General features: G+C 41.2%; 1 protein-coding gene and 1 long non-coding RNA gene across 2 annotated transcripts; one reads left to right on the top strand and one right to left on the bottom strand.

Annotated features, from left to right (window-relative positions):
• Positions 1-3,577: 3,577 nt before the first annotated feature.
• Positions 3,578-33,200, bottom strand: FDX1 (ferredoxin 1). The gene is made up of 4 exons (XM_028105789.2): positions 32,827-33,200; positions 27,678-27,802; positions 9,090-9,219; positions 3,578-4,850 (listed from the first exon to the last, which is right to left on the bottom strand). The coding sequence occupies exons 1-4, from the start codon at positions 32,991-32,993 to the stop codon at positions 4,736-4,738; spliced, it is 537 nt and encodes a 178-aa protein (XP_027961590.1). The 5' UTR covers positions 32,994-33,200; the 3' UTR covers positions 3,578-4,735.
• A 2,649-nt stretch (positions 33,201-35,849) lies between these two features.
• LOC114211291 (uncharacterized) lies at positions 35,850-50,663 on the top strand. The gene is made up of 5 exons (XR_015766687.1): positions 35,850-38,751; positions 39,429-39,499; positions 39,619-39,822; positions 42,445-42,618; positions 49,631-50,663. It is a non-coding gene; the product is annotated as an uncharacterized LOC114211291 (long non-coding RNA).
• The last annotated feature ends 21,426 nt before the right edge of the window (positions 50,664-72,089 follow it).

The following is a 72,089-nucleotide window of genomic DNA, read 5'->3' on the forward strand; positions in this document are numbered from 1 at the left end:
GTAATTCAAATCTGATCTTAGGTAGACCACATCAGTTGAAATTACTGTACACATGGGAATCCTTTGGCAATTTCACTTGGTCGTACAGGACACAGCTCAAAACTGAGCAGCCAGAGTGTGCTACTTCCCCACGGCAGAGTTCTGTTAAATGGAACCCTGATGGGATTATTAAAACTTCCTCCTAAGTGTTTTCTCCCATGCTTAAGAAATGGTTTATCTATCATGCAAGATATAGCCAATGATCATACTTGAAAATAACCAGATTGGGCTATCCAGAAATACGTAAAAAAATTTTTTGAGCTTGATAAAATATATTTAAATTCCTATGTATATCTCAGTTTAGCTGAGGTAAAGGGTAAGCTGATCATGGTAGAGTGCTATTCTCCCTTTCAGAACAGGTTTCCATGTGGCAGTGTGTTTTGGAGTATTACCAGCAACTCTGTGGTTTGAAAGAACTGATGTTGCTCTAAAAAAGTAAACAATTTGTATTTCCATTTTCAGTGACAGGTACTTTCCTTCTTTTGCTTTTATTAGAATTGCTCCTTATTTTTTTCTTTCAATAAAAAGGAAATGAGTTATTTCCAGCCCACGTTCATCTCTGTATTGTTATCTGCTTCCTTTTGTAGTTATTACAGGCTAGAAACTGTCAACCCATCGCTACTTCTCAAGGATTTAATACAGGTGGTTATCAATGGACTGTTTCTCCAACATAAAAGATTATAATAAAGCACATTCATTTTAGCGCATTCATCATAGTTAGGCTTAAGATTAATCCCCTGTATACATCTGCTTTTTAAAAATAAGTCTTCTAAGTGGGAAAGTCAAAGAATCTAGCCCCAGTCTGCAATTCCTACATCATAAGAATTCTACCTCTGCTTTATTACCTAAGGTGGAGATTTTGTCAAGAAGTGATCATCAACAATCACAGTTTTACCATGTTTTACACTAACACTCTACACTCCACACAGCGCTTACAGTTAAAGATGTTTACACACCTCATCTTTTAAGTAACTAAAAACCATTGTCCAAAGGGTATTATTACACGGATGAGAGTCGTGTGGCTGAGGTACTGGGTGTAATTATCTCTGCTTACCACCTATGTAGCCAGAGGCTTGACTGCCGCAGGATGGAACGGTTGTGAGGAGGCGCAGATAGGCCTCAAGAGGTCTTTGTATAATTTTCTATGAATTATAAAGGATTCTCATACAAATACATGGTGAGCACATGTCAAACTGGTTCAAAGAGGACGTGAGAAACTACTACCCGCAGGCACGCATATGCACACGTGGTGGAAAAGAGTGCGGAAGGGAACTGCTCAGGCCGCCGTAGGATGATGCCCTACAAGGCAAGACACCGTAACTCTGTTGCCTTTTCTACCAAAAAGAAAATAAGTAAGAGATGAGCATGGCTGCATTCCAAGAAGGCTTAGTGACATAAAACAGGTGTTGGGCTTGATCTGACCTATAGGACATAGTTCGCTAATGCCCCATCTTAGAAGATCAGGTGATCCTCGGTGCCCAGGTAGACAGTCCTCTAAGTATCACTTTAAAGTGACCTGCTGTAGTCTTTTTGCTTTATTTCCAAGTTTTAGATAATTTTTTAAACAGTATCCAGGCCTTCAAACAATAAACCCCATGCTTTTCCCTCACTGCAAAGGAGACCTTACCTTGCTATCTCTCTGAGGTGTACTCAGTCTTTGGAGTTAAGAAACAAAGTAAGACTCTATTAAAGATAGGACATTAAAATAAAGCCATTAAGAAGAGTGTCTTTCTCAGTTTTCTCAGTCTTTGGTTTGCTTGGTTTGGGAAAATAGTCTGAGAACTACCTACCTATCCCTTTTTCACTGCCTTAAGGAATCCTCATTAGGACCAATGGGAAGCCTAAGGCTGATGAGAAATCACTGAGGCCTTTCAAAATACGTGATGGCAGACACTCCCAAGATGGAGGAGCGCCCATCTGGAGGCTTGGTCATGACGGTGTCACATGACTCAAGGGGATAGAGATCATATACCACCTATAGGATCTCAGCACTTGTATTTCAAAAACGACCTACCTACAAGATCTAAGACCAGCAGAGCAACCTGACTTTAGCTCATTCAAAAGCTATTTCATTCAAGGTATGTTTTAAAAAGATGACAAGTTGAACAATCCTTTTTAATACAGTGGAAATTATCTGCTCTCTCCGGAAAACAGGTATGTACTGATTTCTGTTAAGTTGGAGTAAAGAGACAGGCTCAGTATATAGGCCTATATTGAGCTCATGCAGTCTCATCCATAACAGGAGACTGCCACAGAGCAAGATGCTGGAAGCATATTCTTTTAAGATCAGGTTTTGCTCAACTCAAGGATTTATTATATACCTATTGTGGGATAAATACCGCGATAAGACACTGCAGTTACAAAGCTGAACACGACCCAGTTCTTATTCTTAAAAACTTAGTCTATCAGGGGACACATGTAATAAGTGCTGCACCTTAGAAAGCTATACAACACCTTATGGAGGAAATGCTATAAAGGGCAGTCCGAGGCAGAGGCCTTGGGCAGATGAGGGAGAGAGAGAGAGACTACTGGGTGAATCAAGCTGCAGGGTCATGGTTTCAGCAACGGCTCAGAGACGAGGGAAGCAGAAAGGCACAATGGCTCTGCTTAATTTTATAACATCAAACCAAGTCTAAAAATTAAAAGACAAATAAGACATTCCGGATAAGATGGGCAGATGAGAGTCAGAAGGAAAGAGGAATGAAGTCACTGACTAGATGATTTCTTACTAACAGTTTCTGCAGAAGTAACGCCTCTCACGACAGAGATCTTTCCCATCCACTTCGCTCCTCAACGGCCTCTGGTAGATTTCAATGATCTTTTAACCCCGTTTCTGTTCTGAAATAACCACTCTGTGTCTGCAAGTGATCATGTCTTCCTCCTGCCAGCTGGTTTTCTAATTTTTAAGTTTCTAGAAACTTATAAACAAAAGAAAATCTGATAAAAACAACTTGATATCATGTGATGTGTTGACACATGAAAGGAATCCTGTTGTTGCTTAACCAAGACCATATTTCTATTCTTAAATATTTCTCTAATAGGAAACAAAGTTTGTGTATAATGTTTGAATACCTTTGAATAGTTTACACTTAGAATAAAGTTTCATGTACTATTTTTAGAAATGTACATACAACACATTATTTCTATTTTTTAATTTAGAGAGTGATAAGTTAGCCTATAAATAAGAAGTCCATCTAACAAATTCTGATCCAAAGTGTGGTTGACCACAGCATTTCAGGGAGTTCAAGAGCAGGACACCAATTAAAATAGTTGTAAAAAAGAAGAAAAAGATGGGAAAACATACAATGAATCTAAGTTCCCCCTTAGAAAACGATTTTTTAAGCAAAATGTAATTGTTCTGATAAATGCTAAATGACTACGATAGAAACCACATGGATGACCATATTTAAAGTTATAAAGAAAATAAGAAAACTGTCCTTTAAGACAAAAATTAGACTATTTCACAGTGAAAGTTAGGTAAGAGGTTTTCAAAATTCTTAGAATCGTTCACTTGAAAAACTAATTCAGCAGTTCTGAATTACTTATGTAACTACAGGTTGGTTTTATTTGTGAAAACCAAATACAATATTAAGTGTTAGCAGGTAACCAACAATTATATATACTGTTATGCCAAAGGAAGCTGCCTTTCTTGATGGCAAAATGCAGAGAAATGTTAACTAAAATTATACAGCATTGAAAAGGAACCCACCATTATTCCCTCGGATTTTAACCAACTGTCAGGAAGAAAACCATTGGGAGTTATAGAATAAAACCAATGAACCATCATAATACAGAATCTTTCAAAATGCAACGTAAGAGCGAAATCCAGCCCTTCTTGAAACGTTTAGAACACTGTTAGAAGACCAGTCTTCTCAGGCAGTAATGCGCCAGAAAGCTAACCTCAAAGTAAGGATTACTGTGGTGACTTTAAACCATGTCTGCAAGTTCTCTGACACCCTCTCTTCAAATGATGGGCCAGACTCCGTGCCTCACTGTTCATGAAAAGAAGAGGCAGAAGTGATAGTGTGTGACTTCCAGAACTAAGTCACTGCTTCTGCCTGGCCCCTCAGCTCCCTCGCGGGTGCTGGCTCTTGGAAACCAGCCCCCAGCTATGGGGAAGTCCAGACACTTTTCACTGAATCAAAATTCTGAAATATTTATTTAGAAGGCAGTCATAGTCTTTGAAATTAAGCGGTTTACTGAGCGATTAGTTTTGTCCATTATATTCCTAATTTCTCTAGTTTCAGTCTGACCATGTAACTTGTAGTAAGAAGATATGGGTTCTAATACATATTTTCTAATTTGTTCTATGGCTCTAGATAAGCCATTTTAGATCTCTGCCTTCACCCAATCTAACAGGGAAAATAATACCTTTTTTTAACCTAACTTACACATAATTAGGCATAAGATTTAGGTGAAAATATCTTGCTAAAGTTGCTAAACAAACATAAGGTAAAATATGTAAGGTTCTATAATACTAAGTATTTTCTAATATTTGATTTGCTTTTTATAAGTTAACCAAAATAAAGACTGCATACTTTGAGAACTACAAAATGCAGTAGTTATGGAAGGTCAATTAAAGTGGTAAGGCTAATCATAATAAACCCCTTCACCAATGTTCTCACGTAATTACATTAAGAAATAATAATTATAAAAATAGGTAAAATTTTGTGAAAATATTCCAATTTATTCTTGCTTAGGAGTTCTTGCCCACATCCACGGCTTGTCTGGCATCGGCCACAGCATCAGGTACTCGAACTGTCATATTGTCCATAGACTTTGTCAAATAGATTTGGCAGCCCAACCGAGATCTGAATAAAAAAGGGAGAAGTATGATTTAGGATCAAGTATGTATCATTCATAAGGCAATGCAGTTAACAGGACATTTTCTTACCCAAAGCAGTGAAGGATTTACTTACCTTTTAAATTTCCATTACATCAAAACACATATACCCAACCCTTTCAAAACTAGAGGCTACATGGAAATGTCAATGTGAAACAGAACACAAAGCACGGTGTGCCGAAGCATTTTCGTCTTCAATCTCTAGCATCTCCTACAACTACTGTGTTTCGGTGAAAGGGCTGATGAGCAATGAAATCATCAGAAGGCCCGACAGTGGAGAAGAGAACAGAGGTTTGAGCAACACCAGGAGAATGATTCGTCAGTCCCCCGGGCTTTGAAACCATATGGACGAGAAAAGAAAGCTACCCTTTGTAAAACTGTTGAAACAAGAAATTTGAAATAAATACATAGACTTAAGTCATCAATTATCAGATGCATATTTTTTGCCACATTTTTACCATCTCTGAAATTAAGATGCGTCTTAAAATCAATGGCTTCACAGCTGCACTGGGAGGCGGCAGTCCCGTCAGAGCTGTGAACTCAGTGTTTGACAGTGTCTTTTCAACTGAGTTGTTGGAAGGGTGTTCATACTCCACGTGGGAATTTAATTATCACTCAAAATAAGTCCAAAAAGACGATGAAAGTTACAAATACAGAAACATACATAGCAGGACATAAATCTGGTATTAGTAAAGCAAATATGTGTCATTGAAGGAACTGTAATACCATTTTTTTCTTCAGAATTACTACCAATTTTATTTATATTTTACTTTTTTAACAGTGATGTACAAAGCTATGTCTAGATAAGTATAAATAGCTCTTTTAATATGCACAAAATGTCTAGTGATAACTTTGTACCAGTATTTCAATCAGCAGTGCTTTTCTCTTTGAGGCACATAAAAACAAATATATTAGTGTTACAGTCAAATTGTCTACACTTTGATGGGATACGGCATGCAGGTCTTGGTTTCATTAATGAATCCATCCAGCATTTACTGAGCATCTAAAGGCACAGCACTGAATGTCAGTGGGTATGCAAAGAACAGCACCTCACTTCCATCGCTGGGTGGGGGGTGCCCGGGATGCGGTAAGGAGGCGGCAGCGGGGTGCAGCCGACCAGCCAGTGGGCCAGAATCCAGCACTGCACATGGCACATTCACAGGCAGCTTTCCTAACCTAATCCTAAAGATGAAGAATAAGCAGGTTCCTCATAGGACTGCTGTGGGAATGACCTACCAATATCAGTATGAAGGAGGGAACTTTCAAATAGAAGAGATGAGACACATTCACAGATAATTAACATGTGAGATCGTGACCAATGCCACAGAGAGAGAAAGCCAGAAGGTCTGAGAAGAAAGAAGCACGCACGCACTTCTGGCCAGGGGAGATGGTACTTAGAATGGGCTTTAACAAAGGGGGAGGATGTAGTATTTAATAAAAGATAAAGGAGGAAGGCATGTGAGGCAAAGGTAACAGGGATTCAGGGCATATCTGAGGCAACAGGGGTCTTGCGCTTGGCTTGGCTACTATGCAGGGAGGGTGATGAGCTAGAATGGCCATGAGACCACACACAGCTTTGAACACCAATGAAAGAGTGATAACGAGGGACCACTGGGAAGTTTTTGAGCAAGGGAGTACGTATGACCATAGGAAATACTGACTTCTGACAGGAAAAAAACCCCTTCTACCAGTAATTCCTATTTGCTCGTTACAAATAGCCCTGACAGTACTCAATTATGCCTTTAGCTCTGTCGCAGGACAGAGAATGTGGCAAGCCAATTTAGACAATTCATGAGGACTGTGGCAAGTTCTAGGGAGACTGCTGGCTGTTCCTGGTGTTCCCATCAAGACAAGATAATGCCAGTACGGCACTTTTAATGGAGTAAGCGAGACAGAGATGGAGACGCAGCTGCTGGTGAAGGGGCCGCTTACAGCAAGCGCAGACGGAGAACAGGAAACGTGTTACGGGAACCCAGGGACAGCGGCTCCAGGGAGACAAGGCGGTTGTGCCCTGCGGCTCTGTTCTCCCCTCCCCCCTCCACCTCCTTGCTCGACGTCCACCCCAGGGAGAAAGTGTCTATACCTGCAGACCAGGAGACAGACCACAAGGCGGCCTTGATTTCTCCCGGAGTTCCAAAAAATTCTGACACTGTGCAAACCTGGACGGTATGTTCTCCAGTCCCCTTTGCCATCTATACCCGACAGTGGAAATACACGGGGGGGGGGGGGGGGGGAGGGAGTACTTTACTCCTAAGGGTTGGTTTTCAATTCAGCGAAGTACAAGATCAACGACTTTGGGGCCCAATATAACTGATTCACATCAAGGCTCTGTCATTCTCTAGCTGTGTGGCCTTAAGCAAATCTCATAATTAAACCTTATTTTTCTACCTACAAAATGGTGATGATACTGCCTAACCCTGAAGGTTAGAAATAATCACTGTCAAGTACCTAGGCATGACAGTAAGTATCCAGCACATAAATTGATATTTTTATCATTACAATGCTAAAAACTATTTAACGAATGCTTTCTCCACCAGACACTGTTCTAAGAGCTTCCCACGACAACCCAATGAGGCAGGTACTATTGTTATCCTCATCTGACAATTACAGAAACCGAGGCCTCTATGTACAGTACCCCTGGAAATTGGTAGCACCAGGCAATGACTATCATCAAACACTGATTCACAGGTAAATTCCTGAATTTCTCCGTCTATCAACCATTAATTTCACAACTAGTTGGTGATGCCCTATGGTGAATCAGGCCCTGGAGATACAGGAAAAAAGTGACCAGTAACCACTATAATAAGTGCCGTGTGAGCCCGTGTATCACCAGTCCATTAGTAACCAAGGTGAAGAATACTCTATAATAAACATTAAACAAAGGTGTTTTATCTTAAAAATTGAAGACATTTACATAGCACTTAACTTTAAAATACCTGTAGGAACCAAAAGACACAATTTCCTTGTATCTTTGTTTTGGAAGTATATGGTACCCCAGAAATCATTTAGATGTGGTTACTGGCTTTGAGCAAAATTATTTTCATTCCAGATGTGCCCCAGTGTTTTATAAATGCTCCGTGTTTTATAAGTGCTCCCTGCAAGAAGCACTGTTCTCTTTCCCCACAACAGTCATTGGGTGCATTCTGTGTGCTACTCCTACCAAAAACAGGTGTCGACAGAGAATGTGGCACCGGAAGATGGGACGGGGGCATGGGGACGTGGAAGCTACAGTCCACTTTGCTCTGCAGCCTAAAGAGACCCTGTTTTCCCAGGTTCTCCTGCAGGGGTATCAGTCTCACTGCCACCAATGGGGAAATGAACCACAAAAGGGAATAAAATGATTCTTCACCTCTAAATAAATACTAATGACCTAAACATTTTTGTGAGGATTAAATAAGATGATTGATGTTAAGGATTTAACAAAACTATGATTATATAATATATATAATATCAAGCTATTGTTATTACTATTATTTTTAATTTCTTAAACAACTATTTTTCATGAGGGTCACCAAATTATGGTCAAACACCAAAGCCAACCTTAATTAAGTCCTCATGATCTTGCCCCCTTGAAATAGTAACTCAACTAGCTACCTCCTCTAACTCCAACCAAGACAGGTAATTTTTAAAAAATAAAGTATCACTCAATATCACTTGTTACTATAAATCTTACTACTTTTAAGAGTATTCTACCTATTATTAGTATCAAGAATAAGCTCTGATTAAATTACTATTAAGGTACACTTAGAAACAGAACTATTCATTTTAATATAGTTACTATTATATATGAAGTTTCTTTAAAAATTCCTTCAAGTAGCTAAAACTTCCCAGGATAATTTCATCCAATTATCAAATCTGTCCTTCAAGAACACCATAAAAAGCATTAAATTGAATCCCAACTCATTAAATTGTGATAAATATTAATCCCTAGAATAAAAATAGACTAAAGATTAGGATCTAGAACTTACACCTTCTATACCTTCAATGGATTTTTTTTTTTTTTTACTTTAGCAGAAAGTTTCATAAAGGTGAAAATTGCAGTGAGAAGAAAAAAAAAAGTCCCATATTTGATATTCAAAGTTTGTGACTGTTACTATCTGTGCCAGGAGATCACTCTTCCATGCGTGGGTTTGGTCTCAGATACGAACTACTCAAAACTTTATCTTCCCAAATTATTAGTATAGCTGAAGTGGTCCTAAAATCTTACCTATCTGTTAGTCCATACGCCAGATCGAGCATGTCATTCTCCTCATCAGTGACTGCTTCTAACTTCTCAAATATGTGCTCTTCAAAGATGAGGTGACAGGTGGAGCAGGCCAAGGTTCCCTCACATGCACCTACGAAAGTAACACACATTGAACACACTCCCCCTACATTAAACACAATTCAAATCTAGTTTGAACTAATTATTTCTAAATTTTAGAATCAGCATTAGCATACAGAAATGATAAGACTTTACTTCTGAATAATAATGAGATTTTGGGAAAACCCCCCCACCCCTCCTGCCCTGAGCACACACACAATTTGAAATCACTTTCATATATGGTTTCAAAAAGGTTCTGAGCTAAGTGCTGTGAAGGGAAACACAAAAATACACAATCCTAGTACCAAAGAGCTTACAAGTTAATAAACTCAGACATGCACGCATATAACAATATATGCACTTTTAAACTTACATAATAATAATTTATATAATAGCATAAGTTATTTACCTTTATTCTGGAGAGCTGAACACAACTGATGAAGCCTTGTGGTGTATGAGAGGAATTAGAAAGCAACCAAACCTATGTCTAAATCAAATTAAATATTTCTCCCTCTCGATCTCTCCTCATAATCCAGATAGAATCAAGTAAGTCATTTAAGAATTATATTGGTTTTAAAACAATGAGATAAGACTATTTCTCCTGTCCTGTTTTTTAAGTTTTTAATTTGACAGTTATTTTCTGAGTGCCTATTATATGCCAGGCACTGTGAAAGGGGAACTGAGAAGTCGAGTCCAACCAAACCATGACTGGATCTGCTCCACATCTCTGTCCCAGGGGTTACCTAGCCTCTGCTTGAAAACCTCCTGACAAAGCTACAGTGTCAGCCAGCCAGTTCCGCCCTGGGCTTCTGCCCAGCGAAGCCTGTCACACTGTAACTTCTAGCTACTGATCCAAGTCTAGCCCACAGAGTTCAGGCCTTCTTCTTCCCCCCACCCACCCCGCTGTGCATCGTGATTTGCTATGTGTACCCAACGTGAAAGGATCCCCCCCACCTAATTCATTAATACACCCATCACCTCATAGATCTACATTTTTTGTGGTTTTTTGGTGAGAACATTTCAGCTCTACTCTCTTAGCAAATGTCAGTTATCAGTTGTTATCAGTTATAGTCACCATGTTACAATTAAATCCTCGGACCTTATTCATTTACAGCTGCAAGTCTGTATCCTTTTACCAACCTCTCCCTATTTCCCCACCTCCTGGCAACCACTTTTCTACTCTGTTACTGTGAGAATTTTATTAACAGTTTATTTAGTGAATCTTTCTTCTAAACAATAGCTTTTCATATATTTGAGACAAATGTCCCTCTCCAGGCTGAGCATACCTAGCTACTTCAAGTTTGTCTTACATAAAAACAGCTCTAAATCCCATCCCCCAGTCTGGTTAAGCTTGTCTTTCAGAAATGGGAGTCCAAAGAAGGATCTGACAAAACAGAATTACACAGAATCATGTTCTGGTTAAATTCCACCTGAAAAAAGTTATTCTGGCTTGTTTTTTAAATAATTTTTAAGTTATTTAAACACTCCTAGAGTCCTAGGAGTAACTTCAGTTTGATGTAGATTCTCTTTTGGTCAATCAACAATACATAAAACATATAACTGTTATCAATAACGAGTAACCTGCTTAATTTTCCTCCGAATGAATTAATCATTTTAACAAGAGTTGTTTTGTCATTCACTTTATTATCTAAAAAAAAAAAAAAATCAAGAAAGAAATGAGAGACTTCCCATTTTTACCAAATCTAATTCAAAGCAGTAACAGGATTAAGTAGAGAGAGACCATATGGTGAAGTACAGGAGTTACAGATGGGCTCTGGAGCCAGACTCCCAGGCTTCAATTCCAGCATCACCTCGACCTACTTTACCCTCCACACCTCAGTTCCCTCCCTAGTAACTATACCAGCCTCACATGGTAGTTGCAAGAATTACATATGAGTGTTTACTTAACATAGGTACTTGCAACCATGATATATAGGTAGTAAGCCCGATACAAGTGTATTATTGTTGTTATTAATCATTTATTAGTATTGTTATGTGTTAATACTATTAGTTGGAAGTTGTAAGGAATCTTAAAGTAATTCAACCTTCTTTTTAAATACAACAGGAATTAAACCCAAGAAGTTAAATAAACTAAAGGTCATACTGCTAATTAGAGATGAGTCACAGCTTCAATTAAGTTTCCCAATGTTGAAGGTAACTAGTTCCTGCCACTCCATAATCGAAGTCACCTTAAATATTAAATATACATAATCTAATAAACATATACATAGGGGCGCCTCAGTGGCTTAGTCAGTTGGGCATCCAGCTCTCGGTTTCAGCTCAGGTAATGATATCAGGGTTGTGGGATCAAGCCCCGCATCAGGCTCCGTGCTCTGCATGGAGTCTGCTTGAGTTTCTCTTTCCCTCTGCCCCTCTTCTCCACATGCTCTCTCTCTCTCAAGTGAAAAAATATATATACACATATACACACACACACACAAATATATACACACACCAACTGGTTATTTGAATAAGTAGCTGACTTTTCTATTTTTGTGTAAATTTGAAACATTTCACACAAAAAGGTAAATGGATATATTTTACTTAAAAGAGAGGGGGGCTTCATATATATATCTCAAGTTCAAAAATTCCTGCACTGAAAGGAAAATTGCTACAGTGTAACCCTGAAGACCCACCACACTGTCTCCTGTATCCCAGACAATTCTCTTAAGGGCCTCCTTTTTTTCTCATCTGTATAATGACTGAGGTAGATGATTTCTAAGGACTTGTGGCTCCAATACGTTATGACCCCACAGAGAAGAACTACAATTTTTTTTTTTAAGATCTTATTTATTTATTTGAGAGAGAGAGAGAGAGCACATGAGACGGGGAAGGGTCAGAGGGAGAAGCAGACTCCCCGCCAAGCAGGGAACCCGATGCAGGACTCGATTCCGGGACTCCAGGATCATGACCTGAGCCTGAGCCAAAGGCAGTCGCTTAACCAACTGAGCCACCCAGGCAGCCAAGAACTACAATTCTTAATGGCTTGTTCAGTAATATTCAATAAACATATACTTATCTTGATTCCTATTTTCATCTCAACGATACCCAGTCGAGACAAACTCAAAACTAAAATGGCAAATCCCTCTAGAGATACTGTAGGACAAAAATCAGGAAATCCAGCCTCCTTTTGTCTTTAAAATGTAAGTCAAACAATCCTTACAAGTTATTTCAAGCAACTTTCTTAATTTAAAAAGCGTATACTTCCCTTCAGAGTTATGTTATTGAAAAAAACTGAATCCTGACAATGGAAGGCTGTGTGTGACAGAAGATTCAAGAAAACAGAAATCACAGTTCCGGGCAGGATGAGGTGTGTGGAGGCTGCAGAAGTGGTGGACCGAGCATGGAAGGTCTCCCATGTTCTCCTAAGGAGCTTGAACTTGCTCCATAAGCCCATTATTCTTCTCCACCTTGTCTCCCGACACACTAGGTAGGTAGCTGACATGCTCAGGTAACCAAACATCTTTCATGGTGGGTTGCCACAGAGATGAGAGTGGCTAGGGGGTTATGGACACCTGTCCCTCCACCTGTCCTCTCCCAGATCCAGCCCCTGGAGAGGTGGTGGTTGTGAACCTTTGCTACAGGTTATGGGAAGCTGCTAAAGGATTTTGAGCAGGAAAATGACGCGGCATGTCTCATTTTGGAGAGATCTCACTGGTGGCTGTGTGTAAAGGATGGACATGAGATGAATAAGACAGAAGCAAAAACCGTAAGATTTCACCAGGGGGAGGGTAAAAAGATGGAAGGAAGTAGAGAGAGCCAAGGAGAGACCCCCTCCCGGAAAGGGAGTCAAAGTAAGAATGTTCCAAATGGTAGAAAGAGAGCCAGAGAGGTGCAATGTGAGAAAAGCCCAGGGAAGAGGAGAGTGCAGACAATATGGTCTCAATCAGCTTGGAATGGAGAGAAAAGTTCATATGCCCAATAAATCCCTCTGGAACAATTTAGGACATTCCTTTTTGCACCACCTGGTCAGATGAAATGAAGAGTTACCAACCATGTTCCAGCTCTTCATATGCTTTCAACTCTCTTCCCTAGGAAACTTGAATTCTTTTAACCTTCTCTTAAAGGTTTTATTTTCATTCTCTAGTATAATTTTCATTGCCCTCTCAGGAAATTTGCCAACTGTTTCCACATCTTGCTTAAGTTGCCAAACTCAGACCTGAAGAGGATTCTAATAAGGATTTGACAAATGTTGAGTATATACAGAAGATTAAACTTTTGGTTCCTACAAGCTAAGTTCCTATTATAATTCTAGTCTTGTGTTTACTCTTTAAATCAATGCACTACATTCATGATCACCCCTTATTTTATGGTCTCTTCCAAACTTTGTCTGCCATAAGCTGTCAACAGGTGTGTTTTCTTATTCTTTGGATTAGGAAGAAATCAAATATAATAGAGACCCTGAGACTCAGAATGAAATCAATTCAGCCAGTATAAGATGGCTAACACTGTACCAAACATACAGTCATATTGTGCTTGCTCTAAGTGTCGCTTTTGAAAAAAATTCTGCAGCAAAGATTCACAAGACCTCATAAATCACTTATTAGAAGAAACAATCCTACAAAACCCCCAAAATAATAAAATAATCTGAGCAGTATTTTTTTTTGAGATTTATCCTATATGTACTACTTAAAAAAAAAAAAAAACCCACAGGAAAACTTATAGAAAATAGTGAAGACATGTCTGAAAAAAGTACTTAGGAGGAAAAAATAGATTTTTTTAAAAAGCCTAAAACTGTGAGAAGAACAAGAGGCTATTTTAGAAAAAAGGTTACTCCTTTTTTTTTTGTTCTTTTTTCATCTCATAAAAAATTATTTCTTAATGGCAATTCCTTCCAATTTAATAGGTTCCTGGTCTTACAGTTAAAGGTAGTCCTCCAAATAGTAAGCACCTGACTTTTGCCCTTTTGGGATATAGTAGTATGAATTTTAACACATCTTTAGTTTGTATAACCACCACCACAATCACAATACAGAACAATGTCATCACCCCAAAAAATTCCCTTGGGCTGCTCCTTTGGGGTCACACCCTCCCCCATCCCTAAACCCTGGTAACCACTGATCTGGTCTCCAACCTACAGTTTAGTCTTTTCAGAATGTTGTATAAATATAAACATACAGTATGTAGCCTTTTTAGACTGGCTTCTTTCACTCAGCATAATGCCTGTGAGATTCATCTAAGTGGTCTCGTGCACCCACAACTCATTCCTCCTTACTGCTCCCTCTGACCCTGTGGCCAACTCCCGGTGCACACTCCCAAGGGTACCAAGAGTGAACTTATGCATATGACTAGTAAGCATGCACACAAAGCCAGCCTGAATCTGCGGGCCTGGGGGAGATTGCCCTTGGAAAAGTAAAAGGGAAGTTGTCAGCACACAACCTGGCGCTGCAGAATCCACGAGAAGGCACATAAACTTAAGAATGTGCCACAAGAGGGAGCAAGCATGCAGGTAAATCCACTGAAGGCCCAAGAAAGCCTCAGAATCCCTAGCAGGGCTGACAAAAATTTCCCTCCCAAAGTTGGTCAGTGAAGACTAGAGGAGGTGACTACCTGCAGATGTGAAGACAGCAAAACGAGACTTTGAGGACCGTGAAAAATCAAGGAAACATGACACCACCAAGAGAACACAATAATCTTCTAGTAACTGACCCCAAAGAAAAGAACATCTGCTATTTACCTGATAAAGAATTCCAAACAGAATAGTTTCAAGGAAACTCAATGAGCTATGAAAAAACCCAGAAAGACAATTCAATGAAATCAGGAAAACGATGCATGAACAACATGGTAAGTTTAACAAAGAGCTAGAAATCATGAAAGAGAACCAAACAGAAATTTTGGAGCTGAAGAGCACAATGAATGAAATGGAAAATGCAATAGAGACCATTCACACCACAATGGACCAGGCAGAAGGAAGAATCCGTGAATCGGAAGACAGGACCTTTGAAATTTTCCAGTCAGAAGGAAAAAAGAAAAAAAGAATGGAAAAGAGTAAGAAAGCCTATGTGATCTACTGGTGTTTTGACCATCGAAACAATCCATGAATTCCTAGAGTCCCAGATGGAGAATAAAGAGAGAAGACAGCAAAAAGCTTATTTGAAGAATGGCTAAGAATTTCCAAAATCTGGTAGAGATTTGGACATGCAAATTCATGAAGCTCAAAAGTCCCCAAACAAACTCAACTTGAAGAGATCTTCTTCAAGACAGATTATAATAAAACTGCCAAAAACCAAAGACAAAAGGAATCTTAAAAGCAGCAAGAGAAAAGCTTGTAATTTACAAGGGAATCCCCATAAGGCTATCAGTGGATTTCTCAGCAGAAACCTTATAGGCCAGAAATACCGGGATGACATATACGACGTGCTGACAGGAAAAACTCCAACCAAAAATACTGACAAAGTTGTCTTTCAGAAATGAAAGAGAGACAAAGACTTTCCCAAACAAAAGCTCTAAAATAAAATCTTTAAAAATAACAATAATAATAAAATACACTTAGGTGAACATTTCAAATTAAACTTTTTACATTACTATCTCCACCTTTCAAATAATCAAAAATACTTAGCATAGATGACAATTGGACTTAAGGACACATTACAGCCACACTGGTATTAGCCCCTGGTGCCAGCATTTTATCTGTCATCCTTGCCTGGTTATACAGCAATTTTCATGAACTTAAAGGTATGCACACTTTAGTGCTGCTTTTATTTTGTCGGCACTCTGGCTAATGATTAAGAGTTCTCTTAAATTAACAGTAACACGTATCATGACAGGTTTTTGGCTTTCTTCATAGCTTTTCGTCACATCTTCTATTCCAAAATAACTGATTTTCAGATGCATTTTTCAGCATTAGCACTTAATGAATGCTTGGCTGAAACTGTTATAGGCTTTAAAAATATTAAATTATAACAATTTAAAATATCAGCACTATAGGCAACAAAATCATACCGACATTCAGATTTCTATGAACAGCAGTCTACATGATAGTGACTAAGGATGGCATCACTTTAGCTACAATAACAAATGTAAAATTTACAGTTCACACAGCCTATCACCTGGAAACTATGGGATTCGTGAGAAACTTTCAGTTTTCACAGTACTTCTGATTTTGCTAAGACCCTTAATACTGTTCATCTGCAAAATTTCAAATTCACACAATTTAAAAATTATCTTAAGAATAAGAAAGTATGGTTATTGGCTAATCTCAAGGTTGGTAATAAATAAAATTTCTGAGTTTGGTTTTTGTTTTTTAAGGGGGTGAGGGAGAGGGAGAGAGAATCTTAAGCAGGCTCTAGGCCCAGGCTCGATCCCACGATCCTGAGATCATGACCTGAGCTGAAATCAAGAGTTGGACACAACCGAATGAGTCACCCCGGCACCCCCGGATTGAGTTGTTTTTTTTTTTAACAAAACTAGTATTAAGTTCTTATGCAAATGCTCAGAAATTCTTGCCATAATATTAATTCCCAGAGAAAGATATCTACAGACTATTGCTCCTTTCCCTTCACATAATTTGAGTGTTTGCCAACAGGAAAAAGATCATTTTGCATACATGTGTGCACATGTGTATCTTATATTATTTTGTAGAGATATGATGCTAACAAGGAAGACTGCCCACCTCGACCTAATCCCTTTCCCTCAAAAGTCCAGAGAATAACTCTATTATATATTAAAAATATGAAACCATATATAAGTATAAAATCTAATTTTCTAGAGTCAAGTTTGATCTAGCATAGCCAGTAATACAGTATAATAAGGAGTCAATAAACATAATCAGAATACATACAGATTTATGTGAACATTATCAGGATCTTCCAATTTGAATAATTTCCCTCAAAAGGGACATGCAGGAAATAAATGATACAGCGGGAAAAACCCAAGGTCTGAGATAATAAACTAGGTGAATTTGATCAGAGAGGTATAACTGCCCCCTAGTGATGGAATATAATAATACACTCTGAAAACTTAAAAAATCCTCCGAAAGATCTAGATCAATAACTGGAAATAAGTAAAAAAAAAAAAAAAAAAGTTGGAAATAAGCATGCTTTTAAGTTGCTTCCAAAATTTACTACTTTTTTTCCTTTTTACTCATTACTTCGTACACAGAGAGGAATAAAACAGGAATGATTTTATCGTCCATCACAGTCTTTGAGGAGGAAGCAAATGAAGGAATATATAATGAACATATTGTGATAAATGCAATGAAAGAAACAGGATGCTGTGATGGAGACTAAAGGGCTCAGGGCAGTGAGAGACTGGGTGGTTGGGCAAAGTGTCACTGAGGAAGTAACACATAACCTGAGCCTAGGCATATGAAAATCCCGTGTACAGGAGAAAGGAGAGAGGAGGTGTCCCAGGCAGAGAAACATGTGAAGTGTATATGAAGTCTCAAAGTAAAAATTCTGGGTGAGGTCAGCTCTTGAGAAAAGGCCAGTGGGGTCAAAATGAGAGAAAGAATGGTGAGAAATTTGGTAGAAGAAGGGCAGTGGGGCCTCTTAGGCTGGGGTAAGGAATGTGATTTGTATCCTAAGTGACACGGGAGGTTACTCATGCTTTTCAATCAAGGGACATGCTTGATGTGTGTTAATGACAAATCACCCCAAGTGTGGGGCTCAAGAGCGGGAGCAGGTCCACACAGTTCCCAGCGGGCAGCGGCTGGCCAGCCCCAAGCGGTGACTGCAGGGATGCGGGGAGACATATTTTGGAGGCACAGCTGACAGGAGCTGCTGATGGCACTGGAGGTGGGGGGTAGGGGAGAAGGAAGAAAAGTCAAAGACACTTTCCAGTTTTGGGCTCGAACAGCTGAGCGCTGCTCCTTGGTGGCAGGAGAGACCCGAGGAAGAACTAGTTTCAGTGGCGAAAAAAAAGATCAAATGCTATTTAGGTATGTTGACTTTAAAAGGCCTGTGCAATTTCCAAGAAGAGAAGTAAAGTAGAAAGTTGGATCTGTAAGTCCAGGGCCCAGGGGAGAGGGGAACTAACAAGGTAAATGCAAGAATTTATGGGCATCTACATGGGGTTTAAGGTCACAGAAGGGCTGAGAAGACCTGGGGAGAAGTTGTAAAAGGGACTCTGTACTTAGTCAGCCTCCCTTGAGTAGGACTTATGAGGGCAACACTGAAAGGATCTCTGTATTCAACATTAGGAATAAACCAAATAGCCACCCCCAGACTTCTTGACCTCATTTCCTTCATCTTTATTCAGAAAGTGGCTTAGGCTTAACTCTATCGTTAGTGAACCCAGTTTAGCTTATCTCAAGTTTATATTTACATGCCCAAATTTCTGGACATGTTCAGGTTGTTGATCTTCAAAGCTTTTCTCCTGAGACCACGTAAGTGAATGCAGAATTCTCATCAAACTACTAAAGATTGTGTCATTAAATTTTCTATACTCCTAGGGTAGTAAGGGGAAAAGATTCTTCCAGTGGTTACCTCAGTGGGATGTGAAATCTTTTTTTAAGATTTTATTTATTTATTTAAGAAAGAGAGAGCATGAGCTGGAGGGGGGCGGGTAGAGGGAGAAGCAGGCTCCCCCTAAGCAGGGAGCCTGATGCAGGGCTCGATCCCAAGACCCTGACATCATGACCTGAGCTGAAGGCAGATGCTTAACCGACTGAGCCACGCAGGCACTCCTGGGAAACCTTTTTCAATGCATTTTTAAAATGCTCTATAATGAACAATGAACCTATATTAATAACCTTATTAACAACAGTAGCTAATGTTTACTTTACTTACTTTGATTAGCTCATTTGATCTTTCCAGAAGCCTCATAAGGTAGATACTAACATTATTCCCACTTTACCCTCAGACTGACAAGGTATGGAGAGGTTAGCTACCTAACCCCCGTCACAAAGCTGGCGACGTGGCAGAGCTGAGAATCAAACCTACGCACAGAGACTCTTCTTATCCATTCCAACTAATGGCCTTCCAAAAAAAATTTTTTTATTGTGACTCTCAGTATGAATGCCATTCTACACCATGACCCAGCACACATATGCTTTGTAAAATAGCTAAACAAACAGTTCATGAAATAATAACCTTGCAAAAGATCATGTGTTTTTATATATTCTGTTCTGATTTCCTTAAAATGCTTGTTGGGAACTACTAAACTGGTTTCATGATCCACTAATGGTTGCAACCTGCAGTTTGAAAAATAGCGTACGGCAATACACAGTCATTAACGATGAAATATTTTCAAATTTTTAAAAAGATACTTTGAGGTATTAAGATCACAAAACTTATGCTTGGTTTGATTTAGAAGGAATGAAAAGCAACTCAAGAAAATTATCTACTGCAAATAAAGCATTTATAATGCTTTCAGAAAAAACCATGGCTTCAAGTAAGAGGTTGAAAGTCGTTTAAATAAATGTTTAAAGTTAGTTTTCATTTTTAAGATTTTTTTTTGTTGAATAGCACATTTAAGACAGCTTTGGCTAACCAAGAAAACAAATAATACCTCATCAGAAAAACAGGCAAATAATTTGAGCAATTTATAAAACAAACTCTCCCAGGTAATTCTATCCCTAGAATTTATTGCAAGATTATAAAACATATACATAAAAAAGTATTTCTGAGGATGTTCACCTTAAGTTTATTTACAATAGGTGAAAACTGGAAGCCACATAAATGTCCAAAAAAGAGATGGATAAGTCATGGCATACCCATATGACAGGAAAACATACATTGTATTTATTTAAGACTTACTTGAGAGAGAGCATGCACCGAAGTGGGGATGGGCAGAGAGAGGGAGGGAGAGAATCCCAAGCAGACTCCACACTGAGCGCGGAGCCTGACATGGGGCTGGATCCCATGACCCCGAGATCATGACCTGAGCCAAAACCAAGAGTCAGACACCCAATGGCACCACCCAGGCGCCCCCAGACATTTTCAACGATGTTAACAAAAGAATATTTAATGTCAGATATTCTCTCATAGAATATTCAATGGGGAAAAAAAACCAACACATTTAAAACCAATCATTTTTTGATGATTTAAAACCCCTGCATCATTTATGCAAGGGATGCTAGTCCCAAAATTCTCCCAGAATTCAAAACTCAAGTCGAGACTAATTCTCTCATAGAAACAAATGCCAAGAGGGGCCAGGCAGGAGTGCTGGTCTGCACTTCCAGCCCACAAGCAGCACCTGCTACAGATAGAGGCCCGGGCACACGGCGGCACGCCCACAACTCTGACCCCAGTCTTGATTTCCAGGAGATTTTTCTAAGCTTACAAATATTTTTGCTTTTTAAAATCCTACTTTCTGGGCGCCTGGGTGGCTCAGTCGTTAGGCGTCTGCCTTCGGCTCAGGTCATGACCCCAGGGTTCTGGGGTCGAGCCCTCCATTGGGCTCCCTGCTCAGCAGGAAGCCTGCTTCCCCCTCTCCCACTCCCCCTGCTTGTGTTCCCTCTCTCGCTGTGTCTCTCTCTGTCAAATAAATAAATAAAATCTTTAATAAATAAATAAATAAATAAATAAAATCCTACTTTCTAAGCACTTTTGCTTATACAGTATCTACTCCTCAATTAATAGCACCGAAGGTCAGGGTGATTGTTTAACCTTCATCTTACAGCGTTAGGTCACATTCAACTGCCAGTCCACAGTGACTGCTTTGGGCGTGTATTCCAGCGCCACGCCATCGCCTGGTGAGTTAGTGATCACCGCTACGGGATAGTCAGATTTCCATTTTTTCAACAGCGTACAGTCCCAAGTTCCAAGGCTGCTGTCAAAGATCAGGAAATACTTCCATTTATCTGTTGAAGTGGCTCCACCATAGGGCATTAGCACAAACACAGGTTGTAATTCTCCATCATGATTGTCAGCTTTAAAATTAAGTGAATCTCTTCACATCTTAAAAATGTGGACAGATTCACACAATTTCAAACACTGTGTAGATTATGAAACTTCCATAGTTTCATATTGCCCTTATTTTATCTAATTCATGTTTGCATAAAATGTAAACATAATACAGGTTTTAAAAAGCATAGACATGTTATTAGTGGTTATAGAGAATAGAATGAATTTTATTTTTTTTTAAAGATTTTATTTATTTATTTGAGAGAGAGAGAATGAGAGATAGAGAACACGAGAGGGAAGAGGGTCAGAAGGAGAAGCAGACTCCCTGCTGAGCAAGGAGCCCGATGCGGGACTCGATCCCGGGACTCCAGGATCATGACCCGAGCCGAAGGCAGTCGCTTAACCAAATGAGCCACCCAGGCGCCCTAGAATGAATTTTATTTTACAGGCTTATTAAATTTTCCAAAGTTTTCTACAATGAATATGCAATGATTTTTTAATCAGAAAAAAAATTTTGTGTTTATACAGATTTTATTTCTTACTCCAATTTTTTAATTGCAGTAAAACATACATAACATAAAATCTACCAGCTTTAGCCATTTTTAAGTATACAAGTCAGTGGTGCTCAGTACATTCATTATGTTCTAACACCATCACCACTGTCTATTTGCAGAAGATATTCTTCAGGCCAGATTCTCCCTTCCCATTAGTCTCTGGTAACTTCTATTCTACAGTCTCTCTGAATTTGCCCATTCTGGGTAGCTCACGTACGTGGAATCACAGAGCACTGGTCCTTTTGTGTCTGGCTGACTGTACTTAGCACAATGTCCTCAGGGCTCATCCATGTTGCAGCTGATATCAGAATTTCAGCTCTTTTTATGGCTAAATAACTGTCTACTACATTTTGTTTATCCATTCATCTACTGGTGGACACCTGAGTTGTTTCCACCTTTTGACCACTGTGAACACTGGTGTACAGGAATCTGCTTGAGTCTGTTTTCAATTCTTCTGGGGATACACCTAGAATGGAATTGCTGGATCACATGGTAACCCTGTGTAACTATCCACGGCGGCTGCACCGTTTTGCATTCCCAGCAGCCATGCATCAGGCCTCCAATTTCTCCTCATCCCTGCCAACACTTGTTCTTCTCTCATTTTTCTGACAGAAGTCATCCTGATGGACGTGAAGCGGTATCTCATCACGTACACGGATTTTTATATAATAAAATAGACTAATGCAAATATTTATAACATTTTCCTAATGTCATAATATTCTAAGACATAATATTAATTGAATCATTATGAAAGTCCTCCGAGGTGAGTACTATTATTACCCTCATTTGATAGATAATGAAAGTTAGGCACAGGTAAGGCCAGTGACTTAACTCAAGTAAGTCACTAAGGGAAAAGTTAAAATACAGAGAAAAGTGGAATAAAGATGAAAACCTCACCATCAGATCAAGAAGAGACAATCAACACTGAACATCTTCTAGTATCTTTCTCAGTGCATTCTGAAAAATAGAAAGCAACTAAAAACATTGTGTTTTCCACTGACAAGCATCTACCTATACAATTATAAATACACCGTGCACGTTACTTGTAGCAGACACATACTGTAATTTAGAAATGCCATCGCGGACTTACACAGTTCCTGTTGTTAGACGTTTAGGTTGTCTTTTCTAAGTTTTTTCTTACAGACATTTTGAAGACAGGTAACCCATTCACACTGTTCAAAACTCAAAAAGTATAAAAAGTTGTGGAATGAGGGGCACCTGGGTGGCTCAGTCGGTTAAGTGTCTGCCTTCAGCTCAGGTGGTGATCCTGCAGTCGTGGCATCGAGTCCTGAATCGGGCTCCTTGCTCAGCGGGGAGCCTGCTTCTCCCTCTGTCTCTGCCCCTCCCCCCCCACTTGTGAGCTCTCTCTCAAGTAAATAAAAAAATAAAATCTTATTAAAAAAAAAAAACCAAACCTGTAGAATGAAAATCTCCCTCCTACCAACAGGTAACCACTGATATTTGTTTTTAAGACTCCTTCCAGAAACTTTCTCTCTTAACACAGACATATAATATCCTGTTGTATAACTTATACACCAGCCCTCTACTGATGGGCATTCAGTTGTTTCAAATCTTTTGCTATTACAAATATCTCTGCAGTAATAGCCCAGTGCATAGGCCTCGTGCATATGATCGAATCTGTGGAGAAATTTATAAAAATCGATTTACTGGTCGCAGCCTCCACATTAGCTTTCTCAGAGCTCAAAAGCTCAGCTTTCTCAAGGGCATGAACAACATTCATTATTTCATTTATGGGATCCCCACTTAGAGTGGCGATGGCCTCCACACATTCCGACATGAAGTTGCCAGAGAACACCTCCATGTAGTTTCCCTCAGCATTCTGAACTTCTGTAACAGCTGGTGTAACATCTTTGTCTGGAAAGTCTACCACCTGGGCCTCCTCGGGGGTGGGGGGGGGCAGCTTCTATTGACTGTTGTTTTTTTTTTTTCCCTGAGTATGGGCCACACTTTCCATTTCTTTCGGTGCTTGAATTTTTTTTATTTCAAGTGGACACTGGAGATAGTATGATGTGGCAACTGTGGAAATGAGGATCTCCAGCCTGTGCCCTGGGTTTGCTGTTGCTGCTAGGTGCTTCCTGGTGACTTTCCTGTTCTAATTCTCTGAAGTCTGTCTTCCCTGTTGTGTGCAGATACTGAGGTCTCTGCTTGCTTAGGTTGGTGGTCAGCCAGATGACTGGGCAGGGTGTCCTTCAATGGTTGGAACCAGTGAGTCTTCTACCCTTTGCTGATGAGCGTGGTGTGTCTGCTTCAACGTTCGAGCAGCCTACATATCTGTCTCAGCCTTCACCGCATGGGACCTGAAGATCAGCCGAGGTGAGGGGCTAGGACCCTGTCGTGTCCTTCCCAGGCCTGAGCCAAGTCCTGCACATGTGCACAGCCTTCCAGATGCCCAGGGCATTTCAAAGCCAACTACGGAACATCTCATTCCCCAGATCTCCCTTTTAAATGTTTGGCCGGGCTCTTCTTTGCCCAGCTGGTATGACAGCGTCAGCACACAATGGCAGGTGACTGCTTTAGACTAAAGTCCTAAGGACAGAGCTTCTTGCACACAGCCGTCTCGGAGGCAGACCAAAGAACAAGCCCTGGGATGGAGCTCTCCCAGGAAGCTGTGGGACAGGTGCCCGCGTCCTGCAGACTGAACTTCCCGAGGAATTCAAACCCCATCTGCCCCCCACTGGCTGCGAGGCTGCTGGTCTTCACAGCTCCCGTAGTTCCGAAGCTGCAGAATTTTAAGGCTACTGCAGAAGTGGAGAGAGGATGCAGGAAGGCCAAGTTAAAATGCCACAAATGCTACTGTTCTTACCAAGGTCGGTACTGTGCTAAGCACTACGCTTCCAACACCCCATTTAATCCTCAACAACCCTGTGAGGCTAGAACTATTATAATCCTATTTTTCAGAAGAGGAAACTGAGGCAAACAGATTTTCAAGTGGCTTGCTCCAGGTCTCATGGCTCTCAGAGGCAGCATTAGTGTTGGTTTATGAACCATAATCTGATTCCAGTCTATTCTCAATTACTGTGCATTGTACTACTTTTCATTTGTGGAGAAAAATTCAGAGAAACTAAGTTTAGTTAAAAGTGTAGCTGAAAATGTCCACAATAGCCAAACTGTGGAGAGAGCCAAGATGCCCATCGACAGATGAATGGATAAAGAAGAGGTGGTATATATACACAATGGAATATTATGCAGCCATCAAAAGGAATGAGATCTTGCCATTTGCAACGACGTGGATGGAACTGGAGGGTGTTATGCTGAGTGAAATAAGTCAGTCAGAGAAATACATGTATCATATGACCTCACTGATATGAGGAATTCTTAATCTCAGGAAACAAACTGAGGGTTGCTGGAGTGGTGGGGGGTGGGAGGGATGGGGTGGCTGGGTGATAGACATTGGGTAGGGTGTGCGCTATGGTGAGCTGTGAATTGTGCAAGACTTTTGAATCACAGATCTGTACTTCTGAAACAAATAATGCAACATATGTTAAGAAAAAAGAAAAAGAAGATAGCAGGAGGGGAAGAATGAAGGGGGGGAAATCGGAGGGGGAGACGAACCATGAGAGACAATGGACTCTGAAAAACAAACTGAGGGTTCTAGAGGGGAGGGGGGTGGGGGGATGGGTTAGCCTGGTGATGGGTATTAAAGAGGGCACGTTCTGCGTGGAGCACTGGGTGTTATGCACAAACAATGAATCATGGAACACTACATCAAGAACTAATGATGTAATGTATGGTGATTAACATAACAATAAAAAATTTTTTAAAAAGTGTAGCTGAATATGGGGGCGCCTGGGGTGGCTCAGTCAGTTAAGCATCTGACTCCTGATATCAGCTCAGGTCATGATCTCAGGGTCGTGAGTTCAAGCCCTGGTTGGGCTCCACACTGAGTGTAGAGCCTATGTGGAGCCTACTTAAAAAAAAAAAAAAATTTTTTTTATTAAAGGTGTAGCTGAATATGAACTCATACGGAAGATGAATTATAAATTTTATAGAATATATATTTTACATAAATTACCAATGAGTTCTTTCCCTAAATTAGTCATTCTTAACCACGTTATAGATCTGAACCCTGTGCAACTTTTACAATTCTACCTGCACAACTTCATCTCTCCCTGTACTATTTAGGATGGAACGTAGACGTTTGCATTTTTTAAAGTTCTGGAGAGGTTCTGAAACTCAGTCCCAGCCAAGAACCACTACATTAGACTAAAAAACTCCTTAAAATTAGAATTGTATCAACTATTTCTGGGACAGGTGTTCACATAGGAAGGACATCTCTTAGGGAAAATGGTAGAAAGGAAAAAGCCCAAGGTTTGGGAGTTAGAGACTTGAGTCCTAGACCTCCTACTTGCTCCATGTATGACCCAGGGAAAATTAATTTCTCTGAACCTTACTTTTTTCATCTATAAAATAGAAGTTTAAAAAACAAATCTGGTTCTTAAAGTTGTTACAAGAAGAGATAACATATGCTGGAATGTCATATGCACTCAAATGGGAGCTATTATAATTTACCCTGAAACTGACATTAGATTTAAGAATTCAGCAAATATGATGCACTGTCAACTCTGGACAAAATCTACTCTGTGAGGTAACTGAGCAAAAACTCATAATCTCATACGGGAGAGAGGCATTCTCCCTAAAAAGGAAAACTGTGATGAGCATTAACACAGGCATATTTATTATAGGATGGGAAAACAGAGGAGGAGAAATAATTCTGATGTGGAAAGGGCTCTTAAAAGTGCAATGTGAACAGTACCTTGAAAGAACGTTAGGTATACTCCTTGGGCCTTACTGCAAACCAATGGTTCTCAAACATTAACATACATCAGAATCTCACAGGGGACCTGTTAAAACACACATCGCTGGGCCCTACCACAGCCTTTCGGACTCAGTAGGTCTGGAGTGGGGCCTCAGGATCTGCATTTCCCAAGTGACACTGATGCTGATGGTAAAAGGAACCCCCTTTGAGAACCACCACTCCAGAGAGAGAGAGAGAGAGAGAGAGAGAGAGAGAGAGAGAGAGAGAGAGAGAGAGCTTGAGCAAAACTGCCAAGTGAGAGACTGCGTATCCCTGAGCTGTAAGAAGGCAGTTTCTGGGACACCTGCTTTGTGTGAGTGGATAAAGAATATGGTCAGATCTAGACATAAAAACTTTCTAACTAAAACACTTCCTTCTCTAACAAGAGGCAGATAAACTGCCCTTCCAAGGAAGGAGAAAGGACATTCAAGACTCTGTATGGTAACGCAGGTTAGCTGGACGTGTTGCAGTGACCATTTTGCAATACATAACAAATATCAAATCAGTATGTGATCTAAAACTAATATAACGTTAAATGGCAATTACAGCTCAATAAAAATAAAATTTAGAAAAAGAGTAAGCAAAATAAAACACACTTAAAATCATGCAATAGCTCTATCAATACAAGAAAACACCAGTCAAACCCAAATTGAGGGATACATTTTATAAAATAACATATCAGTACTTTTCGAAAGCATCAAGGTCATGAAAAATAAGAAAGGACTAAGGAAATGTCACAGACTGAAGGGGACTACAGAGAAAGATTACCTAAATGCAACATGGGCTCTTACGTCGAATCCCAAAACAAAAGACAGTCACAGGAAAATTCTATTAAGTCTAGAGTTTTTGAGTTATTGAACCAACATTAATTTCTGCATTTTGATTATTATACCACAGTTATGTAAACTGTTAATAGTAGGGGAAGCTTAGTAAAGATTATACAGGAAAATTCTTTTCTCTACATCGAAGATATTTCCAAATATAAAGTTAAAACCAAAAAACTAAGCCAAAACTAACTACTCTTCCATGATATGACATTCATTATCTCTAACCTGGTGTCTTTCAACTCCAGTTGCTACTCCCAGCTTAGTGGCACACAAGTCATCATCGGTAAGGTAATGAGGCAAGAGACTTCGGGGCACACAGTTAATTCAATGTACAAAGAAGAGAAACGCAGTGTCACTCATGTTCTTTATAAATGAGAATTTAACACTGACACATCCAGAATTTTAATATTTTACTTAGCATGCTAAAGGTTAAAATTCTGCAAAAAACCCCCCAAAAGTTCCTATTTAATGGTCTCACTTATAAATTTTAAGGAATGTTCCATACTCACCAAAACCATCAATATCTAGGTTATTTTCAATCACAACATCTAGTAGAGAGTCACCAACTTTTCCTTTGGCTGTTAATGTCTCACCGTCACGGTTTACAAAGTGGACTGTTATTTTATCTTCTGAGCTGGAAAAGGAAGCAGTCCATTATTTTTAATAATTTCAAGGGATACTTTAAAATAATTGTTTTCAGAACTTATAAGGTCAAAGAAAACAGGATGTGCATGTATGGAGGCACACCCACACACACAAATATGTTTTTTTATAGTATTTTCTTTCCTTTCCAAAGTTTGAGAAGAAGACATCACAAAGCAGAGGCATGTCTATCTCTCCATCTACCACAGAGGAAGCTCTACCTACCACCTTAAAGGAAAGAGCATCCACACCCCTATCAAGGCCACCAGCTGTGCCTTGGGTCACGGTCATAGGTCACGGTCATAGGTCACAGTCATGTGAAAACATTTAGCAATCCTCATCAGTCAGGAAATCTATGTTGCTCTAACACAGCCCTCTGAAAAGCAACGTCTCTATGGAGTGTCCCTAAAAGACGAGACCCTGGTTGTGGAGAGCGGTAGAAAGGCTCATTGTTCTGCGATCAGTAAGACACCTGTTGTGCAGGTGTCCGGTAGGTACTGCTGCCAGGAGGCAGTGGTCCAATCGTTTTCTGAGCATTTAAACATCTCACTTTGGTCCACACCATGTACTCAAAAACCAAAGGGACTAGCGTAGATTTGTATTTGTTTCAATCAATGGGAAAATAAATATAATGCCTCCTTACGTGTTTTATTATAGGATATTATATTATCCATCAGAGTTAGCGCATGACTGACTTAAATTTCTTTCCCTTCTCACAATTTGGGAGAAGAAATTATATTAGCAACTAGATGCTTGTCATCTACCACTGGTCATTTTTAATTTTTACCTCACAACTGAAAAGATATACTTCAGCTAAAATAATTAGTTGTAATTTTCACCACTGCCAATAGATGGTAATAATCCAGCAAAGAAAACTTTAATGTAAGTAATAACCTAGAATTACATAATCCCAAATTATCAAGTAAATTATCTTATTTAACAAATGAGGCAAGTGAAAGCCCCTTTCAGATAATGCCTTCCCTGATAATTCGATGCTGGAAAAAGAGAATTCTGAGAATTAAAAATTATCAACTGTGTGTGTGTGTCTAAGAGAGAGAAAGAGAGAGGGAGGGAGAATGTCCCTCCAAAAGGGCCTGTGCTCTCCAACTTCTTTTCACAGCCAAAAAATACTTTAGAAATAAGTACTCCTGAACATTATTCATCATTTTCAACTAGATAACTGCCATCTCTTCAAGGCAGAATGGCTGCGAATGAAGATACTCTGGAGGCAGGGGTGGACCCCACTTTGGAGGTTATTAAAAGAATACAGACTAAGAAAGAACGTAGGAGACACTGACCTCAGAGATACTCAGGAGGCAGAAATAGAAGGTTTTGTTGACCATCTATACAAGGTAGATTGGGAAAGAGGGAAAAAACAATGTTGAAATCTGCAGCTCAGGCAATGAGGGGGTCCAGTTTAACCTAGAGTTAACAGAGATGGAGCAGCTTTGGGGAAGATGGAAATGAGTTCCAGTCTAAACCTGTTTTGAGTTCAAAGAAAAAAACCAGAGGAGAATGTCCAGAAGCCAGATGGAAATATGGGTGTGAGCCCAGCACTTCAGTCTAGGGATCTGATGTGCACAAACGCCCGGGAGCTAAAGCTGCAGGAAGGACGAGAGCAAGAATCCCATCATGTATGTGCACCACTGAAAGCCAGAGGTTTTACGATTGCTCTTCTTCTGGATCATTCTACAGCTAAGCTTACAGCACAGAAATCTCTGATATCAGACCCCTCTTCTGTAAAATCAGGGTAACATTCATATTCTAATTTTAACAATGGAGGCAAAATACCTAATGCAGAGGAGCACAGCACTCAACAAACACAGATTAATAACTTTAAGGCCTCAGTCCTTTTGTTCCTAAGAAGCCTAAAACTGCTGTGTATTATGAGTGTACAGTCCCCAGAAAAAACTGCAGAGAGCAATGAAAGGTTTGCCAAAGGACCGAAGAGGACACAGAAATGAGAGGGGAAGGGTGATCCGCAGCTGACCCGAGTATGGGATGTAAAAAAGACGGTGGGAAGCCACTTACTTCCCGGCGGGGGGGGGGGGACAACAGTGACTTCACCAAGCGGCTGAGACAATCAAAGTCTATGGAAACTTTGTTCCTTAAAGCATTATACACATGTATGTTACCCAAATAACTTTCTCCGTTTGCTATTAGTAATTAGTATTGGTGGGTTTTATATCTCCCCCCCTAATTCTGAGAACTAGCCAAAAGCACTGAGCGGTTCCCCAGGGTAAGATTTCATGCCCTGAGAAATACAATCCTTCTAAATCTTCTACCATCATCAATTAATCAGCACCACACGCAACTCTTTTCTTCACTTGTTACCTTTTCCTACTGTCATTTATTCTGCTCAACCACAGCAGGTATTTTAAGGAAGCTGTCAGGGTGCTCACCATAGCACATACCCTCCCCCATGTCCATCACCCGGCCACCCCATCCCTCCCACCCCCCACCACTCCAGCAACCCTGTTTGTTTCCTGAGATTAAGAATTCCTCATATCAGTGAGGTCATATGATACATGTCCTTCTCTGATATACTAAATGTTAAAAAAAAAAAATGAAGATAGTAGGAAGGGAAAAATGAAGGGGGGAATCGGAGGGGGAGAGGAACCATGAGACTACGGACTCTGAGAAACAAACTGAGGGTTCTAGAGGGGAGGGGGTGGGGGGATGGGTTAGCCCGGTGATGGGTATTAAGGAGGGCACGTACTGCATGGAGCACTGGGTGTTATGCACAAACAATGAATCATGGAACACTACATCAGAAACTAATGATGTAATGTATGGTGATTAACATAACATAATAAAAAAAAAAGGGGGAAGCTGTCAGGGGTGGCGGTGATAAAGTTCGTAACAGACTTCTCCCAGGGAGGGAAGTAATAGCTGCTCATGCCCACCTTTTCACCATGGGGGGGGGGGGGCCTGGGGCACTTGGTCCAAGGAAAGGGCCCCTTCTAGGGCTCCCTACTTCCATAACCACCTTAACTCTTCCAAATGACTCTATGGACTAAAGAATTATCAACTCTTACAGTGCTCGAGAAAACAAGCGAAAACGACTTGAGTTGTATTCCTAGTATGCCAACTACTTGACACGAAATTTTTATTCCCTACCCCACCTACCTCCCAGGATTTTCTTGAGAGTGAAGTACAACAATTTTTGTGAAAGCCCTGTGGAACATAAATCACTACGAAACAAAGTATTTTGTCAGGATATTTTGGAGCAAAAGGAGTTTTTTCAACTCTCAATTAGTGATGACTTAGCTACATGTTAAACTTCCCGAGACGGGACTACAGCCTCCAGGCTGCTCTGTTCAATGGAACTTTCTGCACTAGCAGAGATGTTCTGTACCTGCAATGTCCAGTACAGTAGCTACTGGCCCCACGCGGCTGTTGAGCACTTGACATGCGGCCACTGCAAATGGAATACTGATTCTTTTCACTGTATTTAACGTACGTTATCTTAAATAGCCACATGTGGTTAGTCATATCCAAACTGGAAAACACAAGCCTCAGATACTATGAGTTGGAAAATCTAGTTGCAGCTCCAAAGTCTGTAATACAAGGCACAAGGCCATCCATTGAAACTGTGTCAATGAGGAGGAAAGCAGGACTTTGACGGAAAGGAACAGATGTGCTTCCCTCTGACACAACTTGATAATAACCAAGTTCAAACTTAATAAATTTGGGGGACGTAATACCCATTTACAAAAGCACTCATTTTCTTTAAATACTAGTTTCGTAAATATGCTCAATATATGTCCCAATTTATACACGATTTTTCAAGAATGCACCCATTGCAGAAAGCAAGACGTATGCATGTAGAGAGGTCAAGGCAGGGAAATGTCAGGGAAATAGGGACAAATAAATCTGGCTTGCCTTCTCCATTATCTCCCTCACAGTCCACGCAACAAAAATTTATTGAGCACACACTACATAATAGGATGAAGGGGAAAAGATGATTAAGTCCTAGCCTCTGTTCTTGGAGACCTTATCAAGAAGAAACCAGAGAAGGCAGCATACAAAGCCAACATTCTCTCCCCCCAGTTCTTGCCTCCTGCTCCGGGACAGCAAGGGGTCAGAGTTGTTCAGAGACCTGGATTACATAAGGCTACAAATGACGAGTACATTTTAACTCTATTACATCGCAGGGGATTGTGTCTTTGAAAAACAAACATGCCCAAGAATATAAAACTTCAACATGTTTGGGGGAAATTTTTTCACATCTCTTTCAACATTTAGTACACCACACAACACTGTGGGCCTCAGGAGCTACCGCTACCGAGTGGCATCCCCTGAACCCTCCCCATGTGCCAGGCACAAGACCACCTGTACTACCTGACTTACTCTTCAAATAACCGTAGGAGGCCTAGACTAGTGTTAGGCTCCATTTATAAATGGAGAAATGAGACCTACAGTAATGGAGGAAGTTAGGCATTCAGCTCAGTTTAAAACCCTGCCTTGCCAGTCCAAGGCAGAGGCTTTTAGCCCTCTTATAGGCTCCGAGGGCGGCCAGGGAAGTACAGAGCACAGAGTGGGTGTATTCCAAACAGACACTCCCCTACCCGAGAACTGGACACAGAATGTCCTAACAGGGCCGGGGAAAGGCCCAGAACGAAAACTGCTGGCCAGGACATCCGTGGGGAACATCTTATGAAAGTCACTGCAGGCTCCGGGCAAAGCAAAGGTCAGCCGCCGAGCGAAACCACGGGAGAAGGGCGGCGGCGGAGCGCGCGGCTCTCTGGGGGGCCCCGGGAGGCGCGGGGAAAGGGGGAGCCGGGGTCCCGGGGCACCGCTTCCCGCAGGCGTCGGGGGCTGGCAGGGAAACCGCGGCGCGACACAAGGGAGACAGGGCCCCGAGGGGCGCCACGGCGCCGGCGCGGCGAAGGGCGAGCAATCGCGGACAGCGCCCGGGCCGAGGCAGCGGAACGAGAACCCCCACGACCAGCCGGCCGCGGCGCCGGGGGACCTCCCCCCCCGCCCGCATGCGCACTGCGGGCCGCGCCTCACCTGCTCCGCGCCGGCGCCGACATGCTCAGCGTCCGGGCCAGCCCCCCCGCGCCGCCGCCCCGGCCCGGTGCCGCGCGGGGTCCGGCGACGACCTGCCAACGACGGGCCGCGCCGCCTAGAGCCGCGGACGCGGCGCGCAGGAGCCGGGCGCCCCCCGCGGCGGCCATAGCCGGTGGTCGGGTAACAACCGGAAGCGACGCAGGCCGCACGGCAGCGGCCGCGAGAGGCTCGGCGAGCGCGAACAGGCCGCTGCGCCGGCGCCGGACGCCCGGGGGCCCGCGGGGAGGAGCGCGGCAGCTGGGGTCCCGGCGAGGGCTTGTTGCGTGCGGCGGCCGCAGGCTGCGCGCGCCTTCCGGGTGACCTATAAACCCGGCGGCACCCCAAGTGCAGCGCCTCCCCCTGCCCGTTCCCACGCCTCCCGGGCGGGTGTGGCCTCTAGGGGGCGGGGCTGAGCGCGGGGCGCACGCACCTCCCGACCAGGTTGGCCTGCGCCGTGCCGCTCCGTCCGCCGTGGGCGCGCGGGAACGACGGGGTCTAAGGGGCAGCCGGACGTCTGACGGAAGGTTGAGGTAGAACGACCCGCAGGTAACGAAACCTCTTCTGTTCCTCACGCCTCTCGCCTTCTCCCTGTTCAAAACAAAAACCAACGTGGGCAGTTACCGTCCCGGAGTTCAAATTAGAGGGAAAAATGAAGTCTGGGCATTGTCAAACAGGGACGGTGGGAAATCTCACAGCGCCAAAGACGTGACACACAGAGGAGCCATTACGGTCTTGCAGTTATAAAGGTCGCAGTAATGAATACACTCGGGGATACTGGAGAAAGCAGGTAATAATCCGGGGTAAATAAATGCTTGTTCAGCACATGAAATCCATGTGTTTGGAAACTTTTTGATGAACCGAATTTTTTTTCCTTAGGGGTTTCTACAAAACGCAAGGAAGATGAAATTAAAAATACACGTTATCAGGATTGATACGTTGTGGTGGAAAGAACATGGGCTTTGAGGTCAGAAATAGCAATGTTCAAATCCAAGGTCTGCCACTGCGGAGCTCCGAGACCTTGGGTGAATTATTGTCCTCGAGGATCACAGTTTCCAAAGCACTTACACGCTGATAAGATGTTCCAGTCTCCAGGGCCGTTCTGAGGGTTACAGAAAAAACGCACAATGGCATACATAGTGCGTCACGAACGTTAATGTGATAACTCCTTGGGCCCCCTCCCTAAAGCCATCTTTAAAGACGCTACAGATCATAGTCAAGTGGATTTTGCAGATGTGCCGAACGCAATGAAAGATACTTCAAAGAATATTCAGAACAAGAAAGCACAGACCTGAGTAAAGTTTCTCGAAACAAGGTGTGCCGGGCATTGAACCTGAGGGCAGAAGGAGGGCAGTCGTTTGGCTCCCAAATCGTCTAAATCTTCCCATAAAGAGAAAGACTTTCAGGCTGGAAAGGGCACAACAAACCTGACAAGTAGTCGGAAAGAGGAATTGTAAAGAACAGTTAATTTTTTTTTTTATAAGATCAGATCTTCAAAGTGAGATGAATTAATTGTAGGAAGAAAATAGGAGGGGCAGGGAATGCAAATGTTCTCTCTTCTCCCAACAGATCCAGCTTCAGCTGGGTTATAGTGCTTCCAGCTTTGTGCCTTGTGGGGTAGCTTATATACGTTGTTCATCTTAGTAGCCCTCATACTACCAGTCACAGGGCTTTGAGCATATCAAGTGGGCAGTAAATATTTGTGAATAAATGAATGTTGTCGTGTAACTTCCATTAGTAATCATGACAATGCCTGAAGCATGTACCTGAAAATTAAAGATGGAAAAAACGGACTCTGGATTTTCAAAGGTGGATGAGGCTTGATTCCAAAGATTACAAATATCAATTCAGCAGTATTCCAGAGGGGATTTATGTATTTCTCCACCTTATAAAACTCCCATCCCCAGGGCACCTGGCTGGCTCCGTCCTTAGAGCATATGACTCCTAATCTCAGGGCCATGAGTTCAAGGCCAACCTTGGGCTTGGAGCTTATTTAAAAAACAAAAAACTTCCATCTCTCCATCTGTCATTCCTGTCAAAATCTGTCCATATTTCGAAGCTTTTCAAATTATGTCTTTCCCATGAAGTTGTGCCTGTTTATCCCAACCAATCATCCTTCCCCTCTGCTGAATGCTTAAGACCTCTGTCTATTCTTGTAAAACTGATAGTACCTGTTACTTCAAATAGAGTAAGGTTCATGAGGGTGCTCTGTAAACTGAAAAGTGTCATAAAAATTCAGATTTGGTGTTTATTGAGCCCCTACTCTGCACTTCATGGTACTGTGTGCTCCATCGTACATACTTTACGTAGCCCCTCTAGGCAGAAGCCCCCCCGAAGTAAGGATGCTATCTTACTCATCTTCATCTGCACAGCACCTGGCATAATGCCTGGCACAAAGCGGCCATTTAATGTGTCCGTTAAGAGCTGTGTTAGGAACTTTCACAATGTCTATCTCCTTTCGTTATCACAGCGACTCTGTAGAGTAGACATGCCTTTAGTCAATAAATGCCTTTAATCAAAAAATATTTATTGACATAAGCAATGTGTAGATCACCATGCGTGTGCTACAGACACAGCAGTGAAGAAAATAATCCTTCCCCTCTTATTTTACAGATGAAACGGAGGTGCCCGGTGGTAGTTTTCTTGGAATCATACTGCTAGTGAGTTGTAGATCCAAACTGTAAATCTAGGTCTTCTTGATCCCAAGTCCAGGGCATAAACACAAGAAATGATATTTTTATTCTTCTTATTATATTTTATTATGAATAGGTATAATTTTATTATATATATATATATATATATTTTTTTTTTTTTTTAAGAGAGGGAGAGCAGGAGGAGGGTCAGAGGGAGAGAGAGAGTCTCAAGCAGACTCCATGCCCAATGCAGAGCCTGACACGGTACTCAATCTCACAACCCGGAGATCATGACCTGAGCTGAAATCAGGAGTCGGACAGTTAACTGACTTAGCCATCCAGGTATCCCTATTATTATATATTATTAATGTGTATTTACATGTCACATTTTTCAACTCTATATTCGATAGTAGATGCTTTAGATTCTACAGGGTCCCTATAATTTAGCAATAAGGTCAGCAATTATCTAAATTTTTTAAAAAGAATACAAAATTAGACCTAAGTATATTTCACCACAAGAAATTACCCCACCCCCAGGTGATTTATTAATATGGCTGATGATACTGATATATTTCCTAAATATAAAGATATAATTGATATTTAAATTAATTGACCTTCCTGCCTGCAGTCTTGTCTTGCTCTAAGACAGCCTCCATACTGCTAGTAGGCTGATCCCATTAAAATACTGGTATGATTCTGTTACTTTCTTGATGAATATCCTTGAGTGACATTTTATCACCATTTATTTATAGCGTAAAACAAACTGCTCAGCCGGACACACCACCCCCCTCAAGCTCTGCCTTCCACTGCCCATCAGTCCCGTATCATGCCTTTCTCCTCTGCAGGTTATGTTGGCAGCCTGAACCTGGCTGACTTAGAACCGGTCTCCAGGACTCCAGTCCTTGGAGGAACCATTCTCTGACACATGCATCTTTGGGAGCCTTACACACTAGAAATCCCTCTGTCACAGCTTACAATTAAATTGTTACATGCAAATAAGAGCTTGGATCAAGTGACTTGCTCAGTTTCAAGTCCCGTTTCTTTGTTAAGATTACTTCTTATGTACTTCTTAACTTTTTAATGTGTCCTTCAAATGTTAATAGTTGGTTGTCTTTTTTTGTCACGTTAGCCACGGGTGATGAACAGTTCACTTGGGGTTGCAAAATGCAGGTGTTCTAATCCTATCATTCTTTCATTGATCACCTAGACTACTTCTCTAGACAGATCTGCCTTTATCTTCTATTCAGATCTCCTCGGAACCTGTATGGGAAAGGCAGGATAAAGGCTTGTTTCCCTTTATTTATCTGCTGTACTTACAGGTTTATTCATGTTTTCTCTTTACTCAAAAGCTGATTTAAAAGTTATAATCTTCTGGGGCGCCTGGGTAGCTCAGTCAGTTAAGCATCTGACTCTTGATTTCAGCTCAAAATCGTGATCTCAGTGTGGTGAGATTGAGCCCCTTGTCAGGCTCCGCACTGGGCATGGAACTTAGATTCTCTCTCTGCCCTACCCCCCCCTTTAAAAAAAAATTATAATTTTCTAATAAATAGTATATTTCACCTAGATTTTCAAAATCTGTTGGCATAAATTTTTTTCCTAGTGTCACCTTTTAAAAAAAAAATCTCTGATATATCTATAACTACATTTCATAATCCTTATATTATTTTCTGAATTTTTTCATATTTCTTTTTTTTAAAGATTTTATTTATTTATTTGACAGAGAGAGAGGGAACACAAGCAGGGGGAGCGGGAGAGGGAGAAGCAGGCTTCCCGCGGAGCAGGGAGCTCTATGTGGGGCTTGATCCCAGGCCCCTGGGATCATGACCTGAGCCGAAGGCAGACGCTTAACGACTGAGCCACCCAGGCACCCTTTTTTCATATTTCTTATATTATTTTCTGAGTCTTTTTTCTTTGAATAATCTTAGCAAAACTTTGTTTTATTGGTCTTTTCAGATAACAGGTTTGGACAATGGTTTTCTGTGCTATATCTTTGTTTTCTAATCTTGCTCATTTTTTTTTTAAAGATTTTATTTATTTATTTGACAGAGACACAGCGAGAGAGGGAACACAAGCAGGGGGAGTGGGAGAGGGAGAAGCAGGCTTCCCGCCGAGCAGGGAGCCCGATACGGGGCTCGATCCCAGGACCCGGGGATCATGACCTGAGCCGAAGGCAGACGCTTAACGACTGAGCCACCCCAGGCACTCCTAATCTTATTCATTTTTTTTAAAGATTTTATTTTTAAGTGGTCTCTACACCCAGTGTGGAGTTCAAACTCACAAGCCAGAGATCAAGAATCACACACTGTACCTACTGAGCCATCCAGGTGTCCTTATTCATTTATCTTTATGATTTGTTCCATGTTCTTGGGATTACTTGTTTGTTCTTTTTCTAACTTATTGATCTAGATACTTAGTTTATTAATTTTCAATTTGATTTTTAAAAGAAGTATTTAATTTCTCTAAGTATTTAAGTTTCCTCTAAGTAGTGTGTTTGGCTATGTCAAGAGTTTGAAACGTGATATTTTCTGTATTGTTTGGTTTAAATATTAATCAGATTTCCATGCTGTTTTTCCTCTGATTGGAAGTGTTTTAAATGTCTAAATGTACAAAAGGTTAGAAGTCAATAACACCACAGAAGCAAAGATCAGTGAACCTGAAAACATAGCAATAGAAAGTTTCCAGAATGACATTCAAAGAGAAAAAAGACTAGAAAAACATAAGAACATGGCATCATTGGGCTGTCAGACGATAATATCACATGGTCTAACACACTTCTGTTTGGAGTCCCAGAAGGAAAGAGAATGAGACTGAAATGAAGACGTTTAAGACATTTTTAAACCAACAAAAATTAATAGAGCTATTGGTCTCAGACTCACTGAAAGAACTTATATAAAGAGTGTATTTGGTAGGCGGCTTCTGACATGGCTCCCGTGAGCCCCACCTGCTGGGACTCACACCTAGATGTAATCCCCTCTTCTTGAGTGTGGGCCGGACCTAGTGATTGCTTCTAACAAATAGAATACAGCAAAAATGATGGAATGTCACTTGTATTATGTTACAAAAGACTGTGATTTCTGTCTTGCTGGTTCTCTTCCTCTGTTGCCCACTTGGTTTACATGCTTTGATGAAGAAGCTGCGGGTTGGGGACACTCACATGGCAAAGAACCAAGAACAGCCTCTAGCAAACAGCCAGCAAGGAACTGAGACTTTCGTCTGGTTATCCAGTCACGAAGAACTGAATCCTGCCGACAACCATGTGAGTGGTCTGGGAAGCAGCTCCTTCTTCAGTGGGGCCTTGAGATGACTGAATCCCCACCTGACACCCTGACTGTGGCCTCTAAGGGACCCTGAAGCAGAGGGCCCAGCGAAGCCACCCCAGATCCAGAAACAGATCGTAAATGTTGTTCCCACTCATTATCCTTTGGAGCAGTTTGTTATGCAGCGATAGATAGCTAATACAATGTTCTTCAAGAATAGTGAAATTGAGGGGCGCCTGGGGGGCTCAGTCATTAAGCGTCTGCCTTCGGCTCAGGTCATGATCCTGGGATCCTGGGATCAAGCCCTGCATCGGGCTCCCTGCTCGGTGGGAAGCCTGCTTCTCCCTCCCCTCCCACTCCCCCTGCTTGTGTTCCCTCTCTTGCTGTGTCTCTCTCTGTCAAATAAATAAATAAAATCTTAAAAAAAAAAAATGGTGAAATTGAACCCAAAAGGAAGGACTAAGAGGCAAAAAGAAATGATAAGCAAAAAATTAGCAACCATGTGGGTAAATCTAAATAACAATTGGTTGTAAAATAGTAACACCAACTATGATCTCATGAGGAGATAAAAATAAGAGCAAGATAGAATTATATTATTGAACCAATATGTAATGAGTAATAAGACCGAAAGTGTTATTGACACAATCCTCTCTCACTTTCTTCTTTTTGGTGACAGAATATCTTGCATTTTAGCTGAGCATGTGTCTTACTCTCACCAGAGACCACATTTCCCAGTTGCTTGTGCAGGTAAGTGTGTCCCTGTAACAGCCTTTGCTACAGCCGTGGAGGTAGAAATGATGTGTGCAGCCAGATAGTCTTTTTAAAAGGAAGCTCTTTGTTTTCCTTTCTGTCTGTTTTCCTTTCAGCAACCAGGGTGATCACGTGGGAGGCAAACACAGAAGCTAAATATCAGAGATGATAGACGGTCAGAACCGGTCTACCCTCGTGGGCTCCCGTGTGACTGCGTGTGGCCGACTTACTTCCCGGCCTTGATGCTGCAGCCTTGCTCTGCAAGCCCAGCCCGCTTCTGAAATGCTTCACGAGAGAAGTTGACATGGATGCTCCTGAAGGTACTTATCTTAAAGACTCTTTGTTACCACAGCTTAGCCTTGATCCTGACAAATACATCCTTTAAGCTCCAAAAGAAAGAATAAAAGAAAGGAAAAAAACATTTAAAAGCACATATTTTGAAAGAATAAAATGAAATCTTAAAAATAAGTCCCAATATCTCAAATGTAAATGGATTCAGTACACCAATGCAAAGGCAGACTTTGGTTGAGGATGCAGAAATTCTGACTCTATGACATTTAGAAGAAATATATCAAAATTATAAAAGATATAAAAGGATAAAAAAATCAGGTAAATACAGTGAAAAGATAGCTTGCTATATTGCTGTCCAATTAACGGGACTTCATTTAAATCCAATTAAATAGATGTAGGGGGGATGCATTATAAAGGATAAACGTGATCACTAAAAAATGCTAAGCATTTAAATTAATTTGGAATGTCCAGCAACTCTAAACTTACAAGTATCTAACAATACAGCATATATTTATGAATATATGTTTTATATAAAACAATTTCATGGGAAAATGGGCAAATATGCAGTCACATATCCCTATGTTAACATACTCTTAGGGAATTAACAGATCAAATATTCAGTAAGACTAATAAACTTGACACATTTGGTAACCTGTACTTAGTTAAATAATCTAATTTCTCAATTAAGTACAGAGGAAACACATGAAAATTGAGTGTCCTAGGTAATAAAGTATCAGTAAATCTTAAAAAATTGATATAGAGACCACACTGTAGTTGAAAATAAAAATAAGGGTTATTTACTTTGTTCTAAAATTTAAGTACTTCAGAATATAGATTATAATTGGATTTACATGTAGGTTAACTACCTCTGAGATATTTATAGAATTCTGATATTTCAATGTTGGCATATTTTGTTTTCAGGACCATACTGTAGTAGAGATCAGTAACATAGATTGGCAGCGCTTTATTCACACTATTATTGAAAAAGGTGAACTGCACAATGTTAACTCATTTTCATTCAGTTTTAAGTTGGAGAAAATGGCCAGAAATTCTTTCAACTCTACAATTTAAAAAATGCAGTGTAAGCTATGTTTTTAATTTCTGAAATTTGGGCAAAACTACTTCTTGCCAACAGTTTCCAAAGATCTAGTTTCACCAGGCATGAGAAAATCACCCAGTGTATTTATACACATATGTGTGAGGCAGAGACAGATTGAGCATTGATTGCCCTTGAGTGATACCAGGGATTTGATTTTCTTGCCAATAGCTCAAAAGTCTTCTTTAGCCTCAGGCCTGGACTAAGTCCTCTTAAATGTTTGTAGAACAACAGACTGGCCTATTGTGCACCAATTCAAAGGGTCTAAGCCAGGAGAATATACGGTTTGTGGTACTGTTCATTCACAATGTGTCACTTTAAATTTTTAAGTACAAAACACGTAGTAAATGGCCGTAAATACTACGTCCTTGCAAAAGATTGCCACCTTATGTATTAGTTCTCTTTTGCAGCCATATCAAAATGATTATCTTACAATTCTGTTGGTCAGATTTGAAATGGGACTCACTGGGCTAAACTTGAGGCATCAGTAGGGCCACATTCCTTTATAGAACTATAGGAGAGAATCTGTCTCCTTGTCTTTTGTGACTTCAAGGGGGACACCTGCATTCTTTTTTTTTTTTTTTTTTCATTTGAGAGAAAGAGCGAGAGAGTGAGCACGAGCATGGGGAGGGGCAGAGGGAGAAGCAGATTCCCCGCCGAGCAAGGACCCTGACTTGGGGCTCAGTCCCAGGACCCTGGGATCATGACCTGAGCCGAAGGCAGACACTTAACCCACTGAGCCACCCAGGTGCCTTTTTTTCTCCCCCCACCTGGATTCTTGGGCTCACCTCTAGCTTCAAGAAATCAGCAACATCTGGTCAGTTGATTGAGTCCTGATATCACATCTCTTGGATCTTTCTCTTTTTTTTTCTTTTTTAACATTTACTTATTTATTTTAAGTAATCTCTATCCCCAACATGGAGCTTCATCTCAGGACCTCAAGATCAAGAGTTGCATGCTCTTCTGACTGAGCCGGCCAGGTGCCTGCCCTGCCCTGAACTTTCTTTATCATATCTTTCTTTTATCACAGCAGGAAAGGTTTTCACTTTTAACAGCGCATATGATTTGTTGGGGCCCATCTGGATGATCTAAGGTAATCTATTCTCAAGGTCCCTACTTCTAATCACATCTGAAAAATACCTTTTGTCACATAAAGTGACATATTCACAGGTTCCAAGAATTAGGGCATGGACATATATATATGGGCCATTATTTTGCCCCCACGTTTGAGTTTAAATATCAAACAAGTACAGCATTTACACTAACCAGTAGAGGATCCCTTCCATCATCACTCTTACTATCTGAGCTGATTCTGATCGCTATTCATTAATTAAGGTTTCAACACTTTCCTCAACATATAGAATATAATATGTATTGTACCTACCGTTGTGCCTACCAAAGATTCCACAGTCACTGAAAAGTATTACAAGAGAATAAATATGACAATAGTTAACATTTATTGAGTGCTTTCTCTGCTCGAAGTACTCTTCTAGGTGCTTTACATGTTTTGAGTTATTTAATCTTTTTTTTTTTAAGATTTTATTTATTTTGACAGAGAGAGAGAGAGAGAGAGCAGGTGCAGAGGGAGAAGCAGGCTTCCCGCTGAGCAGGGAGCCAGACGTGGGGCTCGATCCCTGGGATCATGACCTGAGCCGAAGGCAGACACTTAACTGACTAAGCCACCCAGGCACCCCATTGAGTTATTTAATCTTCACAAAAACCCTATGAGGTGGGTATCAGCATCATTACCACTTTACTGATGAATGAAGTTTGTTGAAGTTTACATTTAAATTAAATGAAGGTTTAGGGTGTTACCAAAAGAAATGAGACCAGATAGCCTTCAGTATAGTGGTTTTTATAATATACAAACACAGAAAATGTACTACATATTTTATATTACATTCTATCAAAAATGAATGTTTTCACCTTTAGATTTGAGAGAAAAAAATAGAAGAGAATCTACACATTTTCATTTCTTTGAATCTGAAAGAAATGCATGTTGCTGATGTGTGTGCGTGCGCTTGTGTACATGATTATGTATGTGTGAAGGGAGAGATTAACTCAGTATAAAAAGGGATTTCTTCCAGTTATTTTTCATCTTGTTCCTGCCATTTTTGCTCTATGATGTCTGTTCAAAACAAATGTGTATTTTGCCTTTGGAATTAATATGCAGATATTAATTTGGAGCTGTTAATATGCTGGTGTTGGGGAGGAAAGATTTTACTCTATCCATCAAGGTTTTTCTGGCTGATTTTACTCTATCCAGCAAGGGTTTTTCCCCTTGCTTGGCGGGGAATCTGCATTGACATGCAACAGATCAACAGGAAAAAATCAAATTTAATTTTGTTTTACAGGGAATCCAGAAAGACATAAGATTCCAAAGACAGTTAAAATGAGGTATATATGTCATCCTAAACTAAGGCAAAGGGGGTAAGGGGTCTGGAATTTTAGAGGGAAAGAAAACAATTCACAGGAAGCTGAAAAAGAATAAATGTTTGGTAAACAAATGTTTTTCTGGACCATTCAGAAACAATGGGACAAAGAGAGGACTTTGATGAAACAGACCTTGCTAGGCTGCTCCCTGTCTGCCATACCCAGTTCATATTACAACATAGTTATCTATGGTGATAGTTCTCTTCCTAGAGCAGGTCCACGATATAAATTCTTGTAGGCAGGGGCGCCTGGGTGGCTCAGTTGTTAAGCGTCAGCCTTAGGCTCGGTTCATGATCCCAGGGTCCTGGGATCGAGCCCCAGATTGGGCTCCCTGCTCCGCGGAAAGCCTGCTGCTCCCTCTCCCACTCCCCCTGCTTCTGTTCCCTCTCTCGCTGTGTCTCTCGCTGTCAAATAAATAAACTCTTTTTAAAAAATAAATAAATAAATAAATTATTTTAGGCAGTAAAATTTCTTCCTGAGTCTTTTAATGAAGAAAGCTTGAAATCTGCATGCCAGAATGGCACATTTGGGCATGGCTTGCCCTTGGTTCCTGCACAGGCCAGACTAGAGTAAAAAAACAACAGTAAAAAAAAAAAAAATCAGTTAACAGTATTGTGGGACAGCTTAAAGCCAGGCTCCTGTAGGGCAGCAAGTGATTTCTTTGGATTAAGATTGAGTAACTAGACAGCAATTGCCACATTTCCTTGGACTTGACTGACACAGAGCTTTGGGTTACAAAAAATTGTTTTTGTTCTATTCCAATGTCAGTTGTCAGTTACAGGAGTTTCTGAATATTACTCTGTTGCGTAGCCTCAGATTTGGGGTCTGATTTGAAGAATCCATTTCTATCAAACTTTACTTTAAATTTTTACCAGCTTTTCAGCTTCCCAACTCTTTTTTAAAAACTTCATCTTTGAGCAAATTAAAATCACTCTGCCTGCCATTTTCCCTAACAGATAAATGATCTGTTAAATAAAAATCCAACATTTGACAACGCGATGTTGGTGAATCCATGGGGCATCAGGCACTCTGATATATTCCTAGTTGGTGTGTAAAATGGTCTGACTTCTGTGGAGGGCAATATGATAATATTTATACAGATACCAATTCATTTACCCTTTAACCCACAAATTCCACTCCTGGGAGTTTGTCCTGGGTTTATAGCTGTATAATATGAAATGATGTGTATATGGTGTTATTTATTCGCATTACTGTCTGTATTAGCAAAATATTAAAAATGCCCTTCAGGTGTCCTTCATTCAGAGATTTAAATGAACTATGGTACTACCCTGCAATGAAATAATATGCAGCTGAAAAAAAAAGTAAATGAAGCTCTTTGTGTACAAGAGATTTCCAAGATGTATTGTTAAGTGAAGAAATCGAAGTGAATATAATGTTTCATCTTTTGTTAAAGAGGAGAAAATAAGTATTTACTTTCATATGGCTTGAACTTGTATAGATAAACACCAGAAGGACAAGTAAGAAAAAAAGGAACAGAACAGTAGGGTCAGGGGAGGGAGGGTCAGGGGAGGGAGGGTCAGGGGAGGGAGCAGGACTCCTCAGTGTGTGCCTTGTGATAGGGTTTTCACTCTTGGACAAGGCCAATGCATTACCTACTCAGAACAAAACAAAGGAAGCAAAGCTTTGAAAAGAAACAAGAGTCCTCTTTCCATGGTTCACTGATTTTTCTGAGCATGTTATACTTTTTGATAATCTTGTGTATGAACTCAAGGCAATTAGAAGCCAGAGCAAGGGAGAAAAATGCAACATTTGTCCTGTGAGAAAAAACTTAGAGCCAGAACCTTAGAGGAAGCTGGATCCAAAAGAGCATAAAATGGCAAAACAGCATCATTTCCTAGCCAGCAGGATCTAAATGGTACTTAAATGTATACATCTGTATACATTGAGAAAACTTGGACCCCAAATGTTAAGTGACTTGTCACAGTCACTCAGCCAATTTATGGAGAAATCAGGATGAGAATCCCTGGACCCCTAATCAACAATCTCAGTGTTTATGTCTTTACAGCATGATGCTATTAATTATAGTGATACCCTCTCTAATGAGGTAAAAATAACATGTGTCAAGTGCTTTAAGCATTTGAATATATATTAACCAATTTGATTGTCACATTATATTATGATAACGTAGTATAGTGTAATAGTTAAGATCATGGGCTCTGATCAAAAGGAAGGAGATCTTGCCATTTGCAACGACGTGGATGGAACTGGAGGGTGTTATGCTGAGTGAAATAAGTCAATCAGAGAAAGACATGTATCATATGACCTCACTGATATGAGGAATTCTTAATCTCAGGAAACAAACTGAGGGTTGCTGGAGTGGTGGGGGGTGGGAGGGACGGGGTGGCTGGGTGATAGACATTGGGGAGGGTATGTGCTACGGTGAGTGCTGTGAATTGTGCAAGACTGTCGAATCACAGATCGGTACCTCTGAAACAAATAATGCAATATATGTTAAGAAAAAAGAAAAAGAAGAAGATAGGAGGGGAAGAATGAAGGGGAGTAAGTCAGAGGGGGAGATGAACCATGAGAGACGATGGACTCTGAAAAACAAACTGAGGGTTCTAGAGGGGAGGAGGGTAGGGGGATGGGTTAGCCTGGTGATGGGTATTAAAGAGGGCACATTCTGTGTGGAGCACTGGGTGTTATGCACAAACAATGAATCATGGAACACTACATCAAAAACTAATGATGTAATATATGGTGATTAATATAACAATAAAAAATTAAAAGATAAAAAAAGATCATGGGCTCTGGAGTTAGACTTTCAGTCTTTGCCTCATTTCTCAATTGCTGTGTAATCTTGGACAAATTGCTTCTCAAGTCTCTGTTTCCTTGTCTGTAGGTTGGGAATACAGTAGTACTCACCTCAGGGTTGTTGTGAAGAGTGAATGAGGTAACACATGTAAAGGACTTAGGCTGGCACCTAATGTGTGCTCCCTGAGTGTTACTGTTGTTACTGCTTTTATTTTACTGATGGAAGTCTGAGGTTCAGTATCTTGCCCAAAGACACGTAGGTTACAAGCAATGGGTCAAGACCTCAATCTAGATTTCCTTACTTAAAATCTCTCTCCATCCCTAAATAATCCACAGATTTCATGCACTTGATTTTCCTCTAACTGTACTAGTTTTTCTGCTTTGACTTGTAAATCAGTCAATATGAACCTTTGCACAGCAAAGAAAAGATAATAGCCCGATGTGTTTGGATAGGAGAAAAGGAAAAAAGTTTCATGTATGCAATGAGATTTGATTTTGGTGTCATCACAAGATCTAACAGATTATAAATAAATATTAATTATTTGGAGGCACGTGGGTGGCTCAGTCGGTTAAGCATCTGCCTTCTGCTCAGGTCATGATCCCGGGGTCCTGGGATCGAGTCCCATGTCTTGCTCCCTGCTCAGCGAGGAGTCTGCTTCTCCCTCTGCCAGCTGCTCCCCCAGCTTGTGTTCTCTCTTTCTCACTCACTCTCTCAAATAAATAAAGTCTTTAAAAAATATATGTATATTAATTTTTTTTAAAGATTTTATTAATTTGACAGAGAGACACAGCAAGAGAGGGAACACAAGCAGGGGGAGTGGGAGAGGAAGAAGCAGACTTCCCGCTGAGCAGGGAGCCCGATGCGGGGCTCGATCCCAGGACCCCGGGATCATGACCCGAGCCCAAGGCAGATGCTTAACCATCTGAGCTACCTAGGCGCCCCTATATTATTTTGTGTATGCTAACATATTCCTTGATGTCTAATTGGTGGTTAGAAAAGGTTTTCCTCACATAAAGAAACCAGTTTCTTTTAGATGCATATAAATATATGATATAGGGCGCCTGGGTGGCTCAGTTGGTTAAGCGACTGCCTTCGGCTCAGGTCATGATCCTGGAGTCCCGGGATCGAGTCCCACATCGGGCTCCCTGCTCGCCAGGGAGTCTGTTTCTCCCTCTAACCCTCTTCCCTCTCGTGCTCTCTCTCTCTCTCATTCTCTCTCTCTCGAATAAATAAATAAAATATTTAAAATAAATAAATAAATGATATATATTATATAATACATATTGGATAATATATAATTATGTAAATTATATACATATATATAACATGTACTTCTGTATATGAAATATATAATTTTATATATACTGTACACTATATTCTATATACTATAGTATTATATATAATTATATATAATTATATATTTTATATACACCATAACAATGTATATATAACTTTATATGTAACATAATATAATATGAATTATGTATATATATGGTATATAATATATATAACACATGCATATAAACATTTGCATGTTTAAAATCATCCTAAGATGAGGGCGCCTGGGTGGCTCAGTTGGTTAAGCGACTGCCTTCGGCTCAGGTCATGATCCTGGAGTCCCGGGATCGAGTCCCACATCGGGCTCCCTGCTCAGTGGAGAGTCTGCTTCTCCCTCTGACCCTCTTCCCTCTCGTGCTCTCTCTCATTCTCTCTCTCAAATAAATAAATAAAATCTTTAAAAAAAATAAAATAAAATAAAATAAAATCATCCTAAGATGATTTTGCAGCTGAGAAATAATTCCATTTTATATATATATATATGTATATATATATATATATATATATATATATATATATATACTACATTTTCTTTATCCATTTATCTGTGGATGAATACTTGGACTGTTTCCATGTGTTGGCTACTAAAAATAATGTTGCAGTAAATATAGAGGTGTATATACCTTTTTGAATTAGTGTTTTCATTTTCTTTGGATAAATACCTAGCGTGGAATTACTGGGTCTTATGGTAGTTCTATTTTTAACTTTTTGAGGAACCTCCATATTGTTTTCCACAGTGACCATACCCAGCTTGCATTCCCACCAGCAGTGCATGAGGGTTCCCCTTTCTCCACATCCTCACCAAGAGCTGTTGTTTCTTGTGTTTTTTATTTTAGCCATTCTGACAGGTGTGAGATGGTATCTCATTGTGGCTTTGATTTGCATTTCCCTGGTGGTGAGTGATGTTGAGCATCATTTCATGTGTCTATTGGCCATCTGTAAGGCTTCTTTGGAAAAATGTCTATTGAGGTCCTCTGCCTGTTTTTTAATTGGATTATTTGGTTGGTGTTGAGTTGTGTAAGTTCTTTATACATCTTGGATTTTTTTTAATTTTATTTTATTTATTTGACAGAGAGAGAGAACGCAAGAGAGGGAACACAAGCAGGGGGAGTGGGAGAGGGAGAAGCAGGCTTCCCGCTGAGCAGGGAGCCCGACACGAGGCTCCATCCCAGGACCCTGGGATCATGACCTGAGCCAAAGGCAGGGGCTTAACAACTGAGCCACCCACATGCCCCTTATTTAATATATCATTAGAAGATATCTTCTCCCATTTAGTACGTTATCTTTTTGTTGTTGATGGTTTCTTTCACTGTGTGAACGCTTTTTATTTTGGTGTAGTCCCAGTAACTTAATTTTGTTTTTGTTTCCCTTGCCAAAGGAGACATACCTAGAAAAATGTTTCCACAGCTGATGTCAGAGACATTACTGCCTATGTTTTCTTCTAGGATTTTATGGTTTCAGATCTCACATTTAGTTCTCTATTCAATTTTGAGTTTATTTTTGTGCTTGAGGGGATTGTTATTATTAAAGTCAGACTTCCACTCCATCACTTTATGAGTCAAGGTCATCACTGACCTCCATAGTGACCTTCTCACTGTCAAGTTTCAGTCTTACTTCAAGGTCAGCAAGCAGCATTTGTCATGTCAATATTCTTCTGCAAATGCCTCATTCCCTTGTTTTCAAGGACACATTTCTTGGTTCTGCTCCTTCTATCTCCTTTGCTGGTTTACCCTCATGTGCCCAAATCTAAATGTCCACAAATCAGTTTGAGGACTGGACCTCAAACCTTCTATTTTCCATCTTTCTGCTGGGAGATTCCACACAGGCTCCTGGCTTTAAAATATATGTACCTATATACTGCTAAAGCGTAAATTTATATCTGGCTCAGGCCTCTAGTCTGAATTCCAAATCTGGTTTTCTAACTACTTACTCAACATCTCCATCTGAATGTCTAATAGGCTTCTCAAATTAGCATGTGCTAAATGGAATTACAGTTGACCCTTGAAGAATATTGAGGGTGGGGTTTAGGGGTGCCACCCCACCCTGCACAGTAAAAAATCCACATGGAACTTTTGACTCCCCAAAAACTTAGCTACTAAGAGCCTGCTGTTGAGTGGAAGCCTTACCAATAACATGAACAGTTGATTAACACATATTTTGTATGTTATGTTTATTATATACTGCGTTCTTACAGTAAAGCTAGAGAGAAGAAAATGTCATTGCGGGGAGCTGGACGCGGGGCTCGATCCCAGAACCCTGGAATCATGACCTGAGTCGAAGGCAGATGCTTAACTGAGCCACCCAGGCACCCAGAGAAAGAACACTCTTACCAGTACTGTACTGTAAAAAATCTGCACGTAAGTAGACCCACACAGTTCAAGCCCATGTTGTTCAAGGGTCAACTATACCAATTTCTCAATATCCTCCATGAACACAACTTTCACTTCCCACAGCCTTCTGTGTCTCAACTAATGGCAACTCTGTTCTCCGCTTTTCTCAGGCTGAAAACCTTGCAGTCATCCTTGAGGGCCTTGCTTAAACTCTCATCCCACATCCTATCATGCTGTCAGTAAATCCTGTCATTTCTACCCTTAGGATATATTAAAATTAGACTACTTCTTCCCCTCCATCTGCTACCACCCTGGAGGCAAACCACCATCATTTCTTGCCTGGATTATTGCAGTGGGTCCCCCATTGTATCTCTCTCCTGCATTTGCTCTCCCTATAGTTTCTTCTCAACACAAATTTTATTAAAAATTTAAGTCAGATTATGTCATTCTGTCACCAGCTGGACCCCAAGACCTCACCTTCACTGCTCATCTGCTTAGACCCATCCACCTTTGTCCCACATTTTTCCTTAAGCTCTTTACAGTTTATCTCTTAACTCAGACTAAAGACCCCACGGGCACAGCATCCCTGATGGAAACCACAACTATTCCTCAAGCAATAGCTCCTCCCCAGAGGGAGAGCTCTGCAGCCAGCGCCCGGACCAGTTCGAGCTCAGCACCAGATTCACACCCGCACACATGGACGATGGAGTGACAGTTTCCTTTACATCATCACCATACTAAAATCTCCGCGCAAGGAGGAGCACAAGCCTCATTTACATAACCTACAGCTAGGCCTGTTTCCTGAAGGTCCTTACACACGCCTCCAAATACAATGACTGGGCTCCCCTTTGTAAAGATTCCTCCTAGCCTGAAATAAAAGGAAACTATTCGCCCTTCCTTGGGGAGTCACGGCTCTGGAAGTTATTCCCTGGATCCCCTTATTTGCTGCAAATATCTTTCTTTGTCTGACAACTCCATCTGGTGTACTTTCTATATGTGACTCACCAACGAGCGAACTCAACGTTAGTTCGGTTGCAGTTTCTCTGCTCAAAATACTTGAATGGCTTCCCAACTCATTCAGTGCAAAAGCAAGAGCCTTACGATGGCTTACGAGACCCTGTAGGGCCTGTCCCTTCCGCCTCCCCGATCGCATTGCCTACCTCCCACCTGTTGCTTTCCTGCCCCCTTTCATCTGCTCTTCCCTCTGCCTGAAATCAGGCATTCCCTCCAGACAGCTACATGCCTCACTCCCTCACTTTTTAGATGTCTTTTCAAAGGTTACTTTTTTTAGTGAGGCCTTTGCAAACCATAAAATAGCAGCTGCCCACCCCCACCCCCGCTTCCCTGCTTTCCTGTGCTGTACAGGATTTATTGGCTATCTCACACTTTTTTTTTAAAGATTTTACTCCTTTGAGAGGGAGAGAGAGTAAGAGCACAAGAGCAGGGGGAGGGAGAAGCAGGCTCCCTGCTGAGCAGGCTTGGGGCTCAATCCCAGGACCCTGGGATCATAACCAGAGCCCAAGGCAGCCCCTCAACCAACTGAGCCACCTGGGCGCCCCTGTCTCACACATTTTCTACTTACTTGTTTATTGTCTGTCTCCATATCCACCCTTCCCCCACCTCTTAGAATGTTCTCTTCAGGAGGTTAGCAACTTTAATGTACTCCCAAAAGAGTATAGTAAATACTCTTATTTAAATAAATCAATTTTTTGCCCATAGGAAGCATTTAATAAATATTAGCTGAAAGAATCAGTGAGTTGAAAATACCCCTGGACTTGAGAGTAGAAGTAAAGTGAAACAGCCAGAAATGCAAATCCAAGTGTTAGAAATATGTGGATAGCCTGGTGGGCCAGATTTCCTTGGAATAAAGAGGTCGCAGGGGCTCGAAAGCTCCATAAGCTGTGTGCAAGATGCAGGTCAGCCCCTGGGATTCTAATAGTGGTAATAATTATCAACGGAAGGTCTGCCGGAAAGGCAACTTTTGCATACTGAAAACAGTCATTGAGGATCAGTGAAAATCATTAAACAACAGAAATTCAACTGAGTAGCTTAAAAGATCAAATTGGCTTTATCAAATTGATGAAGTTTTAGAATATAAGTGAGGTTCAGTGGGGTGGAGTCCGGAGCTGAAGACTAAGAAAGAATTCTTGAGATGTCTTTGGGGCACAGTGGTGGTTTATTAAAGCCCGGAGACAGGACCCAAAGAGCCCCTGCCCCGGGCTTGGGAGGGGTGGCTGATTATATACTTGGGAGTTGGGGGAGGTGAGGACAAGGGAAGTTTCAAAAGGATTTTTGTATGTTAAAGAAGACTCACAGGATACCAGAGGCCTGGCCATTGTCAAGTGAAGGTTGTTTTTCCTTCTAGTAAGGCATTAACAGTAAGATAGTTGGGAGCTTCCTGGAGAGACATTACACTCTGCCCGCTTCAAGTATCTGCCAATGGGCTGCAGGTTATAAGGACATTTAATTGTATCCACATCCCCTTCTGGAAGCTGGGCCGTTGATAGAGATGCTTTGTCCTCGTAAATTGCTAAGACTTTTGTAAACTGAGGGGAGTCCTGTCCTGCAGGACTGTGACCTCTATCAGTTAACCATTTGTTTTTCCTTTAGGGCGGCCAGGAGTGCCAGAGGAACGTCACATATATCACATGGGGGGGGGGGTGGTTTGTGGGGTGTCAGCTTCTGCTTTGTCCTCAGTGACCCTTCTGCTCCCTCATCAGAATGATTCAGCAGCCCATCTAGCAAATAGAAAGGAGCTCCTTTGAGCTGCAGAAAAGGAAAAGTTTTTAAAGGAAGAGAGGGAGCCAAAAAGAGGACATTATTAGCAAAGAGTACATTGTTTCAGGGAAGGATGCCCTCCTAAGGGGAGCAGAAGGGCCTATCAGTAAGTTTCCTAGTGCTGACCAGGAAATTCATGTGGACCATTAAAGGGTACATGCCTAGGGGGTTGATACTGCAGTCAGGTTGGCATAGTACGTCTTGGTTTATTTATTCGCATGGAGCCCTTGACATAGGTGACTCCATTTTTTATTAAGATTTTATTTTTAAGTAATCTCTACATCCAGTGTGGGGCTCAAACTCACGACCCCGACATCAAGAGTCACATGCTCTACTGACTGAGCCAGGCATGTGCCCCATAAGTGACTCCATTTTAAACCTGTGGTTTTCTTTTAAACAAAATGAATGGAAGGTTGCAGTTTCCATAAGCCCACATCAGCCAGCGTAATTAATTACTGCTAAGGGACACTGGAACTTTCCTATGGAAAAAAAAAAATCTGCTCAGAAGGAATGATTAAACTCTCTTCTGTCCAGAAATAGAGCTTGACAGAGTGAAAACTAAGTGTAATGTTAGGTGAAAGTGTATTCAGTTTCTACTCAATTAGAAGATTGCAAACAAATCCGCAATGGACAAATTTAGTCAGCACGGGTCATTTTCATTCAATAGATGGAGCCAGAGTAGAAAGGCAACAACAGTCTGGCAGGTTGCAAAACTGCACAAAGAGGGATTTGAAAGTGGGACTCCTCTGTGGATTCCAGCCCCTCAGAGTCCATTAGGCAGCCACCCGGGGCTCTGGCCCTTCGCCAGTCAGTTGACCTGGGAGGTGGGCGGGCTCTTTCTGAGCCAATGATGTAAGTGCCTCGGCCTTAAACAGCTCCAGGCTCCACCTGCTCATTCTCATGCTTCGGGCTGCAGTGAAGCCTTCCATGGCTTTCCTGGCAGAGAGAGGTCCTCCCTGCGCCCCCCAGCCACGCAACCTGTTTATTTACTCCTCAGACCTGACCGTTGGCCACAGCATGCTCAGCACCCAGCAGACAGGCCCCGGCACGTGGTGAATATTCGGGAAATATCTGTCGAACGGATTAATTGGAATTCTGGGTTGTTTGAAGTGCCAGGCACTATGCCAAGGTTTTTACCTACATTTTCTCCTTTATCTCTCATGAAATAAACATTTACCAGGGAAAAGCTAAAGCTTCAGGAGGCTGTATAATTTGTCCAAGGTCACATAGCAAAGCTGAGAATTAAAACTAAGTCTTTCCGATTCTAAAATCTCTGCTGTCACCTTACACAACTTTCACAGACAAGCGTTTTATAAAGCAAAGCAGTAGTGCATTATGGTAAAGCTTTCACAGGAAAGTCAAGGGGGAGAGTAGGAGATGCCAGGCAATGGCCTGTAGCACTCAGTTTTGTGATTGCTCCAACATTTGCTCCTGCACCAGGCATTCCATATAGTTCAAAATGAGATATGCTTTCTGAGACTGGATTCAGATTTAAAGGAGAAGACATAGGATCTTCTCTTCATACCTCCTCCTCTCCTTTCTTTGTCCACAGCTCATGCTTCCTTCCAACTGACTGTCTCCTTTCTTCACTCTCTGGGCACACTCAAAAGAAGGCAAAAAAGTAGACCGTGTGACTGTATCATTGCAAGAAGGAAGATCCGGTGTTGGACAAGTGTAAGGTAGTCACACTTAGACAAAGAGGGACACTTAGAAGTTATGAAAAGTAGCAAAGTAGAATGCACAAACGTCTAGATGGCCCGTAAAGAAAGATCTGGGGTCCAGAGATGGAAGTGTGTGTGGGGGAGGGAGACAGGGCGTGCAGGAGGGGAAGACAACAGCACTGAACCATAATGACCCACATGTAAAAGAGATCGTGTGAAATTGAGAAGCAGCTTGTTACATTAGTGCTCAGGACAAAATGTGATTCAAATTCTGTCATTCTTTCAATAATATGAGTGTCACAAGACTAACAAGTGAATACAAATAAAAGACCCAGCTTAAAATCTCAAATTTTTAGAAATAATATTCTATTTGCATCTCCTAGCACTGCTGCAGAAAGTGACTCATACTTACAAAGTCCAGAAAGGAGCTAAATTACAGTGCTTCAATACAAAACGATTACCCTGGCGTACTCCAAATTTTCCTTAAATAAGTGAAAAGAAGGCCATGACAGAAAAATCCTCATGCACAGCTTGTGTAGAAGCCCCCAGGAGGCAATTGGCTAACTGCCTCGACATGTATCCAAAACGGGGTGAAAATGTGAACATTTTGCACTTCTTTATCAAGTTCAGGTTGAGGATCAGCCAGGCCTATGGTCCCTGGAAAGTGTGAGTTGGAGTCCTCGCTTGCTGTGTCTCCTTACCCCTCGCTGCATGCATTGCAGTGACAGGTTTGCAGGCCCCCATAAAGGCTGGGAAATCAGAAGGAAGGTAAGGGTGTCCCTCCCTGCACCACACACCTCTCCCACCACTGCGGTGGGAGTACTGCCAGTGCCTAGACTATTCCATCCTGCTGCCTGAGGCTGGGGTGTTCTCATCAGATGGGGAGTGATTCAGGGGAAGGGACTTTCTGTTCTCCATGCACCCTCTTCAGAATCCAAAGTGAGCAGAGAGAGTTTCTCTAAAATTATATCTAGTTACTTCTTTTCTTTTTTATTAAGATTTTTTTTAATTTATTCGAGAGAGAGCATGAGCAGGGGGAGGGTCAGAGGGAGAGGGAGAAGCAGACTCCCCGCTGAGCACAGAGCCTGACGTGGGGCTCCTAGGATCGTGACCTGAGCTGAAGGCAGATGCTTAACCTACTGAGCCACCCAGGCGCCCTTTTTCTTTTCTTTTTTCTTTTCTTTTCATATTTTTGTACTTACTATTTGAAAATAAATGTGTTTTGATTTTTTTTCTTAAGAGCTAGTCACCTTTGTTTCCCCTTTATGGGGGAAATACAGGTATTTAATAATCAGTGTTTGGGATAGTAAAGAAGCTCCATTACGAAATGAATTCCAACTGGGCCAAAGATTTAAATGTATGAAAGGAAATCTAAAGGTACTAGAAGAAAACATAGAAAGGACCCCCGTTAAACATGGTACACTGACCATATGCCTTTATCTTCTCTCCTTGTGTTAGGCTATATAATGACCCCCCAAGGGTGTGTCCATTGCCATAATCCCCAGAACCTGTGAATGTTCCCTGATATGATAGAGACTTTGCAGATATGATTAAGTCCCTTCAAATAGATAATCCCCAGTTGTCTGTGGGGCCCCTAAATGTAACGACGAGCATCTTTGTAGGAGAGACGGAGGGAGGAGATGTGACCACACAGGCAGAGAGCAGAGTGATGTGGCCACAAGCCAAGGAATGCTGGCAGCCACCAGAAGTGGAAGAGGCTGGGAACGAATTGTCCCCTAGAGCCCACAGGGGGAACGTCGTCTTGCAGACATCTTCATTTCAGCCCAGTGAGACTGACTTCAGATTTCTGGCCTCCAGAAATGTAAGAGAATATGTTTCTGTTGTTTTAAACCACCAAGTTTGTGGTGATTTGTCACAGCAGCCCCAGGAAATTAGCACACTTCTGGCTCCATCCAAACCCCACCAAAGTAACAGTTATGGGTGGGAAAATGTTATAAAGATGAGGAGAGCAGCAGAAAGAGATTTGAGTAAATTTTTGGAAGATGGAAATGAATGAATGATGACAGGTGACCTACTTACCAGAGTAGAGAACAAGAGAGCCTGAGACCCTAGAGAAGAAGATGTGATCAAGGCATCAGATGCTTCTCCCAGAGAGGTCAGACTTAGGGTCTGCGAGGACCGAGCAAGGGCAGAAGAGAAGAGCAGGGCTGAATCTAGAGACAAAGTGGAGGTAGGAACACAAACCTTGGTCCCTTGCCCCACCGCCTTCTCTTGTACTGGTCAGCCAGGAGCTAGTGTATCCCCATTTCTCACCTTCCTCACCCCAGTTCTGTCCCCTGATCCTACCACCACATGAGCCAACACGTATGTTCTACTCACTTTCCTTCTGTTGGAGAGAATGAGTCACAAGGTTCTTCCTAAATGCAGAGGGGTAGGAGATGCTGAGCAGGGCTGGGAATGGGATTCTCCTCCACCACTCTGCACCATGGAAGGAAGACATGCTTTTTGATGGCTACCACACTCTCTAAGGCACCTCTTCATAAAATTTCAGAAGATTGGGAATAAAGAGAAGATCCAAAGCAGGCCATGTAATGTATTATAGATCAGCACTCTGGCTGGCAGTGGACTTTCCAACAGCACAGGATTCTAGGAGACAGCAGAGCAACACTCTCGAAATTCAGGGATAAAATATCACGGAAAAGTTTGTATCCAGCCAACTCCCCAACAAGTGTAGGGGGAAAATAAAGGTATCTTAAGACATGCAAAGTCTCAAATTATTTGCTACCATGCCATATCATGTAGGAGAAAGCCCCCAAAGGGCAGAGTTCCACCACAGTGTGGAGTAAACAAGGAAGAGGCGACATGGGATCCAGAAAAAAACAGAGGGTGCACCCAGCAGAATGGCAGAGGGGAAGTGTTAGGATGCTGGATATTCATCACGCCTGACAAGCAATCCTCCCAAGAACAGAAGCCTGTGTTAAGTGCGAAAGGGAGACATCTAAGGAGAGAAATTTAGAACTGATAGATTGTTCCATGTGTGAGAGTTTGGGGGGAAATTATTACTAAAAGTTTTCCAAATCTGTTGGATCATTTGAGGGGAAAAGTGGTGATGCTATATAGAAAAGGAAGCAATTTGGCCAGGGGGTAAGGGTGATTAGCGGTTACTAATGCCAGAGGATACGGTTGTAATACTCTGTTTGGTTCAGCAGTGAGTAATATTTCAGTCTTAATTATGTAAACACTGACTTTTGACTAGAGATTTTGATGTCACCATATTGGCAAAAGGCAGGGAGTGAAGTGGCAAAGGTTAGAGCCAGATAAAAACTCCAACAATTTTCTTTCCAAGATTGTAATCTATATAGTATATTGTAATATATATATTGTAATATGTATTATATGTATTGTAATATATATATATATATTTTAAAGTAATCTCTGCACCCATTGTGGGGCTCAAACTCACAACCCTGAGATCAAGAATCACATGCTCTACCGACTGAGCCAGCTGGGTGCCCCTCAGTCTATCTATTTTTTGACATGTACAAAGAGAGTCACCACATCATTGAACAAGAAATAGCAAAAATGGAGACAACTTGAATACCTGTCCTTTGGAACAGGTTAAACAGATCACAGTTAAATGGGGTATCATGCAAGCATTAAAAAAAAAAAAAAAGTCAACCCGGTATATATGACATGAACCATCTCCAGAGAGTGTATACAAAAATACCACGCAACCAAAATCAAGGTGGAGAAGAGTGGGTCCAATATCACAGTACCACCATTTGGGGGGGCAGGGGGGACGACATCTATGTATCAGTACATGCATCTGCACAAACATGGAGTCTTGTGTATGTACAGTCTCTAGAAAGACCAGAAACTGCTAGTAGTGGTTGATTCTAGAGCGAGGAACTGTGGTCAGGTGGGCAGGGTTAGGTAAGAGACCTACTTTTCACTCTCTACCATTTTGTTATTTAAAATTTTATGCTGGTAAATGTATCACCTAGTCGAATGACTTTTTAAAGGCAGGAGGAAAACCAGTCTGGCAAGAGGAAGGAAAGTTTAAACCAAAACAAAACAAAATTAGTCCCGTTGAGAGCACAGCTTAACACATCAAATCCCCTGAAAATGTCGTTGCAGTATTTTTAGCATCTTTCCTTTAGGTGGCAGCATCCGTGCTTTGTGGGACACCGTCCCTCTGCCTAGCCTGGAGGAACAGTTCAGCAATAGTGTTTGGATGTCTTATTTTTCCTTTTCATAAGAAAAAAATTCTTAAAATGTTTATTATATTTAGAAAATGCATGACCTGGAAAGGTTCCTTAGTGTTGTATACAAAAAGCAGGTTACCAGTTTGAGGGGATGTGAAGCAGACTGGAAAGATAATTCACCAAAATGTTGACAATGATGTATTTCCGGGTAATAGGGCAGTTAGTAGGTGAATTTGTTTTTCCCTTGGTGCCTTCCCAAATGTTCTGCAATGAACACGGTGTTTTTCAAAACCTTGTTTCTCCTCCTTGCATTAGCCTTCTCTGGCCCCGGAAAGCTGAAGATGGTGTGGGCTTGAGAGTCATCTGGCACCCAGACATTTCCAGTCTCACCAAGCTCTTTAATGTCTGAACTGTGGAATGAAAATAATGACAGAGAATAGGACTATTAAAGCAGAGCTCGAGGGGTAAAGGATCTTTTTAGTACTCTCCAAATCCAGAGCAGATTTACTATGTGGTTGATAAAGCTTATGCTTCAGGGCCTCCCTCTCCCTGACACTAATCCCTTTCCAAATGTTGTATCCCATTTGAATTCATAATTTTAAATTACAGGGCCCATAAATTAAACCGTTACAGAACCTACCAAACCCAGATCTCCCATTGCCAAAGCACACCAAAATATTCTTTGACAACTTTTTTGCTATCATTGTGTGAGGCAGTCTAGTTCTAACTATGCCTTGAGGGGGTCGAGGGTGCCTATGAACTCCCCCACTAAACTGGGAGGCCAGGCCTCACACACGCTGTATCCTTGCTGCCTAGCCCATGTCTGGCACATTTCAGGTATTCAGAAAACCATTTCCACTGTTAAATGGCAGTGAATTTGCATGGAGAGGTCAAAGTCTGCCTAACCAATTTCTCATTCCTGGAGCAGTTGAGGAGTAGGCCTCATGGAGCTGGTTCTGGTGGCCAGCAGAAAGGGGGCTCTGTCTTAAGTAAACAGGACCACAGAGATGACTCCCCATCCCCAGAGGAGCCCTGGGGACTGGTGAGTGGATCCCGCCTGGTGCGTTATCATCATGGACTCTGTCCCAGGAAAGGACTCTGTCTCCCCTCTTTGAAAAGCTGTGTCAGCATATTTGTCCTGAAAGACGAAAACAAACCTAGCATGTGCCATAAATCTCTCAAACACAAGAATGCAAACTGACATGGGTTACCAAATGACAAGAGTGAATAAAAACATCAGTTGCCATATGACCCAGCACTTCCACTTCTGGATATACACCCAAAAGGACGGAAAGCTGGGATGTGTACACCATGTTCATAGCAGCATTGTTCATAATAGCTGAAAAGTGAAAGTAACCAGTGTTCATCAGCAATGAAAAGATAAGCAAAATGTGGCATATACATACAATGGAATAGTATTCAGTCTTTTTTTTTAAGTTTTTTATTTAATCTCTACACGCCATGTGAGACTCAAACTCACGACCCCGAGATCAAGAGTTGTATGCTCTTCCGATTGAGCCAGCCAGGTGCCATGGAATAGAATTCAGTCTTTTTTCTAATTTTTTTTTAAGATTTTATTTATTTATTTGAGAGATGGAATGAGATAGAGAGAGCATGAGAGGGGGGAGGGTCAGAGGGAGAAGCAGACTCCCTGCTGAGCAGGGAGCCCGATGTGGGACTCGATCCCGGAACTCCAGGATCATGACCTAAGCCGAAGGCAGTCACCCAACCAACTGAGCCACCCAGGCGCCCTAGAATACTGATCAGTCTTAAAAAGGAATGAAACTAACACATGCTACATTGAACCTTGAGGACATTATACTAAATGAAATAAGGCTTCACAAAAGGACAAATATTGTATGATTCTGTTGATACGAGTTATGCAGAGTAATCACAGTCATAGAGACAGAAAGTAGAATGGTAATTGCCAGGGACTGGGACCAGGGGGAAATAGGGAGTTTAATGGGTACAGAGTCTCAGTCTGGGAAGATGAAGAGTTCTGGAGATGGATGGTGGTAATGGTTGCACAACAATGTGATTGTACTTGATGCCACGGAACTGTACACATAAAAATGGTAAATGTTATGTTATATATATTTTACTACAATAAAAAAAGCATATGCCAAAAGACCAACCAGACAGAACAAGGAATTAATACTTTCCTATAGTTTATCAGTATCTTAACAAGACGAGGTTGATTGTCTATTACAGAACTGTTCTGGGGGCACCTGGGTGGCTCAGTTGGTTGAGCATCCGACTCTTGGTTTTGACTCAGGTCATGATCTCAGGGTTTTGAGGTCAGGCTCCATGCTCATCAGGGAGTCTGCTTGGGATTCTCTCTCTCCCTTTCCCTCTGCCCCTCCCCCCTTTCTCTCTCTCTTTCTCTCAAATAAATAAATCAATCTTTATTACAGAAATGTTCTTTAATATAGATGTGAATTATCTGTGGATGTTAATTTCTAACATCTAATGAAGCCTTACTATGTCTTAGGAACTGTGCTAAGGGAATTGTGTACATTGTCTTAATTCTCGAACCCAGCCTGTATAGATACAGGTACTATTATTATGGTCATTTACAAGTTGAGAAAGTAAGACTTAGAAAGTTTTATTTTTTTTTTAAAGATTTTATTTATTTATTAGACAGAGAGAATGAGAGATAGAGAGCATGAGAGGGAAGAGGGTCAGAGGGAGAAGCAGACTCCCCGCCGAGCAGGGAGCCCGATGTGGGACTCGATCCTGGGACTCCAGAATCATGACCTGAGCCGAAGGCAGTCGCTTAACCAACTGAGCCACCCAGGTGCCCGACTTAGAAAGTTTTAAATCATTTGCCCAGAGGGCAGGGTTAGTGCCTGGTAGAGCCCAGATTCAACCTTGGATTTACTACTGGGAAGCATATTGCTAATTTCAGAGTTTGGGGTCTGTTTGGTTTTTTTTTGTTTGTTTTTGTGTGTGTGTGTTTTGTTTTGTTTTTTAAGATTTTATTTATTTATTTGTCCGAGAGAGAGAGAGAGAGAGAGAGAGAGAGAGCACAAGCAGGGGGAGCTGCCGGCAGAGGGAGAAGCAGGCTTCCTGCTGAGCAGGGAGCCTAATGCACGACTGGATCCTAGGACCCTGGGATTATGACCCGAGCTGAAGACAGGCTGTTACCCAACTGAGCCACTCAGGAGTCCCTGTTTTTTTTTCAATAAACATTTTTTTTATTGTTATTAAGTTAAACACTTGTTTAAAGAATTTCTAAGGAAAGGAATCAGAATCTGGAGAATCCAAATGACATTGCTATGCCCGGAGAATATAAGAGTTGAACAGCCCTTCTTTCAGTATTATGCCGGAAACAGTGCCTGGCGGGGGCGCCTGGGTGGCTCAGTCAGTTAAGCGTTTGACTTTTGATCTCAGCTCAGGTCCTGATCTCAAGGTTGTGAGTTTAAGCCCTGCATTGGGTTCCACACTGGGAATGGAGCCTACTTTAAAAAAATAAAATAAAATAAATAAAACAATGCCTTGGCAAGTGGTCCCTCATATTTACTATGGAGTTGGAGTATTCAAGTCTAAATCCAAGGGTAGAGGAATTGGAAAAGCAACGATGAGCAAATATTCCAATTTGGATACAAATAATTACAGCAAGTATTCTAAAATGTCACCTTAAACCTTTTTTTTTTCAGACTTTATAATTGTAATTCCTGACACATTTTTCGGTATTAGATTTTTTTAATAAGCATAAACTGGGCAAAACACTGAGACCAACTAAAGAATTCAGGGATTGTATTCTGTTAATTTTTAGGACTGCATCTTCCCCCAAAGGATTGACTGGATGTGTTATTATATCTTTTCAAATGCATATGTGCTGTGTGGGGGGGTGGTGAATACACATACACAGTGGTAGATTAAGATACGCGTTTACCTCTCTGACCTCCAACATCCCCATCAAAGTAACAGAAAAAATTCTTTGAAGAGAATATGATAACAACATAGGAAACAAGAAAAAGTTCATCAGCAAACCAGAAGTTTTGAGAATTTCTGAAAGAAAAAACAGATAGATGAACTGATGAGAAAATGTAGCAAAAACTGTAGGCCCGGGCATAAGAACTGAGCACGTGTCTTCCCAAGGGGGCCCCAGAAGGGACCTCCTGCTCCCAGGACAATACAGTACGATGATGGGCTGTGCGGCCATCATCAGTGGCCTCATTACGGAGCGGGATGCCGTCCTCCGCACAGCTGGGCCCCTTTCCTCCGACCTGTGTAAACAGAGCTTGGCTGCTGAGACTTTTGCCCTCGGGCTAAAGCCAGCGAGGCGCTCTAGAAAGCAAGCTGTCACTCAGAGAGCGTTCTCAGTGAGGACTGTGTGGCCTAAGACGAGATACTGAAGAAATTCTGAATCTCTATAGTAAACTCAGACTGGAAATCACCAGACTTCAAATACACCTCCGCCCCTCCACCCGGAAACCTCTGGGCTTCCGGATCTGCTCGCTTGTGCTTTGCCCACAGGAAACCCTACTGGGAAGCCTTCCTGTCCACAAACTCCACCTACTTATACAAAAACTGCTGTCCGTCATTCTGTTCGAGTGAAAACGCTTAGAGAAACAAACGGAAACCCCCAAGAGGAAACCCGCGCAAGCTACTGATACTAAATTAAGGTGTTTGTGTAGTTCTTCATTCATTCCTATAAAAGGACAGCGTGGAACCTCAGACTTGGGAGTAAAAAACAACACAAAAGGGAAAGCCTTAGAAAAATAAATAACTGAAGCTGGAGGAAAAAGATAATCCACGCACTTAAAGAGTATTTAAAAAAAAAAAACCCTAATGAATGCACGCACAGATCACTCACATTCTTAACACCTGTATTAGCCAGTTAATACAATTAATATTTAAAACAGTTTTGGTAAGAGCAATAAAAATGCTAATTCGTATCAGAAGAATTTATAATCTGCATTCTTTTAAGACTATTATAGTTTGCGATGAAAGGTAACAATCAGACAACATGAAAGAGTTCTTGGAAAGTAAAAATCAAAATTTCAATGGAATTTCTAAGTAGTAATATAAATGCAATAGAAGATCAAGTTGGTTACCTGGAAGATAAAAGAAGTAAAATGACAGAAAATATGAGAAAAAATTAAGATGCATGGAAGTTAGCTCTAAGAAATCTAATACTTCTCTAAAGGTGATTCTAGGAGGTAGAGGAGACCATGGAGAAAAAGAAATAGTCAAGAAAATAATGAAATAAATTTATTTACACTCAAGAGTTTTTAGATTGACAAAACCCAACCATTACAGAGCAGGAAAAGTAAACAAAAGTACATCTAGAAATTTTAGAATTTCTTTTTTTTTTTTTTTAAAAGACTGGAAACATTTTATTTATTTATTTATTTATTTATTTATTTATTTATTTATTTATTTATTTAAAGGAAGAGAGAGCACATGAGAGGGGGTTGGGTCAGAGGGAGAAGCAGGCTCCTTGCTGAGCAGGAAGCCTGATGTGGGACTCGATCCCGAAACTCCGGGATCATGACCTGAGCCGAAGGCAGTCGCTTAACCAACTGAGCCACCCAGGAGCCCTAGAAATTTTAGAATTTCTAAGAACAAAAAGAAAACCCTGAATGCTTCCAAAGAGAGGGCCAATAAAAGAACAATAATCAGACTATCACTGCAATTTCTTTTCAGCAGTACTAGTCACTAGAAGATCATTCATAAAACTAATGTATAGAGAGTATATACTGCGTGCTAGACACTGTTCTAGGTGCTTGTGATGTCTCAGGGAACCAAACAGACCAAAGTCCTTCCCTGGTGAGTCGTTAGCAGAATGTATTCCAGGTTCTGAGGGGAAACAGATGGATCTAAACTTGGCCAAACTACTAAGTAAATTTGAGGGCTAAAAAAAGACCATTTTTAGACATTCAAGATTTAGAAAGCTTACTTCCTGTACAAAACAAAACCAGAGCTCACAGAAGTAATCCAACAAGTAATCCGAGAAAGAAAACAAGAAGCAATGCCATCTGAGTATGACCCAAAGGAAGTGAAGAAAGCAGGAAAAGGAGGAAAGGGCAAGAGGGAGGAAGGATCTATTAGTTCTTCAGGTTGAGAAGAATCTCACTTGAGCCGCAAAATTTCAATTAAATGACATTACATTTCCTTCTCAACTGAGGTTCCTCTACACTACTCAGTTGTTCATAACAGCTGGTGGCTATGGATGACCTATGTGCCTGGCACTGTGCTGTGCGCTTTATATGGATTAACTCTTTTAATCTTCCGAAGACTTAATTATAATTACAGAGCCGAATATAAATATAGTAAACCATGACCACGTATATATGGAGGGATGTCTATGTGTAAATCTATCCATAAAACAAAAACTTAGAAGTAGACCCTCTTACGTAACTGGGAATCAAGAGCATCTTATCTAAATACATAAATCCAGAAGTAGAAGTTTGGGTATTATTTAAAGTTACAAAGAATAATTTAAATTATAGTTTTTAGAAAAATTAGAAATACAACTGAATTATATATAATATAACTAACACAAATTAGGAGGTAGAGGGGCACCTGGGTGGCTCAGTTGGTTAAGCATCTGCCTTTGGCTCAGGTCGTGATCTCAGAGTCCCCAGATCAAGCCCCGCATTGGGCTCCCTGCTCAGCAGGGAGTCTGCTTCTCCCTCTGCCCCTCTCGCCGCGCTCTCTTTCTCTTTCTTTCTTTGCCTCTCTCAAATAAATAAATAAAATCCTTAAAAAAAAAAATTAGGAGGTAGAGAAGTTGGGAGCAAGTATAAATATTCTTCCTTATCTTTCATAGATGGAAGTCAGTAGACACTTTCCAAAGCTGATAAATTGAGAAACAGAGCTGTAAACATATTCTTTTAAATTATAATAGTAACTGCTACATGACATAACAGCAGGAGCTGTTAACGATGCCTGTATGGAGAGCATCAGGCTGGGCTGGAGTGGTTTAGAGATCACATTTATTTTATACTCTTCTGTACTGATAAAATTTTTTTCTTATTACATGAATATTAAAACTCTAAAATAGAAATGAGCTACTTCAATAATAGTAGATACATTAATTTTTTGAAGAGGGGAAAAAGTCTAAATGAATCTTTTCCACAAACACGGCAATAATACTTAATATAGACATATGTAATTGAAAGAGGGAGTTGCTTAGTCATAGTTGCTAAATGTATACAGAGGCTCGTGGTTTTTAGGAAAAGTGTCTTAGGTCAAAGAGAGCTTAACATATTATCTACTTGGCTTTTTTAAGTTGAAAAGAAAAAGGAAAACCCACTCTCCAGTTTTTCTAATTATGAAAAGTTGCAAGTATCTTCTGCCTAACCCTGTTGATCCTACAAATGGCTCAAAAACTGATGAACCAAAGATCTGAACTTTCAAAAAAAGGAATTCATCGCTGAGGATTACTCATCTGTCAAAGTAGAATAATGTGCAGTTTGTATTAAGCAACCTTCTCTAACAGTATTTATTTATTGAGCCAGGGAATGTGGTGGTATAGTGGACAGAGCCTGGGTCAGAAAGTCTGTCTTTCCCCACTCTGTCCCCAACTAGCCTAGTGACCTGGCCACCATTTCATCTTTAGTTCCTTCCTCTGTCAAGAGTGGATAAAATCACTCTCCTCACTACTTCATATTGTCTGTGTGAAGATCAGAAAAGATCGATCAAAGGGAAGTCCTTTGAAATATTTGAGTGTGCTCAGATTACAATGTAGTATCATTTGGATGATAGAACTTCAAAAATAGAAAGAACTTAGAAATTATCCAGTCAAATTTCTTTAATTCACTGTTTCATTTTCTCATCTATTACTTGCTTAGAGCCCCTGCATATATTATTAATAGTCTTACAACAGAATTTGATTTAAAATTATATTGTTCTGAATTACCTCCTCTTCTAAAATTACAAGGAATCATAGGCTATTCATGCTGCAAGGAATTGCCAGCCACCTCGTGTTTTAATCCCCTTGTTTTAAACATGAAGCAATATTAGCCAAAGAGTGTATCCAGCCTAAGATAAACACAGGACAATGAACCCAGACCCTGGGTTAAAAGCCAGTGCCCAGACTTCCAATACACAGCCCTTTTCCATGTCACTGCTGAAGCAAGAAATGAATGGCCATTTATGGATAATCACAGTTAATAAAGGTATACACTGCCCTGACAAGAGTATGCTAATTATTTCTAACCATATTCAAAAGATGTTCCTTTCCTCTGCATGCCTGGGTGGTTCAGTCAGTTAAGCGTCTGCCTTCAGCTCAGGTCATGATTCCAGGGTCCTGGGATTGAGCCCCACTTAGGGCTCTCTGCTCACCGGGGAGTCTGCCTCTCCCTTTGCCTCTGCCCCTCCTTGTGCTCTCACTCTCTCTCTGTGTCAAGTAAATAAATAAAATCTTAAAAAAAAATGATTCTCAAACAGCAGTTATGTGACAAACTGAACAACAAAAAAATGTAAAAATGAAGGAAAAAAATTTTTAAAGTAATTATACTTAAAAAATAATGTAAATACACAGACTCAAATCTGTTCTATAAATAAAACAAAGATTGAAAGTTATCAGAACAATTAGGCATTTAATAGTCACATTAATTACCGACATTTCAGTAAAACTTGACATCCTTTCGTCCTTCACACAAACCCATGGAGGAGAGGCAGAAGATGTAATGGTTAAGGAGACAGGGTTTTCAATCAAGACATGAGTTTAAATCCCAGCTCTGCCATTTACGAGATATATAGATTTTAAAAATGTTCTCAACCTCCCTCAGCCTCGTTTCCCTCATCTGTATTTTGGGAATGGTAATAATTCTTTCATAGATTTGTTGTAAAGATTAAAAATCCACATAACTCAATAAATGGGACGACTCATTATCACTTGGGATTTTTACAGGGGAAGAAACTAGAGCTCACAGCAGTTGTTTGCTCAGCTAGTAAGCGGTGGAGACACAACTGAAATCTTGGTCTTCCCCCTGTTCCCCCCTGCTGCCCAGCCTCTGTACCCAGCACTTCACTAACCACACATGAAAAATCCTCCTCTGACCCGGCCACCCCAATGCGCAGCTTTTCCACAACCAAGAGAAAGGTTTTCCTCCTAAGTAGGACAGCTCTCTCAGCCAATTTCAGATGATCTGGCCTCCGAACGGCGGCATCTCTTTTGGCCTGCCAAACAGAGCCACCTGATTCTTTGAAGTTCATAGCCCTCGTGGGCTGGAGAGGAGGTGGGGTGGGGGTGGCGTCCTATCTGTGTCGCACAACCCTCTATTGTACTCCTATTCCTCCTCCCTGACCCTGACGTTGTGTCCCACGAGGAGGCACATGCCCTTCACTGCCCCCACCCCACACCTTCGTCTCAGGCGTCTCTGGCCAGAATTGGGAAGGTTGGGGAGGTCCTTATCCTCTTCCATCTTGGTGTCTTGGTGCTGGCTCTTCAGCCCTCAAATCCTCCCCAAGCACCCTAGACTTGTCTCTGAGGGGCGTCATGCAAATTTCACTTACCCTATCCTAGACATCAGGGGTCCCCATCTTTTTATTTTTGTAGCTCTCAGAGCCGAGCATGAGCTGAACATCGTTCGTACTCCATAAATGTTTGCTGGAGAAGGTTGGAAGGAAGAAGGAGTAAAGGGAGAAATCTGTGGTCTCGTCACTCCAGAGTTTCTGAAAATGGTATAACAATGAGGTCACCTTCCTAGTTTCAAAGCTATTTAACAATATGTATACCTTTCTTATCTATTTATCTACTTATTTATATCTGGAAGTATTGATAATAGAGAAATCACTTTGTAGTCTCAGCACTCACACTTAAAATTTAGGAGTGTGTGTGTGTGTGTGTGTGTGTGTGTGTAAATTGGGGTTGGACCTTAGGACTGTGAGCCTTGAATTACAAATAGGAGTGGAGTCCAATAGCAGGACTTGGAAATCCAAAGCCCTAAGTTCTTACAGATAACACCTCCAAGCTGCTCTGTAAACCCGGATGAGTCACACTCACAGAACTGTTAAGATGGAAGCAATTTTAAAGGATGTCACTGTTACAGAATTGTGATGAACAATAATGATAATACGTTCTAAACAGTCAATTTTTAAAAGACCCATGAGAGTGATTCTTGCACTATCCAAATTTTCTCAATGCTTATTGATCTTTATGGACTGTGTTCTACCATGAGTCTTGTCTGTTTGTACTCTCTCCCTGTCCCAGTGAATACCTCTAGAATTCATGACTTATGACTGTGCAACCATTCGTTCCCACTAATCCTGTTTCTGATGTGACTTTAGAATCTGTTCCGGCCTCTGTGTTCACACTCTTAACTCTCCTACTCTTTCAATAATTCTCACTTAGACGCCGTAGCCTCCTAACACTTATACCCGCATTTTAAATGATCGTTCTCCATTATGTCTGCTCCACCCTAGGACATTTAAATAAATTCAGACTGCCATGTATCTCTGAGAGTAAACAAAAGCTCAGCTTTTGGCTGTAGCTAGCTTGGCTATTTCCTTCAACAGTCTCTGGTCTTCAATCTCTTGGCATTCTATTCCAGCTCCTAATACCAGTCGCAGAGATTCCGGGCTTTGATTACCTCGGGTGGACGTGCCTCTCTTTCACTCTGCATTCTCTTTGACCTAACATCATTCCCATTCATAATCCCATATCTGCAACTGGGGGTAAAAAATTCTTTTCATTGCCCCATTCTGGCTATGATTGAGTCATTTTAACCCATCAGCCTCCTTATCCTGAAAAGGAGAACAGGCAAAGTCTGTCATTAATGTGTTGTTCCAACACTCAGATTGTAACATGGTACTCTCTGATTCCAGTGCCAACAACAAAATGTTAGTGTGGTTGTCCAAGGTTTTGTGACTTGGCTGGTGTGAGGCACGAAGGATCTTTGGTAACAGAAGGCTGGGTGGGAAGGAAAACAGAAGCCAGCACTTTGAGCACACCCACCTGTGGAATGGAAGGTAGACTGGGGGGCATTGACCAAGCATCACAGGCAGGGCCTGGGGAAGATTAGATGAGGCAGAGGCAGGCGGGCTCACCAGTCTCAGCTACCAGTCCAGAAGCTGCTCCTGCTTCCGTGGTAGCCAGGCTGGCAGCAGAGTATACTCAATTTTTTACCTTAAAAAGCATACATATAGGGACGCCTGGGTGGCTCAGTCGGTTAAGCAGCTGCCTTTGGCCCGGGTCATGATCCCAGGGTCCTGGGATCGAGTCCCACATCGGGCTCCTTGCTCAGCAGGGAGCCTGCTTCTCCCCGTGTCTCTCTCTCTCTGCTTGTGCTCTCTGTGTCAAATAAATAAAAATTAAAAAAAAAAAGCATACATATAGGGGCACCTGGCTAGCTCAGTTGGTGGAGTGAGCAACTCTTGACCTCAGGGTTGTGAGTTCAAGCCCCACATTGGGTGTAGAGATCACTTAAAAAAATAAAAAATCTTAAAAAAAAAAAGCATACATATAAATCCTTGCAAGAGACTCCATTCATTCCTTCAGTAAATAGTTAGGCACCAACTATATACCAGGCATTGAATACACAAAGCCGGCATGGTGACTCCCTTGGCAAGCTTTGTTAAATAACTGGGCACATACCATTCTTCTTTATTGCCTTGTCAATATTAGAATAGGTTTTGGACCAGGAGATGTGGCTTCTAGCCAATGCATTTATGCAAACAATTCTCAGATGGGCCACAAATATGTGGCCAAGATAACATTACGACCTCCATCCCTGCTCTGGAATAATGATGCAACTTTTCAATAAAAGAAATCCTTCTTAGACAAATAACAAAAATACACATTGGTGGTTTCTGGATGTTTTGAATTTTCCAATCAGTTTTTTCAACTGGCCATCCTTCTATATTCAGTTCAAAAAAAAAAAAAATCCCAACGTGGAATCTTGGATAGTTAATCATTGCAACACAATTTTCAACAATACACCCATGTGTTTATGCTGTCAAGAGTACTTGGTGACCCAACATGAAATGATTACATTTTGTTGAACTCGGGTCTTACAGCAGGATTGATAACAAAAACAAAACAAAAAACTAGTCTCTTGAGAAGAAACTAGTTCGTATCACTAAGACTCAGTGTCCAGTGAGAAAGAACACTTCCATAAATAAAGAGGCATGTCATATTCTTGGCTTGGAGGACACACATTGTAAAGATGTCACTTTTTCCTAAAACCAACCTATAAATTTATTACAGTCCAATAAAAATTCTAATGGAATTCTTTTGGAACTTGGCAAAACAATTTTAAAGTTTGGAAGAATAAAAATATATAAGGAAGATCCAAATACACGAGGATCCTGGCTAGTCATTTGGGAAAAGAACAAAGCTGCATCCCTACCTTGACTTCCAGATGAAATAAAGATTTAAGTGTTTTAAAAATCACAAAGCACTGAAAACTCTTCAGTGAATGTTTTTGTAATTTCTCAGTGAAGGAGGCCTTGAAGCCTGACACTTGGCTCGTCACTGCAAATGGTCTTGGTGTGACAGGGTGCACTGCCTCCTCCTGTAGGAGCTGGAAGAGATCGGTCCTCCCCCAGCCCACACGTCATGGCCTTGTAGTGGGGTGGGGGGGAGGTGGCGGGGAGCACCCTGTGACTTGCTGACTAGAGAAGAAAGTGTTCAAGACTGGCTCTTACCTGATACACCCACACTAGCACAATTACTGCTGTGGGTCCACCCATGTAAGGATAGCCTTGAAGGACAATTGGAAGGAACATCTTCCTAGGGTTAACACTCCAAGCAGTGCAGGGGCGCCTGGCTGGCTCAGTCTGTAGTGCGTGTGACTCTTGATTTCGGGGTCATGAGTTTGAGCCCCATGCTGGGTGTAGAGATTCCTTAAAAAAATCAGTAAATTATAAGAAAAGAAAAGAAAAATATTATTCTTAAAAAACAAACAAACAAAAATACTCTAAGTGCATCTCCTTGCCCACCTTCCTGGAAAGAGCAACGGCCTTAGAGTTTAGAATCCAAGGCTTCAGTCAAGGGACACATTAATGATTCCACTGAATTGGAAAATGAAATTCTTATCTTGCCGGGTTTTTTTTTGGCACACAGAAAAGAAAACTCAAGTGTAGGCTGGGTGATTAATTCTGATTATAAAGGGAGAGAGAGGTATTGTAGCATAACAGGAGCAGAAAGGTAATCCCCTGACACACCTCCTCATAACTCCATGGCAGTGTTAAAAGTCAACAAGGCGTGCTTAGAACACCACACAGGCGGGGCTCAGATCCCTTGGAAATAAAAATTTGGGTCGCTCCAATGAGTAAAGAGGCCCGACCAGCTAAAAAACAAATAGAGGGCAAAAGATCAGTTTTGTTTTTTCAAGATAGTATAAATGCGTTTTGGCTTACGAATCCCAGGAAGTAGACTGACTAACATGTCAGTATATTTCCATTTTAACCACAAAGTCTGGTCAAGGTTCAAAGAGAAAGACACATTTTTTTGCTTACCAGTAGTTCTGCAGGGGAGTTTATAGCATCTGCTACTTTTCCTCTTGCTCTCTCTCTCCGACCTCCCTCACCCCTGCCTCCGGGCCCTGAGAGCTCTCTCTCCTTGCCCTGCAATACTCATTGGCCCTCAGTTCGCTATGCGAGTTCCACCTTTATACACTTGCATCTTGTGCTCCTCCTTCCATGGCTGCTCACCTATTAGGGGTTCAGCCTAATAGTCCTCTCTAGCCTCAGGAGTATATGCCCAACAGAACTGATGACTTCCTTCCTACTACCCCTGGAGTACCTAGAACATTCTG

The sequence above is a fragment of the Eumetopias jubatus genome, unplaced genomic scaffold (assembly GCF_037043125.1).
Source record: "Eumetopias jubatus isolate StellerSeaLion01/CBP00866 unplaced genomic scaffold, mEumJub1_p1.0 scaffold_13, whole genome shotgun sequence".
In the NCBI taxonomy this organism is placed as follows: Eukaryota; Metazoa; Chordata; class Mammalia; order Carnivora; family Otariidae; genus Eumetopias; species Eumetopias jubatus.

Coding starts and splice junctions, on each gene's coding strand:
- FDX1 (XM_028105789.2), bottom strand. CDS start 32,993: ATGGCCGCCGCGGGGGGCGCCCGGCTCCTGCGCGCCGCGTCCGCGGCT. Junction 9,220..27,677: donor CCTAGATATTGATGGTTTTG/GTGAGTATGGAA, acceptor TTACTTTCGTAG/GTGCATGTGAGGGAACCTTG. Junction 4,851..9,089: donor GCGTATGGACTAACAGATAG/GTAAGATTTTAG, acceptor TTTTTTATTCAG/ATCTCGGTTGGGCTGCCAAA.